Source organism: Juglans regia, chromosome 3 (genome assembly GCF_001411555.2).
Source record: "Juglans regia cultivar Chandler chromosome 3, Walnut 2.0, whole genome shotgun sequence".
In the NCBI taxonomy this organism is placed as follows: domain Eukaryota; kingdom Viridiplantae; phylum Streptophyta; class Magnoliopsida; order Fagales; family Juglandaceae; genus Juglans; species Juglans regia.
This window is the reverse complement of record NC_049903.1, coordinates 1-72,089: the sequence shown is the minus strand read 5'-3', so window position 1 is coordinate 72,089 and position 72,089 is coordinate 1. Positions and strand designations below refer to the sequence as shown.

At 36.2% G+C, this 72,089-nt stretch overlaps 4 protein-coding genes and 2 long non-coding RNA genes across 8 annotated transcripts; 2 read left to right on the top strand and 4 right to left on the bottom strand.

The window, feature by feature from the left end:
- Positions 1-10,818: 10,818 nt before the first annotated feature.
- On the top strand, positions 10,819-11,663 carry LOC118348049. Its single transcript, XR_004801185.1, has 2 exons — positions 10,819-11,311; positions 11,458-11,663. It is a non-coding gene; the product is annotated as an uncharacterized LOC118348049 (long non-coding RNA).
- An 11,186-nt stretch (positions 11,664-22,849) lies between these two features.
- Positions 22,850-25,089, bottom strand: LOC109000407 (thioredoxin-like 1-1, chloroplastic). The gene is made up of 4 exons (XM_018977267.2): positions 24,623-25,089; positions 24,182-24,358; positions 23,909-24,073; positions 22,850-23,440 (listed from the first exon to the last, which is right to left on the bottom strand). Exons 1-4 carry the CDS (start codon positions 24,887-24,889, stop codon positions 23,153-23,155), a joined length of 897 nt encoding a protein of 298 aa, XP_018832812.1. The 5' UTR covers positions 24,890-25,089; the 3' UTR covers positions 22,850-23,152.
- Positions 25,090-36,978: 11,889 nt separating this feature from the next.
- Positions 36,979-39,501, bottom strand: LOC109000406. The gene is made up of 3 exons (XR_001997710.1): positions 39,204-39,501; positions 37,551-37,647; positions 36,979-37,182 (listed from the first exon to the last, which is right to left on the bottom strand). It is a non-coding gene; the product is annotated as an uncharacterized LOC109000406 (long non-coding RNA).
- A 709-nt stretch (positions 39,502-40,210) lies between these two features.
- On the top strand, positions 40,211-43,571 carry LOC109000405. The gene is made up of 2 exons (XM_018977266.2): positions 40,211-41,831; positions 43,173-43,571. The coding sequence occupies exons 1-2, from the start codon at positions 40,249-40,251 to the stop codon at positions 43,249-43,251; spliced, it is 1,662 nt and encodes a 553-aa protein (XP_018832811.2). The 5' UTR covers positions 40,211-40,248; the 3' UTR covers positions 43,252-43,571.
- A 17,642-nt stretch (positions 43,572-61,213) lies between these two features.
- Positions 61,214-63,086, bottom strand: LOC109000404 (NAC domain-containing protein 87-like). 3 transcript variants are annotated; one of them, XM_018977264.2, is made up of 4 exons: positions 62,724-63,086; positions 62,306-62,583; positions 61,338-62,075; positions 61,214-61,240 (listed from the first exon to the last, which is right to left on the bottom strand). In XM_018977264.2, exons 1-3 carry the CDS (start codon positions 62,908-62,910, stop codon positions 61,353-61,355), a joined length of 1,188 nt encoding a protein of 395 aa, XP_018832809.1. In that variant the 5' UTR covers positions 62,911-63,086; the 3' UTR covers positions 61,214-61,240; positions 61,338-61,352. The 3 variants fall into 3 exon arrangements, with proteins under 3 accessions (XP_018832809.1, XP_035544067.1, XP_035544068.1); XM_035688174.1 differs by having other exon boundaries at positions 61,214-62,075; positions 62,315-62,583; XM_035688175.1 differs by having other exon boundaries at positions 61,214-62,075; positions 62,720-62,795.
- A 4,347-nt stretch (positions 63,087-67,433) lies between these two features.
- LOC109000403 (ricin B-like lectin R40G3) lies at positions 67,434-71,097 on the bottom strand. Its single transcript, XM_018977262.2, has 4 exons — positions 70,506-71,097; positions 70,223-70,345; positions 67,981-68,209; positions 67,434-67,723 (listed from the first exon to the last, which is right to left on the bottom strand). Coding segments are annotated over exons 1-4 (870 nt in total). The 5' UTR covers positions 71,022-71,097; the 3' UTR covers positions 67,434-67,721.
- Between the last annotated feature and the right edge of the window lie 992 nt (positions 71,098-72,089).

Here is a 72,089-nt window from a genome sequence, read left to right as displayed (position 1 = left end):
GGAGAATCCAGTGGGCCTACGAGTGCCAGTAGACAGCTGATTATAGAACGCGTGCAAGGCAGGGCAAAAGTTAACAGAGATAACGGAAAGAAGAGAATTTAATGGGGAGAACAAGAAAAAACACTGTAGCAGTTAGATAGATACTTATATAATAGAGATAGATATAGGTCAATTCTAACTCGACCCGTTAAACTTGTCGTGTCAAAATCTCAAACTCTGACACGACTTAACTACAAGTCTAAAATTACAATCCAAACAATAAAAATATCGAAATTAAAATCCTAATAATTTTATTTTTTAGGTATAAGGGTATAATTATAATTTTAAATTTTTTAACGAGTCATAACGGGTTGACCTGTTATCAACCCGTTAAGCAATCGTGTCTTAACATGTCAATCCGTTTTAACCCGAACCCGTTAAGGCTAAACTCTAATCCGCTTTTATCGTATCGTATTCGTGTTGGATTAACGGGTTATGTCATATAAACACAAGGCTGGGTTTTGGGCTTCACACAACACACGGTCCAAAAACAAACACACACACAGTCCACAAATAAAACACTACAATAAACAAGCCCAAAAATAAAGTAACACAAATGACATATATAAATAAATATTAAGGAAATAATAACCCAAAACAAAAACGTACCAAAATAAATTACAATAACAAATAAATAATTAACACATAAATAAAATAAAATAAAAATAGTGCATTGAATTAAAAACTCAAGAATTTATAGATCTCATAACTTGTGTGTCAATGGTCATTTAGAAAGATGGTCAAATTACTTTCACAATGGTCATTTACCGGCAATATGGAACCATGGATCCAAGTTAAAACGTAAACAGGCGCTAATAACTATCACATCCAGACACCAAAACATATAGATGCAAACCCAGAATACCCCTTCATTCTCATGCAAAAGTCGATTCCATTACATTTCACAATTATTTAAATGCATTAGACCCTAAAACTATAAACATCAATTTCTAAAAATGTAAATATTATTTTTCGAAATAATAAGAAGGTTGATATATAATATCTTTCTTTATAAGAATTAAAAAGTGTTTTATTTAATAATCCTTTTCATATTTTATTTATTTAAATTAGAAAGTGCACTTGAGTGTGAGGATTTTAATCATTTCGTGGTAAGCAAAAAGGTGTATATGGCTCTAGAATCTAGTCGCTATTTTACATTATTGTCGATGAATCTCAATTATCCCATGCGTTGGCATTATCGATATCTTCTCTTTTTGCTATCTATTTTAGCAATTCTGCTACAGGTACCCGCCGTTGGGTACCCGTAGCGGAATCGTCTGACGTGACATCAGTTTTATATTATTATTTTTAAAAAAAATACCGCGATTCTTCACACCCGTTTTATGCATCTCTTGATTCTTTTCCTTCTCTCTCTCTCGACCTCTCGAGCCATGGAACCAAGGGTTGCGCCTACCCCAACATCATCATCGGCATCCAACACCACTACCTTGGGAAGTACCAATTGGAGCGGTTACTGGGACGAGGCAGCTTCGCCAAGGTGTACTAAGCACTGTCACTAGTGGATGACACAGTTGTGGCCGTGAAGATCATCGACAAGTCCAAAACCGTCGACGCCGCCATGGAACCACGGAGAATCCGAGAGATCATGGCCATGCGTCGCCTCCAGGACCACCCCAACATCCTCAAAATCCTCGAGGTCATGGCCAGAAAGCTGGCTGGGCCGTTCGTGCGGCGGTACTTCCAACAGCTGGTATCAGCACTGCATTTCTGCCACCAAAACGGCGTTGCCCACTGCGACGTGAAGCTGGCGCTACACTTCTGCCACCAAAACGGCGCCGCCCACCGCAACGTGAAGCCGACGCTGCATTTCTGCCACCAAAACGGCGTCACCCATCGCAACGTTGCATTTCTGCCACCAAAACGGCGTTGCCCACTGCGACGTGAAGCTGGCGCTGCACTTCTGCCACCAAAACGGCGCCGCCCACCGCAACGTGAAGCCGGCGCTGCATTTCTGCCACCAAAACGGCGTCACCCACCGCAACGTGAAGCCTCAGAACCTCCTGGTTCAGTCTGAAGATATTGTCTCATCTTCGTGAATCGTGGGGTCAGTTTGATTTTATAAGTGTTGATTTTAGAAACAACACTAAGTAAAGAAACGATGCGTTTAATTTTGGGTGAAACACATCGTTTAAATAATGCTGACTTGTAGCTCGGGTACTCAGCGTGTCCACCATCTCGGGTGCAAGTAGCTTTTTTGCTATTCTAGACAGCTAGCACAAATTTAATTGCTAGACATTTTCATTATTGTTGGCGATCTTTTTAAGCAGACCCTATGTACAGTACTTAGAGACCATAAATTAATAACAGCACCTCAATTAAATGAATCTATGTTTTTAACATAAAAAGGCCTATAAATTAAACAAGTGTTAAAACAAAAGGACATAATTCTGTATTATCAAGTGGGGTAGAGGATTAATTGCCAGTGCTTGATTAATTAGCAACAATATATCTTTGGGGCCAGCCAGGATGAATGGTTCCATATAACCATCCTTTCACCGATCACCATGGCTGTATAATTGCAGGCAAGCTGCACTATCTTCCTAGTAATTTTAAAAGATTAGTGATAATTAAAAACATTATTTGCAAGTTAGTGCCATTCTCTCCACATGATTGTTCATATGTCATATTTATAATTTAAATGTTAGATTTTAAAGTTCTCTAATAAATTAATTTTTATTGTATTAACAATGTGAAAAATGTATTTGCTCTACAGATTTGCACTTGAAGTTTTTTACAAAAATGTTGCATCTCAGGCTCTCAGCCCGTTTGGAAGTTGAGCTTTTACAAACTTCAAAGTAAATATAATATTAAAAAGTTATATTATAACAATATGATACTTTTAGTTGTTCTTGATACTTTCAGATTAACACATTGCTTTAAGGAGAATCTGTCTAATTTCATAGAAATATTTCTTACACATTTTATTAAACACATTACATGCATACAACACAACTTACAAATACATTACACATATTATCAAACACATTTCCTTATTATAAATTTACAAAACAAATTCATTTCAATCACAATAAAATACTCAAACATGCATGCTATGAGTAACAGAATACATAAAATTAAATCAAGCAATTTAATTTTAGAACTTGGAATCAGGTTCTCACCGTAGGCTGAAGCTCGGATTGAAGTCGCGCACTACGGATGAGCAAAGACTCACGGCCGCAACAGAGAGGGAACGAGGCGACGAGGTGGAGGTTCACTAGTTCAGCTGTTCAGACGTGAGACTTGAGATTGAAGGGGGAAGAAGGAAGAAAGAAGAAGGGAGAATGAAAGGGAAGGGGGGTCCTGCATTTTGGACCCCTCATTTTGTCAAAACTTGGGGCTTAAGCACATAATTTTAGAAGGTGATTCTTTATAAGTCGCAAAAGCTTTGCAGCAAAAACAAGAACAATGGAAAGGCTCTGGGATGATATTAGCAGATTCAAAGTTATTACTACCCACTTTTAAAAACTGGTTTGTTAAGCATATAAGGAAAGATGTGTTAGTATTTTTAATAATTACTTTTCTTTCCGTTGGCTTTAGTAGCCGTTGGTTAACGGGCTTATCTTTATTATGGCCTTAGTTTTACTTTATTGGTTTTGATCGTAAGCCCTTATTACATTTGGACATTGGCCTTTAATTCTTTTTCCCGTTATATCCATTTTCGTCTAGAGTTATTCTTTATCCCATTTATATATATTTGTTTTGTCTTTTAGTATGGGTGTGACATATAATTTTGAGAAAAAATGAGATAAGAAAAATAAGTTTAGAGAGTATATATTTTTTAGAGTATTTTCAGATAAAAGAAATGTGTTCTTTTGGTAGAGTTTTGAGCTCAACCACTTGTGCAGAGTTGGTTCGGACTATATGACGATCAGTTGGGCTGTTGTAACCTGGAGAATAAGGGTGAAAACCGACCCCATCGACGCGGTTTTGGGGTAAACCGACGCCGACTGATAGTTTATTTTTGGGGGAGGAAACCGGCCGAAACCGATAGATGGGGAGAAGAAACACCGGCCGTCTTGACACCGGCAGTTCTCTGGCGGTTCACGATCGGTTCATCGGCGAGTTTCGTCTGAGAGAGTAGAGAGAGAGTGTGTGTCGCAGAGGAGAGAGAGAGGGGATGAAAAATGCGATCGCGTCACTGGGAAGAAGACGACGTAATTTCAAAACGGCACCATTTGGTTTAGACCAAACGACGTTGTTCTACTTAATTTTCTTTTAATACGTTATGAATAAAACGACGTCGTTTGGTATTAAACCAAACGACGTCGTTTCAGTTATGTTGAAACACAACTACAGACTTAAAACGACGCTGTTCCACTTAAACTTAAGTGGAATGGCGTCGTTTTGAATACAGAATATATAAAAAAAATAACATTTCTTTAATGGGCCAGTTCAACGGTTTGAACCAGGTTCGAACCCACGCCGAACTGGCCGATATCAGTTTACACTATTTTCTGCCGCACGCCGACCGGTTCTTCACTGGTTTCGGCTGGTTCCGAGCTCCGGCGGCCGATTTGAGTTGGTCTAGGTTGGTTTCTCGGTTTCTTGTATAGCCCTACTGGAGAAGTCAAGTCAAGAAGAATTCTACTGCACCGATTAATTTGAGATTTTGTACACTGCAGATGGCTTGAATCTCCTTAAAGAGAGCGATATTTTTGTGCCTCAGTCTGAACTGGTTTCGTTTGAATGTTAATTTAAATGTAATTTTTATTATATTATTGTATATTTCACTAATAATTTTAAGGAGAATTCAGATGAAACTTACAATTGAAAAGTGCACAGAAAGCGATGGATGTCTCAATAAGCCCTTTCAATTTGTTGAAAGGTGGTGGGCAGATTCTGGTGTCAATAGGCATATCTGCTATGATAAATGTATGTTTAAAAATTATACTCATTTTAAAGTAGAGAAAGATATTACACTTGGTGATTCTAGTAAAACCAAGGTTGTTGGAAGTGGTGAGGTTGAACTGAAATTTACCTCTAGGTGTATTTTGACGCTTAAAGATGTGCTTTATACACCGTATATGAGGATGAATTTGATATTAAGTTTTTTACTCAATAAAACGGGTTTCAAACAAACTATTGAATTCGATAATTTTGTTATAACAAAAAATGAAATTTTTGTGGGCAATGACTATGTATGTGATTTTATGTTTACATTGAATGTTAAGCATAAATCATCGAATGTTTCTATTTACAGTCTTTCTTCTTTAGATTTTTGGCATGCACGTTTATGTCATATCAATAGTAAATATGTTGCTATCATGAGTAGTTTAGGATTAATTCCCAAACTGACAAAGAACTTTAAAAAATGTGAAATTTGTAGTCAAGCAAAAATTACAAAACGGCCTCATAGAAGTGTTGAAAAAAATACCAAATTGTTAGATTTAATTTACATTGATCTTTGTGAATTTGAAGGAATTTTAACTCGTGGAAGAAATAGATATTTTATCACTTTTATTGATGATTTTTCAAAATATACGTATGTTTATTTATTAAAAAATAAAAGTGATGCTTTTGAAAAATTCAAAGAATACCTCCATGAAGTTGAAAATCAATTTGGTAGAAAGATTAAAAGATTTAGAAGTGATAAAGGCCGAGAGTATGACTCAAATGAGTTTAATACTTTTGTTCAGTCCTTGAGAATTATTCATGAAACTACTACACCATACTCACCTGCATCTAACGGTGTAGCTGAGAGAAAAAATAGAACGTTGATTGAGTTGATAGATGCTATACTTATTAATTCAGGCACTCCTTTAAGTTTTTGGGTTGAAGCAGTTTTAACTGTTTGTCATGTTTTAAATAGGGTGCCTTACAAAAATTCAAAAACTACACATTTTGAATTATGGAGAGGGTATAAGCCAAATTTGAGATATTTTAAAGTTTGGGGTTGTTTGGCTTTTGTAAGGCTAACTGATCCTAAAAGGCCCAAATTGAGTGTTAGAACTACCACTTGTGCCTTTCTTGGATATGCAAAAAATAGCACAACCTATAGATTTTTTGATATTGGAAATAAAGTTATTTTTGAATCAGGCGATGTAATTTTTCATGAAGAAAAATTTCCTTTTAAATCAAATAATAGTGGGGGTCAAGAATTTAGAAAAAATACTTTTTCAGAAACTAGTTTTTCTACTCCTTTAGAAAGTGAATAAAATTTTGAATTAAGAAGGAGTAAGAGAGCTAGAATTGAAAAAGATTTTGGTCCTGACTATTATATTTACAATATTGAGGAAAATCCAAAGAATTTACAAGAAACCTTAGCATCACCTGATTTTGTATTTTGGAAAGAGGCTGTGGATGATGAGATAGATTCAATAATTTCTAATAAAACTTGGAAATTAGTTGAATTACCACTGGGTTGCAAATCCATAGGGTGTAAATGGGTCCTTAGAAAAAAATTTAGACCAGATGAAAAAGTTGAAAAATTCAAGGCAAAGCTAGTTGCAAAAGGTTTTAAACAAAAAACCGACATTGATTTTTTCGACACTTTTTCTCTAGTTACAAGAATAACATCCATTAGATTATTGATTATCATTGCAGCAATTTTTAAGTTAAGGATTCATCAAATGGATGTTAAAATAGTTTTTTTAAATGGGGACCTAGATGAATAAATTTATATTTGGTTCTAATTTGCATGTCATAGATGAAACAAAAAGCATGCTTAGTAACCATTTTGATATGAAAGATCTTGGTGAGGCTAATTTTATTTTGAGTATGAAGATCACCAAAACATGTGATGGTATTTTCCTTGATCAATCGCATTACGTAGAAAAATTATTGAAGAAATATAATTATGTTGGATGCAAGCATGTTGTTACTTCTTTTGATTCTAGTATTCATTTATTTTCTATTGAAAATGATGATGATGTGATTAATCAAGAGAAATATGCTAGCATGATTGGGAGTTTACGTTATGCGACTGATTGTACTAGACCTGACATTGGTTATGCGGTAGGAGTACTTAGTAGATTTACTTTCAAGCCTGGAAGAGACCATTGGTATGCAATGGATCGTATAATGAAATATTTATCCGGTACAAAATATTATGGCTTGTTTTATAAAAGGTATTATGCTTTATTTGAAGGTTTTAGTGATGCTGATTGGAATACCTTGTCAGGTGATTCTCTTTCAACAACTAGTTATATTTTAATCTTGGGAGGTGGTGCTGTATGTTGGAAATCTAAAAAATAAATGATTATTGCTAACTCAACCATGGAAGCTGATCTTATAGCTTTAGCTTTAGCTTCAACAAGTGAGGAAGAAAACTCGTTGAAAGATTTATTACATGAGATTCCCTTATGGGAAAAACCAGTTCCACCAATTTTAATTCATTGTGATAGTACTGCTACTATTGGTAGAGTACAAAACCGTTACTATAATGGTACATCCAGATCTATAAGAAGAAAACACAGTACTATGAGATCTTATTTGACTGATGGTATTATTAATGTGGATTATGTTAAGTTTTGTAATAATCTTGCAGGTCCACTTACAAAGGTATTGACAAGAGAAATGGTCTGGAATACATCGAGATGAATGAGATTAAAACCCATAAATTCATGAGCCATGTATGGGGATACCCAACCTGGCGATCAGAGATCCTGAGAATTGGGTTCAATGGGAAAAACGAATCATATGATGGTTGTAAGAAATGCACTATTTATTTTAATTCTCATTCCTATGATGTGGGTGCATTTATCCTATAATGTTGTGGAGGATGAGTTTTTGGAAAAACACTTAATGAAATTTTGTAGTTCTTATGAGTAGGGTGTAAGAATTATAGGAGCACCCTTAACAGATTTCACCTATGTGAGTGTGAGAGTGAGGCCTCTTTCTATAAGATTTGGGTTTAGTCTCAAATACACTCTTGAAACCAGGATTAGCACAAGACCGTAATGTGCTAGCTAAAAAAGTTTATGTCAACACCTGAGTTATTGTGTGTGAGTAATAATTCTTTATTTCCCTTAAGCAGTCATAGTTTAAGTCTGAGACTACTACTGACTCTGGAGTAAAGGTTTTTATTTTACTAAGTGAGGGTTCAATGCAGAGCATATCTTTATGATGCATAATAATCATTCTTTGTCTATCTCTTATTTATATTTTATTATTATTAAAAATAGAGAAAAATGTTAGTATTTTTAATAATTACTTTTCTTTCTGTTGGCTTTAGTAGCCGTTGGTTAACTGGCTTATCTTTATTATGGCCTTTGTTTTACTTTATTGGTTTTGATCGTAAGCCCTTATTACATTTGGACGTTGGCCTTTAATTCTTTTTCCTGTTATATCCATTTTCATCCAGAGTTATTCTTTGTCCCATTTATATATATTTGTTTTGTCTTTTGGTATGGGTGTGACATATATTTTTGAGAAAAAATAATATAAGAAAAATAAGCTTAGAGAGTATGTATTTTTTAGAGTATTTTTAGATAAAAGAAAGGTGTTCTTTTGGTAGAGTTTTGAGCTCAATCACTTGTGTAGAGTTGGTTCGGGCTATACGACGATCAATTGAGCTGTTGTATTATGGAGGAATCAAGTTAAGAAGAGTTCTGCTGCACCGGTTAATTTGAGACTTTGTACATTGCAGAGAGCTTGAATCTCCTTAAAGAGAGAAATATTTTCGTGCCTCAGTCCAAACTGGTTTCGTTTGAATGTTAATTTCTTTATAATTTTTATTATATTATTGTATATTTCATTAACAAGATATGAATAAAGCAACACATGTTTTAGCAAAAAAATAGGTGTATCTGATTTCGTTGTTGATGTAGAGGATATTACTTATTGTGTTTTTTTCCTTGTCTGGTGAATCATAATAAAGTTTGCTTTTCTTTAAAAGAAAAAAAGTAGATAATTTCAGTATCATCAAATTTCTTTAAGTTATGCTATACAGAAGCATCACACTCTGCACACCATTTAAAAAATATATGATTTTACTTTTTTATCCTCGTATTTCATATTTCATTTTTCATTAAATATGATAGTAAAAAAGTAAAATCATATATTTTTAAGTGGTGTGAAGAGTGTGGGACTTATGTCTAGAGTTTTTCATTTTCTTTAGCATTCCTAATAAACATAAAGATGAAAAAACAATATGTATTTATTTTTCTCATCACTTTTTTATTATTCTCAACCTTTTTTCATAAAGAAAGTTTATTTTTTAATAAGAAATATTACAATTTTGAATAGAATTAGCTTGAAAGTTGAAAGTTGAAACGGATTAGGTGGTTGAACGTAAATAGAGTACTGCAATATTTATAAAAGAATTATATAAAGAATTTTATAAACTAATTTGTTATTTGATAATCTATTTTATAATAAAAATAATTTTATAATTTAACAAATCACATAAAATTACATCAATTTATAAAATTATTTCATTTCTTCTATATGCACCCGTCGGCGCGGAACCGGCTGACGTGGCACTTTGAAAATTGAAAAAAAAAAAAATCGAGTGAGTGAAATATGCAGGAAAAATAGAGGGAAAGTAAAATGAAAAAAAGAAGAAGAAGCAAAAAGCAGGAACCAAAATGAATATGAGCATTGTCTTCGAGTTTTCTTCTCCCTCCCGAGCTTCGTCTTCGACTCCTCTTGTCCCGAAAATCTCATCTTGTCTGGAGTTTCATCTTCTCCCCAGAGCTTCATCTTCTTCAAGATTTTGCACAAGTGCGTGCATGCGTCTAGAGGTAAACGGGAAGGAGACATACTCACCACTCACCGAGAGAGGATGAGAGGCGCGACGGTAAAAATGAAATGACGCACCAGAAGTCTCTCATTATGCTCGATGCTTCAACATGAGAAGCACTCTAATACTTTGAACCTTTCAGAATGCTGACGTACAAGAATGCATGTGGTGCCTTGCACGTTATACCATGTGGTACTTCAACTACAAAATGTTTTACTTTATATGTATATTTTGATCAGGAGGCTCTAACCAGCCATCATTAGCTAATGTAATAGCAGGAGAATTCGTGATGGAATACTTTGAACCTTTCAGAACTATTGTTATAGAACAATTGTTATATATAAATGTTTTAAGAATGCAAATCTACATATGTTTCTCTCTTTTGGGTTCAAACGAATTTTCCATTCGATTTTCTCTTTATATATATATAAAGAGCACCAGAAGTCTCTCATGATGCCCGATGCTTCAACATGAGGGAAAGTATTTAGTACCTATTCAGCTTACTCTGTTCTTAGTTATGAAAACAGGGGATGGTTGGGGTCCTGCGGCTTGGAGCAACATCGAGAAGAGGAAGCGCTGCTAGCGACTTGTTGTGGGAATGAAACGGCTTACGAAATGGGGTAGGTAGAAAATCGAAGGGAGAGGCAGAGCTTTTAGCTTCGAAGGGAGTGGGAAGATTTCGGCTTCGTGGGTCGTCTCGAAGATTTCTATCTCGTTAGTTTTGCTCTTCTCTTTTGCTAATTTTACGCGAATTAAAAGATTTTTGAAGAACATATAGAGATGAAGAGTCGTGGAGCTGAACAAAACGAAGAGGGAGAAGTGAAAAAAATAACCTTTTTTATAAAAAGTGGGTCCAGTTATGTGAGGATTTCCCCCAACCGATTATAAGTAGAAATTTTAAAATTATTTTTACGTAATTCTTTTTGTGACTAAATAAGTTTTCGTTAAAAAAGACACTGAAATTTGGACCGGTTCAGACTTCAGGGTGATGCGGGGGTGGTTTGGGAATTTCGGAATCCTCGAGATGGGCAAGTTTGGGAACATGGAGGGGTATAAAACGAAAGAGCTGAAACCCTAGAAGAGAAATCATCAACTACTTGATCTTATCTGAGCAGAGTGTGAGAGCAAGGACTGGTTGGTATGCGGGGGGTCTCAAATCGAAAAGTCCCCTTCTTGGATGTCTTTGAATATCGGTCTGAAGCTACCCTCTCCCCTGAATTTTGTAACGAAGATCATGGGGGGCTGCTGGCGGCTCAACCATAGAAAGACCAAGAAAGATATGCGGGCTTTTCTTTGACTCCATTTGCCATAAAGTCTTTAAATTTCACCCTTTTGCGATGACGACTGCCTGCGCGCTGAGCCCTTTTCTTTACTTTAAATCGAACGGGCAGTGATGGCCTTGCGGGCTTTCCAGTTCCGAATTTGTTTCTTTGGCTGTTACTTATTTGTTGAACTGAATGGTTTTGTTTTTGTTTTCTTCATATATTTACGTCTCTCTATGAATGCGTGTGTATTTGTATGTATGTAGAATGCCCGTTTCTCAAGCAGAGTGGTGCTTGTTAGCTGCTGGTAATTCTTTTTATTTTTTTGCAATTGATAGTGATGGGGTATGTATTGGACGATTTAATGTTAAATACAATCTTATTCACACAAGAAATAATGTTAACGACAATCTTGACATGGTTAATGTTTCATTGTTTCTTTATTATGAGAAGGCAGGAATGAAGATAGACAGAAGGGGTGCGGGGGTCAAGATGAGAACGCGGACGATGCTTCCTTTTACAATGGAGTGTGTTGGGGGTACAACTTATGCATTGCTGTCCTGTTTATCGAGTGGGAACCTATTTTTGCCTGTATTCTACGTAGAGTTGAGGAGTGCACGGTTTAAGCTTTAAAAAGAATAAAATTTATTATTAAAAAATTAATTTTTTTTTTTTATATAAATTTTATATTTATTTATTTATTTATAAAATAATTACGCTATATTATATTGTAATTATTATGTCTCATTTTTTTCCCCTCTGAATCTTGGCTTGTGTTCAAAAAATATTTCCGCCACCAGATTATCTTTTTATTATGTAAAAATGTGGCATTTTCCCTCTTATGTGTATAATTTAGGGCTACAACCCGACTTGAAATAATCGGGTTTGCGCCCGACCCAACCCGAGCGTTCACATCTAAGGTTCCAAATCGACCCAACTCGATCTGAGCAAATTGAAATTGGGTCGGACCCATATGACCCAACAATCACCATAGAGGGGAAAAAAAATTTTGCATTATTCACTTTCCCATCGATGTACAAAATATTTCTATCATCTGTATGATCCAATAGCAAATTATCAATCTCAAATCAACATTCCAAAAAACAAAAAATGAAAAGTGCAGTTTGTAACATTTAAGCGTCTTCTTACTTTACCGACAGGAGAAAAATAAAAGAGAAATCGAAAGGAAATTTCTTGGTAAACAAATAGAGAGAGAGAGAGAAAGGAAAAACCATTTCAGCATTTTATGTAAATAAGAAATATTTTGTAAAGAGTTCAAACAAAGGTCAATCATGAATTCCATGATCTTCACTTCCTTTGATGTCGTGTGTGCGAGTTGTTAGGCCAAAAGGTGAGGGCTTCCTTCCCTTCCATCGCTAAGGGCCGCAACAATACAACTGCCGCCAGCATCGACGTGAACAAGAAACAACTACCATTGACGACGTATGTTAAGAAGGAGAAGCAGCCGTAGCAGCAGAGGTCACCGCGGTTCGCACAGGACTTGGATGGGCTGAACTGCTTCGAGATTCTCATCTCTTATTAGGCGAATTGCAGTTCGCAGAGGGGTTTCGTCCGTAGCGTCTTTTTGCTGCAGAGAGAGAGAGAGAGGCGCTAGGGTTTGTGTTGGTTAGAGAGAGAGAGAGAGAGGGGGGGCTAGGGTTTGTGCTGAATAGAAAGAAGAGAGGGGGGCTGCGGTTTGATCGGTTTCGTCTGCTTAAAAGTGGATGGACATCATCCAACCCGCATCTAATTTTAATCTGATTTTATGCAGGTTGCTCGGATCAGTTTTGTTGGATTATTTCATTCAAAACTTATTTTCACATTGGATTATCCATCTATTAGTCAAAATAATAATAAACTATTATCAATTTAATAATTATTTTTTTAAAAAAAATTCTATTAATTTTTTTTTCTAAATTAAGAGTTACATGTAAATATTAATATTATACAATAGAAGACTTGGATAAAGAGAAGAAATTAATAAATTTGGAGTATACATCATAAGTTGAGAAATTAGAAACTCACGTCAACAAACATTCATGATACAACCATTAATTAAAAAAGAACACATATAACCTACACCAATTCCACAAAACTAATTCTGTGACATTCCACAATTCCAAATCTACTTGAGTAATTGGGAACACTATGTACAAACATTAATTGAAAAAAATACATATAACCTACACCAATTCCACAAAACTAATTATGGGACATTCCACAATTCCAAATCTAGTAAAAAACTATCATCACAAAACCAATTCCACAACACAAAACTATCATCACTATTGTTCAACACATTTGGTTTTACATAATCAACACATGGTGATATATTTTCACCACAAAATCAAACTATACTCTAGGCAATCACAAAATGTTACATTTTGTTCATAACATTTTAGTCCATCACAAAAATCAGCCCATCACAAAATGGGGGAACCACATTTGGTCACATAGTTACTGCCCAATCACATGTATTTCTATCACATATGATTGGACCACCACAAAAATCAGACAAAATATACATTAAACATATACTATAGTTAATTACAACGTCGAAATAGGCTAGACAAATGCTTACTCACTTCCAAAAGTTGTGGATGGGTCCTCAAATGTAGATGTGATTGCAGACTTATTCTTTAAAGTTTCGTAAATTTCATCCTAAATACGTTGGAAATAATCTTGCAACTTTGCATTCATGCTAGCAAGATCTAATTGTATTATTTTAGTTTCGAACTTCTTCTTCTCAAGTGTAAGTTGTTCGCTTTTATCTCGTTCTGCCTTACTGACCGCTTCTCTTCTCTCTACTATGCATATATTTCTGTCATTTGTCATGCGAGCTAAGACATGGTTAAATTCACCATTTGATACTTTTCTAAACTTCCTCTTTCTTTCATTTTCTTTCTCAGCCTTCTTGCCTAGAGGTCTCTCATGGATGACCTCGTGTTGTCATCCAAAATATCGTCTCCATCTGGAGCTAAGCTAGCACTGGCCGGATGTTTCCAAGTGATTTTCTCCTCATTGACAATGTTAATTGATGTTGTTGCCATTTTGATTGGTGTCTCAATAGACACCAACAATACTCCATGATAAAACTTGTCTTCTCAACCTCTTTGTATAATTTTTGCATTATCAATCTTAAATGAACAAAGTGATAAAGTTAGTATATAAATAAGCCCAAACATATAAAAACACTAAAGGAGAAATAAAATTAATACCTTATCCAGCTTTGTGATACCACTCGGATGCAAAGACTCTATTTGTGCTACAACAACACAAAACTTGTTTGTGTATTTTTGGACGGATTGTCATTAATTGGTCAATGACGCAATCAAACGTTCATGCGTGTTTGGTTTTTTATACTCATTATAGTATTCATAAATTCTTTCCCACCTGTGTGTGGATTTTTGGTTAGTATCCTGTATAGCATCAATGCTAATATTTAGCCAAGCTGAAATAAGGAGATTATCCTTGTCTGTAGTGAAAGATATACCTCTTTGAGATTTTTTAGTGTGTGGCCTTTGTTCACCTTCAACTTGTGATGATTGGACCACGACATTATCATGTATGCTATTGAATGGGGTGCTGCCTTCCCCTTATCAACTACTTTGTAAGAGAGTGGTGAAGAAGAGATTCACATCAAATGAAGGCTCTATCCTTAAATAATTTAAAGGTCATCATAAAACTTGAATATTTTAAACTTGAATACAAATTTTAAACAACACCAAATCAAACTTGAATGCAGATGTAGAAATGCCATTTTAGACACTGAAGTACCCAAATAATTTAGAAATGACATCATGTTTAAGAAATTATATTTATTTTCAGTGCTATTGACAAAGTCATCATGGAGACACCAAAGGAGAAGTCATAAGCCTCTTCAAAATCAAGATATATTAATTATGCCCATATACAAGCTATTTTACTAATACAAGAGTGTTTAAATCAAATTCAGAGACATCACAAGATTTTCATGATTCAAGTTACTTTTTCCATAGCAATAAATAGCCACTAAACTATAGAAGATTTCAGTTTCAATCGTGTCATATCTTTGTCAAATATTCAAACACAATATTTACCTTGATCAGTAAGGAGTCTCTATCAGTATCATGCCACTGTATTCAAACACAACTATATTCACCTTGATCTTCACCATTAATACTATTCTAAATAGATAATAAGAGTTCCTTAGTCTTAGGTAGACAACATGTCAAGAATCATTACAGACTACAGAGATAAGAAAGAGGGCATCAGTCCCAAGAGTGTACTCAAACTTCCTACTCCCACACATCAATAATCTAGTGCAGAGCTACATTTACTAATCGAGAGAATGATGCAGCAACATCTCTCTCTCTCTCTCTCTCTCTCTCAACAAGTCATTGAAAATTTTCATTAAAAAAACAAAAAGCATAGCCACAAATACACAGGACCTATACCAGTCATTCTAAATATTTAACTTTTTAAGAAAATCTATGCTGTTATGTTTGATGACGATCTAGGACTCAAGTCTCATTATCTCAAAGAAAGTGAAAAGATTACCAAATTAAAGGAGGAAGGCAGATATAATCCGCAAGCAATAAAGATTGAAATAACATAGCTGTGCCAAAAACTTTCAATCCGAAACTATACAAGAAAATTCCAAATAACAAAACCCTAAACCCTCAATCCACAATAAAATCATCACACTACTTCTAAATCAACATCAGAATAAAAAAATTTCAAACATACTTACCTATTTCTTGAAACTCACGGCAGGATGTGCTGGTGCTGCTGCAAGTGGTGTTGCTGAAAGTCCTGAAAGCGAAGGGCCTCAACTGGTGTTGCTGCAATGAACTGGTGTTGTTGCGACGGACTGGTGGTGCTGCGACGAACAAAACTTGCTGCGACGAAACACAAGTGCTGGACGAAGGTTTGTGAAGGAGGGGGATTGAGAAAAAAAATGATTTCACAGATACCAGGAGGGGATCGAAAAGGCTGTGATATTACAAAGATGGAGAAATGGAAGAAACCTAACAGAAAGGAAGAAATGAGAAATGGAGGGAAAATAACATTGGAGGAAGAAATGAGAAATGAGCTCAGGAGAGAGAGAATTGATGGAGAGAGAGTGTTCACATATAGTATTTTTTATTAGCTTTGATCTAGCTACAGTAAAAACAAAAATGACCTCCAATTCTAAATTGAGAAATGAAAAATATCAGCCTACATCCTCAACACACCGTGTTGAGTTGAAAAAAAAAAAAAATTTCTTAAGGGTGTGCTGCGGCTTCCGGCTGATGTCCATCATTTCTCTTCTAAATTATTGTAGCAAAAAGTCATCTTCTTTGAAGTTGCATAATTCAATATAGATTATTTTTAGACTCTATTAACCAAACTCTTTATTGGATTTGAATTTGCATAATCCAATGAGGATACTAACTCATAAATTAGGTGAGTTCACTATTAAAAAAAAAATTAACTCGTAAGCTTACTTTACTTTACACCATTCAATGGAACATAACAAGCAAGCTTCCCACTATTATGAGAAAAAATTGAGTTGCACTGAATCAATTTCTAATTTCAAATAAATTCCATTTTGAGATATATTTTCTAATTTAGAAATAATATTTTCAATAGTGGAGCGTGCAAGTGTCGCATAATTTTTTTTTAAAAAAATAAGTAATTATGAGATTCACATAAAAAAATAATTCTTTAATAGTAAGTCTCGCTCTTTTCAAAAGAATTATATGGCAACACTCACAATTGAATCTAGCATTACCATTTTTTTTTATCGAAACTTTGCCAATACTAGGCATGCATATATATATATAACACTTCACAATATTTTCTCAAGACTCATTTTGTTGGAGTACATCTTTAAAGTTCGTCTTGCCTCAATCTTTCATAATTTCCAGTGTAATCTCCATAAAATTGTTCTCTCCTATTATCATCTCTTGTTTCAGAAATGATATATTGAACATTGCAACGAAGTATGCCCATCAATCACCGCAACACTTACTGTCATTCCCTTCTTGAGTTTCTACTACAAAAGTACAAAAGAGAGCTTCTACCTATTAGGGGTGTACAAAATTTGGTTCGGACCAGACCAGACTGAATATTGGAGGGGCTGGTCTTGGTCCCAAAAATTGTGGACCGAAGAGGTTCAGTCCGGTTTCGGGGTCTATAAATTTTAGATCGGACCGAAGTGAACTAGATATATATTTAAAATATTTTTAATAATTTAATATAGTATTATTATATAGTATTTATATAAGTTAAGGATATAAGTTTTATCTAACTTATTATCATTAACTATATAAAATATTAAATAATATATACTATCAATTAATCATGTGATAATTTATGTAATTATATGTAAATAGACAATAGTAATGAAGACATATTAGTTCTATAAAATATTTTTCCTAAATTTTAGGTCTTATTTGAATAGCGAAAGTGTTTCATCTCACCTCACCTCATCATAACAACTTTTCTAAATTTTCACACAAAATATAATAAACAACTCAATTTTTTCAAATTTCAAAACAATTATAATAATAATAAATAATATTCTAGCAATATTTTATTCAGTTTTCAATTTTCATCTCAACTCACTATCCAAACATCATCTTAATTATTCACTACTAATTTTTATTTTCTTCGCGTAGTGCACACTCATACTTATGAAAACTCCTATAGGGACATTCAATTCTATTTCTCTCACTTTCTCCCTTATTTTCTCTTCTTCTTGACTAGAGCGGTATGTCGAGCAGAGCTCGAGCGAATCACTAGTCCGCGAATACTAGGACTAGTGATTCGCTCGAGTGGTGTGTTATGGTGCCCTCGACTCCCACGTGTTATTTTTGTGGAGTTCGTGACACCGAGATGATGACTACACGGATCACGCACCCCAACGACCAGTGTTCAGAGTGTGTACAACATGCAATAAATGTACAAAATAATATTCGCAGCGGAGAAATAATAAGGTCTTTCTTTATTAAGTACCAGAATTATTCAAAAATAGTAAAATAACTTTACAAGAATCATACAGTCATTTGACAGATAAATTAAAGATAAGAAATAATATAAGGGAAACAAATTCCATAACGCTGAACAATATCTTAGCAACTCAAACCTTCGGCAGAGCTGATCCCTCGGGTTCATACTCGGGCTCTGCGTCAGACTCTATGGCACTATAAGATGGAACCGTAGGGTAAAACATTACAATGAGATTATGACATCTCAGCAAGTAATTAACCAAAATAAAATCCAAGAGTTTTAAAGCACATTAATGTAATCACGCGTCCCCATACGGACAAATATGCAGAAAATACACTATGCCAAAAATCTCATTTAACCCAGTCATAACCTTTACTAAATTAATTATGCATGCACCACGGTCTCCCCTATGGACCGTCCGCATACCCTGTCTCTCATCGTCACACAATGGGTAATGTTCGTGCATGAGACTTCGTAATGAGCGATGCCTAGTTCCGCGTCTAGCGCGTACATGATCAAGCATCCTCTAACCTCACTAGCCAAAAGGTCATGGAATCGGTACGAGAGCGTTACCGTCTCGTCCGTTCCCATCGTCGCCTTGCGACAACGCAGTGGACGTCACGTCAGTCTGTTACTCCTGAGTGACTAGATGAGCTCCACCGAGATAATGCCCCGTCTCGACTTGGGGTCGTGATACACACGCATCAACATAAACAATCTCATTTTCCAAACAGACAACATGACTATAAAGCACAATTTATTTAAGATGATAAATGTGCATGACAACAATTTATTGCATGCAATAATAAATAACTCATTTACATAAAATAGTCATCCATTTACAATTACACAGTTTCACAACTACATGCGTAATCCCGTTCTCCAATCCAGCCCAAGGCCCAATTCCAACAACTTCAATTAACAACCCAACACTTCAATGATCCAAGGCCCAATTCCAACAGACCAACAAATCAACAGTTTACAAATGACAATAATAACAATATTATTTTAAAACTGGAAAATTACATACAAAAATGAGAAATAAATATGGAAGATCAAGCGAAAGGGGCGTTGCTCTAGGTGGCGGCTCAACAGCGGCACACGACAGTTCAGTGCCCAAAAAGAGCTCTCAACTCGCGGGTTGAGTCAAAATATAAGTGGAAAAACACTGATGGCTCTCGAGGATGGTCAAACAACCAAGGGGAAAAACACCATGCACGGTGGTTCGCGGTAGTGCACACAGCAAAAAGGCTTAACACTTACGAGAGAACAACCACAAAAATTTGGGAAACAAGATTTCGGTTTGAGAGAGAAAGAGAGAGAGAGATGAACAAATTTTGAATCCTTGAGAAGAGAGGAATCCTGACCTATTTATAGGCCAACCAAGTTGGTAGCAAGTGGCTGCGTGCCTCACGAGTAGAGAAAACAAATCCGGCAATGCAAGCCGTGGAGGAGAGGAAGACTAAGGTGCGGACGTGTGGCACGGCAGCTGGACAACAATTCTTCAGAGTGCACTGCCGCACGACACAGAGAAGAAGATAGAAGAAGAAGGTGGAAGATGGTGGCCGCGTGGAGCGGTAGCTGGACATCAAGCTTTCGGAATCCCTAGCCGAATGACACTGAGAAGAACAATGGAAGGAGGAGGTGGAAAGTAAGGTGGTGGTGGCCGGTGATGAGGGAAAGAAATTTTTCTATGATGCCATGCTAAGATTGGAGGAAGAAATCGGCATGATAGTAGCTAGTAGAAGAAGAAACCAGAAAGAAAAGGAAGAAAAATGAGGAAAAAGAGAGGGATGAAGCCAAGGAGAACACGATGAAACCCTAAGGGTTTCTTCAAAACGGCACCATTGCATAAAATGAGGGGCTGGGTTCCTAACTTCCGCACGGGCTGGGCCCTCTAATCACAAGGCTGGGTTTCAGATGCTACATGGGTTGGGTCCAATAAACGCACGGGTTGGGTTCAATAAACGCACGGGCAGGGTTCACACTCACATGGGTTGGGCTTGTTTTGGCTCTCCTAACTCACACCCACGACCCACAAAGAGAAACACACACACACACACAACCCAAAAAATAAAATAAAACACTACAAATAACACAAATAACATATATAAATAAATAGTAAGGAATTAAAACCCAAAAATAAAAACACACCAAAATAAATTACAACTATCAAAAATAAAATAAAATAAAATAAATAAAATAACACACTTAAATAAAATATACAAAGAATTATAAACACAAAAATTTATGGATCTCACATGTGTCCAGCGCCTATTGAGCGAACTTATGGGTTGATCTTTACTCGAGTAGAAGTCAAGCGAACTCACGGATTGCTATGGACATTTAGAGTGAAGTATGATCTAGACGGCGTCGTTTAGATCCAATGTACCGAACGGACCGGACTGGTCTGATCCCTTTGGGGGTTTAGTCCAGTCCAGGGTGGTAAAACCTTGGATTGAAGGGATTTGGTCCGGTCTAAAAAACACCTTGCAGACTGGACCAAATTCACCCCTACTACCTACCACCGTTCGCTTCCTGATGTTTATACCATAAAAGCATCAATGATGACCTTGTGTGTGTGTGTGTGTGAGAGAGAGAGAGAGAGAGAGAGAGAGAGAGAGAGAGAGAAGCTTGAGGCTTGAGGATAGAGGGCTTTTTTAGCTCAAATCGGTTCTATATCATATAGCTTACGTGTCTCCCTCTTATTGGAGGGTGTAAATATGAATTTATTATTGCATCCAGTCTGAAGTTTTTCTCTAACTTTAATCATCGAATTATATAAGATTTTGTTTCACATCGATTATGAAGTGTTGGCAGTAGCACTGTTCATCCGGGCCAGGTTTTTTCCCGACCCGGTCTGGAACTCGAAAATCTTGATTCCGGTTCCGGCCCGGATCAAAACGGATCGAAAACCCAGACCAACACGGTCCAGGTATGGGTTAGGGACCAGGGTTTAAACCCGGTACCCGGGTCCTTTAAAAAAAAACCCCCGTTGATTGGTAAACCCCCCCCCCCCCCCCCAACTCACTTCGACCCACTTCTCTCTCTCTCTATCTCTCTCTCTCTCGTTACGCTGCGGTAGAAGCAGAAACCCTAAGTCCCTAGTTGCCGCCATTGTGACCCCGTCGTCGCATCTCTATCACCATTGACCTTTCTAGGTCGTTATTCAGGTAAAGCCCCCCGACTCACTTCTCTCTCTCTCTCTCTCTCTCTCTCTCTCTCTCTCTCTCTCTCTCTCTCTCTCTCTCTCTCTCTCGTTGCGCTGCGGCAGAATCAGAAACCCTAGGTCCCTAATCGCCGCCATCGGACCTCGTCGTCGCGTCTCTTTCGCCGTCGCTACATTTGTTTGCGGTTGAGATGGGTCGTGCAGGGTTGATGGATGCTTTGACCATATGTTTGCTAGTGGCCGTGTGGTTTTTGGAATGTTTGGAAACTTTTTTTTTTTTTAAATTTGTATTGGGTATCGACTTGTTATTCTAAGCCTTCTTATTCTTTCATCTTTGGGTTGATCTTTTCTAAGCCTTCTTATTCTTATGCCACCAATAAAAGGACAAATAATTTATTTGCATGAATAATTAGGGAATGAGCAAATAAAAAAAATTTAATAAGGTAAAGGGTTTTATTTAAAAAAAAAAAAAATTTTGGGTACAATCCGGAACCCAAATTTTCGGATTTCAAAGACCCGGGTTCCGGCCTCGGTTTGACTCGGACCAATCCGGTACAGGTTTGAAACTCGGGTTTCGGTCTAGGTATACCCAGATTCCCGAGTCGGAATTCGGATAAACATCCCTAGTTGGCAAAGAATAAGAAAAGGAAAAAAAAAAAATAGTTACGGAATTGTATAATGCTAGATATAATTTAGGTGAGTTTGTTATTAAAAATTAATTTTTTAAATTTTAGATTTATTCAAAATTTGCAAAGGAGTGCCTGAGATTGCAATTGGGCTCGAATATCATTTCGCATACAGCATTTATGTCAAAGGGAAATCTAACAACCATTCCCTGACACATCCAATTCAAAAGCAGGGAAATAACGGCAGATACGCTCGGAAGACCACTGGACTTAAACAAGATAAAGTAAATGGGAGAACAAACTATTAGAACTACTCAGTCTGGATTGATTCCATGATGGACCGACCATCACATAAAGAACTTGGCCCGACTAACCCAATGGGCTCTAATGAGTCTAAGCTAACGACAGCTGCAAATTAAAAACAGAGGACTATCTTCTTCACTTCTGCGAGTCTCCAGATTATCTTCTTCACTATACATATTTTTTTTTAATGTTTTCTCGGTATATGAATGATAAATAGAATAATTTAATTAGTTTTAGAATAATAATAATAATAATAAAAATAAGTGTAATATGAAGATAATGAATAGCAAAGCTCTAAAATTTATGATCTCCAAATCAGTAATCCTGATCCAGAACTAGAAGGTAGTGGCACTTACTTTACGGCTGTAATTACTTGCTTCCTACTCCGTGAAGTATCCATTGGTTCTATTTACGAAATTTTCATAGCTTTATTAAATATATAATAATAATTTAAAATTTTAAAATAAAACCTTATCAAATTAGCGATAAGAATGGTACATTGACACAGCTTATAAGAAGTATACTTTTATTTTTATTTTTAAGTAATTCTTCAGCTTTTACACCAATCAGTCGGCCGAACAACACGCGTGCACATACACAAAAAGCCACAACCAACGGAGGGTTTCGAATTCTGTAACTTGCGAACTTCATATACCAATGCAAAGAGTCTGTCAGGAGCATACACCCGCTACCTAAATAAAAAGGAAGCTTATTTTTTGGCAATCATGTCCGTTTACTAAGGACCACAAAAAATTTACCAAAGAAAGCGGCATTGAAAAGAAGACATTTTTAACTGAATGAAAGGATAGGCATTTTTTTTACAATCTTAAAAAGGGATTTATCATTTCCCTCCAACATAAAGCAGCACCAACAAACACACAAGTGCTTGGGATTTAAACTCACAAGCAAACCACCAGGCTAGGATCCTAAAAATTAAATCCGACGGCCTGCGACTCCCTAAGCAAACACGCGTACAGTATGACTTCATCTTCACTAATATGTTCAGTAATCACATGGATATTACATAAAAACGGTTCTGTACAAAGAGAAAAGGGCCGTTAAAGACCGACTGACATCACCTCCCAGCAGAGACTAACGGCTTCTTCTTGGAGTCCTGAGCAGACGTTGAGGGTGTTGAAGGAAGAGTAAAAGGTACTGAGCTTAAATGAGATGGTGATGTTTCTGCGATCACCTCTTCAAGTGCAGGGGCAGTAACTGGTTGAACTGGTTTTGGCATGTAGTTGAAAGACAGATCCTTGTTGGCGGACAGTGCAATGAGCTCTTTCTCCTCCAGCCCTTTTGCAGGCCCAAGACTACAACGATCTGGGGTGTGCTTGGCCAATGCGTCTTTAAATTTTTTTACCTGATTCGTTTATGCCATTATTTAAAAATCAGCATTGAGAAACCCCGCCTTAGAGAAAAAAAAAGGATGCAAAGTCTAATTCAAATTCATTAGTGGATGGATAAAACAACTGGCCAGGCTGTGAGGAGTAATGATGTAACAAAGGAACATCACGAGTGGCTTCATAAGAAACCGAGCAAACTTTCAAGTTTTCAAATAAGTTCATGGGTGAATGCACACAAAATTTAGATACGAATTAATTTGTGGATAAACAAGACTACTGAGTTTGAATGGAGTAAGTGCGTAACTCCAAAAGAAACATAAGTTGAAAAAGTTTGAAAATCCAACCTAATCTCGGTGGAAAACACAATTTTTAAAAATCCAGCATTGGAAATGAACCAGCCAACCAAGATAATTAGCACAGTTAGTACAAACATATAAAATTTATCATCTATTGGCAAGCAAACTTGGAAAATTATGAACACTGACCGTGGCGTTAGTACAGCTAAAGCTGCATAGACGACCATGAGCGCCTCTGTAGAAACGAAAGAAAGGCAGGACATGGACATTAAGGCTATAACTCATCGACTTGTGCTCCTCATAGTTCACCTGAAGGAACTGCACATCTGGGTGCATATCGGCCAATTGACAGATCTGACACAGAGAACAATTAAAAATCATGTCAATAGCGGTGGGTTTTAAATGTAAGTGAAAAGATAAAAAATAATAACGATACGGGTCCAGATACGTGGCCAATACTACCTTGGGGTGGAGCGCTTTGCAGCCACCACAGCCAGGGGAGAAGAAATCGACAACAACCAGATTATCCCCGGCGTTCAATAGGGAGTCCACGAGGTCTTGTGCGGAAGTAACCTCTTTCATGTTTGGTTGAAGCCCCTTTTCCCACCATTTCTGAGCCTTCCCAATCCGAAGGCTAGTCTGCAAATTCCGTCGGAAAAAGCTTACAACATTAAAAGCCAATGGTGATATACGTGATAAATGTAAAAAAAAAAAAAAATTGACAAAAATATTGAATTACTACTAACAGTGTTCCCAGTTTCAAAGAGAAACAAAGGAAAATAAACAGGAATGTGACCTAGAAAAGACGAATCAAAGAACCCTCTACTGAAAATTGCCCAAAACCTGACCAAACTGGAATGAAAAAGAAGGCTTGAGGAGAGGGTGCGACTAAAAATTAGCAACCTGAGCTTTAATTGAAGGCTGTAATCGGTGATTCCCTTTCCCGGGGATGGCTTCGTTTCCATGAAGAAAAACTCTTCTGCCATGATAATCACTGCTCGATGAAGAAGACAATCTGAGCACCTTTGATTTTAGTTTCAGAGGCTGAAACCAACTCACAGAAGATGATTTGTAATTCCAGCTCTTCTTTGGGAAAGAAAAAGAAAACCCATCGCGTTGACTATGACGACACGATGAAAACAGATTCGTTTTGCCAAGTACATCCGCCATGGGGTTCCAATCCCCCTTAAACAAAATCCCTTCTTTCGATTGGCAGGAAACCCACACAACGGAATTGAAGCCCCACAATTCAGACAATTGAAAGAGAGAAATTTATTTTCTCTTGAAGTTGAAGCGAAGGGGAGGGAGAGAGTTACAAAGAGATGATGGAATCGGAAGATAAAGAAGGCACATGAACAATGGGTAATGATTCTTCCAGAATAATGCACACGATTTATGTACCGTGGATGATCTGAATCCAACGGTTGACATATTATTATAATACGATACGAATAATGCAAACTGATATTGGATAATGTTTGTTTATCGCTTTATATTCTTTTTTCTAATTAGCCTAGTTTATTGCCTCAAAAAAAAAAAAGCAGCCAAGTTTATGGTGGGCGAGTGGTGCACGTGAACTACTCACTTTTTGCCACATGTTACCATCGCGAAACTCAACAGATCTTATGAAGAAAAAGTCTGGATAGCAGCCCTGTTCACACATATTTCAAAACCACATTACGTGATTAAGTAAATTGACAAATTTATCCTTAATAAATTTATAAATTTATCGCAAGTCTCCAAAGACCCCTCCCCCCAAAAAAATTGAAATTCAAAGAAGGAATTACTACTGAGGGCTGATTTGTGCTGTGATGGAGAGGGAGAAGGGAGTTGCCATGACTGGAGTTCGACAATGGAGGTTGCTGGGAGGTCGTGGGGCTCAGTGGTGGGGGATGGGCTGGTGTACGGTGGTGGCACTGTGGCGAGAGAAGAGGAGACCCATTTCGGGTTGGGCTGATCTGACCTACGATGGAGAGGTAGGACGGGGTTGCCGTGACTTGGGTTCAACGGTGGGGGTTGCTAGGAGGTCATGGGGTTCGGTGGTGGTGGCTGGGCTGACTTACGGAGGCAGGCGACGGCATTTCGGGACTAAATTCGTGTGAGACCCATTTCGGGAGTGGAGAGGGGGCTGTGCGTGGAGGCTCGAAGGTGGCTGGAGGGTCGCCATTGTGAACGAGAGCTGGTGAGGTGGTCGGTGGCGTTGCTGGGTGGCTGACAGTGGCGAAGAGAGGCCGAACGCGATGTGGTTGCTTGGCGAGGAAGGAGTACGCGGCGCGGCGATGAAGGAGTACATGAGCATAAGTGATACCGACGATGGGGCTAGAGGCTGACGATGGTGGTGGACAGTGACTACAGGTGGCGGGGTTGGGTGGCTGAGAGAGAGAATTTGGTGGGGGGGAAGGGTTGAAATGCGTCGGTTTTGAATTTTAAAAAAAATTACATGTCATGTGTGCTATAGATCAGTCGTGAATAGTTGCTGATCTTTAGTAGAGAGATAATATTTGGAAGAAGACTGATTGATATGAGATTTGCAAGACGACTCATTAAAAATATCATATCTATTTTTAATAAAAAAAAAAATTTGTAGTTATCAAAAATAATTTAAGATTTCTATAAAAAAAATTAATTTTTTAATAATAAATCTAATTTTTTTAAAAAACAAATATGACGCTTGTATAATTTATAATTATATCTGACCTTAATTTTCTAATTTTCCAAGTTCAATGCCTCAAAAAGAAAAAAAAGAAAAAAAAAAAACAAATGTCAAGTTTATGGTGGTCGAGTGGTGCATGTGAACTACTCACTTTTTGCCACATGTTACCATCGCGAAACCCAACAGATCTTACGAAATTTGTTTTTAAAAGAGAAAGAAATAATATTTGGAAGACATCTTTGATTATTGATATGAGATTTGCAAGACGACTCATTAAAAATATCAATTTTTAATTGACATGATATTTTTAATAAATAATAATATTTTTAATTATAGAATGTACAGATGTTATATATTTAAAAAAAATATTTGAGATTTATATAAAAAATTATTCTTTTAATAATAAATCTTACTTTAAAATATATATATATATATATATATATATATATATATATGACGCTTGATGATTATATCCAACTTTTCTAATAATATTTGGATGAAAATGCGCTGTGGGCAAAGAATTTAAATTTTTAATTTAAAAATCCATGTGAAACAGTATTAAATTATTTTCAAGTCATGTGAAAGAGACTGTTCTTGTTTGTTCTTATAGGCTATCACATGACATGTCGTGTTTGCCTATCACTATTTTTTTTTTCAATGACCGGAGTTAATTTGTGGTCTTTCTTCCTTTGTAGTAATAAATATGAGAGTAAGACTGTAGATTTTAACTTCAACAAATGGTTTTCTCGTTGTATAAATAAAAAGCAGAGATAAAAATTGCCAAGTTAATTGTCACAAATAAAATTGTAAATCTAATATGGCACAGATCAACGGTACCTAACTTTGTCACAAAGCTAGCGGCCAATGGAGTCTCCTCTCTTTACTCTCTAGAGAACAGAGGTGGTGAAAGCAGTTGTAACTAATTGCGATTGAGTGCAAAGGCGATAGCCATGGAAGAATCTTCCGATGGCAGGATGAGGAGTTTGGAGCATCAATGCGAGAAGCTGCGATTATCTGAGGAGGAAAGGCTAGTGGTGGATGTTGGGAAGAAGTTTGAGGAGGAAGTATGGGAGTATGGCGAACTTAGTGTGGTTGGAAAGGTTTGCACGAAAAGGAAAATTGGCAAGGAAATCTTATCATCTACAATGGAGAAGATTTGGAGAATCAGTAAGCCTGCCGAGTTTTGAGAGGTAGGTGATAATAAGTTTGTTATTAATTTCTGTTCTTTGGCTGATAAGTTACGGGTGCTGGATGGAAGACCGTGGTTGTTTGATAACCACTTGTTAGCTCTTAAGGTGTTCAAGGCATTTACTCATCCTGATGTGTGGAGTTTTGACAGTGAATTCTGGATTCAGATCCACAATCTACCTATGATTTGTATGACTAAGGAAAAAGGTCATTTGATTGGGGGAATTTGATTGAAGTTAATGTTCCTGTGGATGTGGGGAGAGTTCTTACGAATTAGGGTGAAAATACTTTTGAGGAGGGCTATTGTTAGAGGCAAGTGGATTAAGGTGAATGGCCAGGAGGTATGGGTTAATCTCAAATATGAAAATCTGCCTAAGTTGTGTTTCCAGTGTGGTTGGTTGATTCATGGGGAGAAGGGATGTATGAAAGGTGAGGAGGGGCTTGATAGAGGGCTGGATGCTCATGAGTAGTTTGGCTCATGGCTCAGAGCTAAGTGGGGTCAAAGAAGATAATCCTATAAGGGTGGAGGAGAGGAGAAGGCTGGATGGAGGAAAACGAAATTTGAAAGGAATAGTAGGCGTGAAGAGAGTTCTACTCATGTTGTTGATAGGGGAGGGAGAGTTCCCAAAGGGTCTGATATGGAGGTGACAGAGTCAAATGGAGAGGGAAAAGGTGGGGGACTATGGTGAGGGAGGGTTATATTGTTTGCTGTTGTGGAGAGTAGAAGGTAAGAGGTGGTCTGTGTTTGGGAAAGGTTTGTTGTTGAGAATATGGAGCCTATAAAAGGGGGAGGTGGTGGAGGGGGTATCATTGCTTTGTAAAGGGGAATGGTGGTGTGGTGAGACTATGGGGTCAGTAGATAGGAGGTGAGAGGGGAATGAGGGTCATAAGAGGAGAAATTACAGGAAAACTTGGAAGAGGAGAGCAAGGTCTAGTGGAAAAGATGAAGGTTAGGGAATATGTTTAGCTGGGGAAAATAGAGTTATGGAAAGAAAGGTAGATAAGGATGATAGAGAGGGTGATTGTATCAAGGGGATGAGGCAGGGGATACAAAATTTTGGATGCTATTTGTTATTGGCAAGTGTTGTTGGGCAACCTTGCTATGACCAATGAGGGCCTTAAATTGGAACTGTCGAGGGCTTGGCAACCATTGGACAGTTCAGGTACTTTGCAAGCTTGCAAATGATAAGTTACCAGATTTTATTTTCATCATGGAGACAAAATTAAGATCTAATAAAGTTGAATTGGTGTAGGAAAAGTTGGGTTTTGAGGGCTGTATGGTGGTGGAACCTAAGGGGAGGAGTGGTGGTTTGGTGATTTCATGGAAGGATGTAGAGGGGGTTGAGTTATGGAACTATTCTCAGTGGCATATAAGTCTTTGGGTGAAGAATAGAGGGGAGAGTTCAAAGTGGCTCTTGACTGGATTTTATGGGCATCTTGAGGCTGCTAAGAGGAACATTTCCTGGGATCTTTTACAAGTTTTAAAACCTCCATTTCAGGTGGGGTGGTGTGTGCTAGGTGATTTTAATGAGATTGTGTCTTAATGGGAGAGAGAGAGAGGGGGGGGGGGGAATGAAAGAATGGAGAGCCAAATGGAGGATTTTCGAAATGCCTTTGCTGCTAGGGGATTGAGTGATCTTGGATGGAGGGAGCTCAAATATACATGGAGTAATAGCCACGGTGATGAGTCCTTTGTGAAGGAAAAGCTTGATCAAGCTGCTGCAAATCAGGTTCGGAGAAGGGCCTTTATTTATGTTAAAGTGGAAACATTGATAACTTGGTGTTCTAACCTCCTTCCTATTATTCTTAGCTGTTCAACAGACTGCTTTAAAAATGAGCGAAAGTTCAGGTTATTTCGTTATGAAATGAGCTAGGATGAAGATGAGGAGTGTGGAGAAACAATGAAGGAGGTATGGAAGAGGAATGAGGGGGCAAGAGGGAGATTACCTAAGGTTCAGGAAAATCTCAATTTATGTAGAAAGGCATAGACAATGGTCCTCAAGGTGGGTTTCAAGTAGAGGGGCTAGGATTAAGTCTCTCTCTAGTAAACTCAAAGAACTAAAAGATGTGGAGAGGCTTGTCTATATTGAAGAAATAAGAAAAGTGAGTAGGGAATTGGAGGTATTGCTAGAACATGAGAATATTTGGTGGAAACAAAGAGCTAAGGCTCATTGGCTGCAACATGTGGATCGTAATACAAAATTTTTACATGCTTGTGCAAGCCAAAAAAGAAGAAAGAATGCTATCTTTGAAATCTCTAATGTACAGAGGTGTATTATGAGGGAGCAGGCATATATTGAAGGGGCTTTTGATGAGTATTTCACTGAAGTCTATACATCCAGTAACCCTGTAGAAACTGACATTGAGAGATGTATTGCTGAGATTGAACCTAAGGTTTCTAGTGAAATGAGGAAATGTTTGGAAGGGACTTTTAGAAGGGATGAGGTGGAGTAGGCTCTAAAGCAGATGTCACCATGGAAATCCCCTGGGCCTGATGGCTTTGGGGCTGGTTTTTATTAAAAGCATTGGGATGTACTTGGCAATGATGTAGGTGTGGTTGTCTTGGAATTTCTTAATGGAGGGGATATGGTGGCAGATTTAAACCATACTTACATAGCATTGGTTCCTAAGGTTAAGGAGCCTAAGTCAGTGAAGGAGTTCAGACTAATTAGCTTATGCAATGTTTTTTAAAAGCTGATTTCAAAGGTCCTAGCCAACTGAGTCAAGAAGGTATTACATGTGGCCATCTCTCAAAACCAGAGTGCTTTTATTTTAGATAGGCTCATCACTGATAACATAATTGTTGCTTTTAAGTTGCTTCATTCGATGCAGTCTAAGCAAATAGGAAACATAGGTAGTATGGCTGTGAAAATTGATATGTCAAAAACATACGATAGAATTGAGCCCTTTTTTAAATCCATGTTAACCCAACAGGGGTTTGGTGAGAAACTTGCTGGTTTGCTTATGAAATGTGTTCAATCAGTGAGTTATTCAGTAGTGATTAATGGCAAGACTGGGAAGAGAATTATTCCCTCAAGAGGGTTAAGGCAGGGGACCCCCTATTCCCCCACTTGTTTCTGATTTGTGCAGAAGGCTTTAGTCATATGTTCATGAAAGCTGGCAGGGAAGGTCTTATAAGGGGTTTGCTGCTGTCAGAGGTGGTTTAAGGGTCAATCATATGTTATTTGCAAATGATTGTGTGATCTTTGGAAGGGCAACAATTGAGGACTGAAGGAGTATGTATGATGTGCTTGAGTGCTATGAGAGGGCTTCAGGATAGAAGTTAAATAAGCACAAAACCTCCATTTTCTTCAGTAAAAACCCAAAAGAAATGGTGAGGGGTGAAATCTTTTGGGAGGCTGGATCTTTTGTTTGTGACAGACATGATAAGTATCTTGGACTGCCTGCCATTGTAGGTAGATCCAAGTATAATGCCTTGCGTGTTTTGAAGGAAAGAGTATGGAGTAGGATTCAAAATTGGAAGAATGGGTTCCTCTAAAAAATTGGTAAGGAAGTTTTAATCAAGGTTGTCTTGCAAGTCATTCGTACATACACGATGAGTGTATTTAAGTTGCCCCAGAGATTATGTACTGAAATTGAGTAGCTTTTTGCTAAGTTTTGGTGGTCTCAGCATAAAAATGATGATGGGATCCATTGGTGGAAATGGAGTAGGTTGGGAGTGGGAAAATCTTCTGGTGGTTTGGGTTTCAGGCAACTTGAGGACTTTAATTTGGCCATGTTAGCCAAGTAAGGGTGGAGACTATTAAAAGACTATACTTTCCTGGTGGTTAGAATTTTTAATGAAAAATGCTTCAATAATTCATCTTTACTTGAAGCCCCGCTTGGAAAATTGTCATCCTTTATATGGAGGATTGTTTGGTTTGCCTTGGGGGTTATTAAGAGAGGAATGACATGGAGGGTTGGAAATTGAGAATCTATTAGAATTTGGGGTCAGAAATGGCTTCCAAAACTTGTGGCTGGCTTTGTGCAGACCCAAGTGAATACCTTAAATGTTGATGCCTGTGTGTGTGAATTGTTTGATGAAACTGGTAAAGGTTGGAAGGTGGACCTGGTGAGGCAGGTTTTTGATGAGGCAGAATCTGAGTTGATACTGTCTATGCCTATCAGTCCTATGGGAGCAGCATATAGATTGATTTGGGATCTCACAAAAAATGGAAAGTACTCAGTTAAGAGTGCTTATCATATGCAACAGCTTGTTAGGAGGCAAGAGAAGAGGGAAACATCAGAAACTGGTAGGGAGATTCTTATGTGGAAGCAGCTTTGGAAGCTTGGGGTTCTAGGGACAGTGAAACACTCCCTCTGGAAACTTGCCAACAACATCCTGCCAACCAAATTGAATCTATGTCAGAGGAGGGTGGTTAAGGATTCTATATATCCCTTTTGTTTGAATGAAGAAGAAACTCTAATGCATGTCATCTGGGGTTGTTCTGCTGTTACTAATGTTTGGGCTGAGAGGGTAGTCCAATGCATAAGTGGAGGGTGGGGGTACATAATTTTTTCAGCTTTGTGAGGAAATATACAGCAAGCTCTCAACTGAAAATTTAAAATTAATGGCCGTGATTATGAGGGATATTTGGTATAGAAGAAATAAGTTTGTTTTTGATAAAAAAATTATTGGATCTTGCTAGTGTTTTACAGGTATCATTGTCAGGGTGAGAGGATTTTAAACTGGCTCAAGGAAGGGTAGGAGGTGTGGTAAACCAGATCGCTAAGGGGGGCCAGTTCGTGGTAGGAGGTGGAAGAAGCCAGTAGGCTTAAAACTAAAAGCCAATTTTGTTGTTGCAATAGATGTATATTCCAAGAAGCTAGGAGTTGGGGTGATCATCAGAGATGATAAGGGAGATCTTTTTGCTGCTTTATCTGCTATAAGAGTATTTAGTAGTGATGCTTTTGTTGATGAGTGTTATGCATTTTGGGATGTGATGGTCCTCTGTGAAGAGCTGGGGCTAGGTGTTGTTATCTTTGAAGGAGATGCAAATGGTGTAATTGAGGTTGTCAGTAAAGAGGAGAGGGATGATTCTAAACTGAGATTTTTTGACAGATGAGAGATTAGTTTTGTACATCGAGAAGGCAATGAGGCTGCTCACCAATTGGCAAAACTGGCTTTACATGGAGATTGTGACATGTATTGGTTAGAAGATGGACATGAGATGATTAAAAACCAGTTATTCATAGATAAATTGTATACGAACACTGATACAAGTTGATAATGAATACAATTAGGTTTATTTAAAAAAAAAAATTGTAAATCTAATCATTACTCATGATATGTGTACTTTAAGGATATACAAAATACTAAGGCTGCGTTTGGTTCCCAAACTCAGCTGAGCTGAGCTGAGTTTGGTCTGATTTTAAGTTGAGTCCAACATCCAAACACCCAACTCTTAAATTACTAAATTCATCCCAATTCAAAATCTTCTTACATGTGAGACCCACAACATTTTTCAACTTAAAATATCTTTATATGTGGAACCTACAACGTTTTTCAATTTCTCATAAAAAGTACAAAACTCATCTTAACAACCAAACACACTTTAAACTCAGTTTAGATGGGCCCCACATAACTCCATCCACTATTCAACTCACTATTATTCATAAAGAACTCAATTCAGCTGAGTTCAACTCAACATCCAAACGCAGCCTAAGAATAAAAAAAATCTACGTTTTGATATGTTATCATAAAATTATAACTACCATGTAACAAATTTAAAAAATAAAATAAATAATACTAATAAAATTAGAGTTGGCATAGCTTTTTATTTTTATTTTTTATGGAAACAAACTTCATTTCATTCAATGAAACCGAAGTTATAGTTGTGACTTATCAATACAGGAAAAAATCTGGATTACAAGTCAATCTACGCATTTGCTCTGGGGCACCCCTACACATAAACTTCTTTGTGACGAGTAATGTCTTAACTTTTATAAATTCTCTCATAACAGAGAAGAGCACTCTGTAAAAACAGAACCAAAACGACCCCTCTTCCAAAAGAAGAGAAATACTATCTTCATCCTCCTAAAGAGGAGGATTACTATCTCTCTGACTCTCCCATAGGAGGAACGAGACTCTGCTGCTATGGACACCAAGTCCAATAGCCAATTCCTTACTATTTTTACCTAAAAAAAAAAAGTTGCAAAATACATAGAAGAACTGGAAAAACCGGATCTGTAAACAAAATAAAAACTTGGACTAAAAAAAACATAGGAGAAGGGGTTGTAGTGGCATGTGCAGGACACGAGCCATTCTCGGTGGAAGATCAACGGTAGATCTGGAAAGTTTCGGAGTCGAAGGCCCCAGAAATGCTGTGCGTGGCGTTGGCAAAAAGCTCCCACTCTGGCACGTGAGAGCCACGCACCAACCTTCAACTATGTAACAAATCATCAACCTCCATTGTACTATCTATATTGTGTTGAGAGATAACTAAGATCATAAAAAATTGTACAAATCGCCAAATACTGTGAATTTACCTTCCAAACATCACGTGGACGAAGGTATTGTGGCAAACTACATAAATCTTGTGCTCCTCTCTTATTTACATTTTATTTGTTATTTATTGCCATCGATGAATGCAATCTTCGTACTTACGCTCCACCCACTATCGTGGGCGGAAGATAGATCCTCATTCCTTCCGGCTTATAATAAAAGGAGTAATATACAATCATAAGTGTGTAATTATCGCGCACTTCTTTTAAAAAAAAGTGGGCTCCACTATTAAAAATTAATTTTTTTATGTGAATATCATATTTACTCTCTTTTTTAGAAGAAGAGTGTTCTGCTTATATACTTTATAACTGTAAATATTATTTATCTATATAAACTATGGAAGCCATGTGTAATGCATTGAATTTAAATAATTGGTAAACATTCAATGCATAAGGTTAATCGGCAACGTGTAATGCGTGGAATTTAAATCGATCTGTGATCATTGACGTGTTTAGCCAAAGTCAATGCATGTAGGCAAAAAGTTGAATCAAGAAGGGGAATACAAAGAAAGAAAAATTCTCTTACTTTTTTATTTTTTAATAAACGGGTGTTAACCTTCATTAAGAGAGGACTTACAAAGTTGATTTAAAAAACAAATCAATTACAAACGTTAATATCTTCCCAGTACACTTTCGTGACTGACATGGTCTAGTCCAGACAGTAAATCTCTAAAGACTTAGATCTTTAGAGAAAATACCACCTCTGTCCACGACAGAGATTACAAAGCCCCATACCCCGACTAAGCAGGGTAGGGTATACCAAACCCTAACAACCCCGTCAACGCAGAGGGGGAACTAATACTCCATTCGGACCAAAGTCCGAAGGTACTAATTTTTTTTAAGATTTTTATTAACCTAGAAACTACATTACACAAAGAAAACTATAAAGAAAACATTGCAACAAAAGAAAACATAACACAGAGGCTGCTGTGGCGCGTGTAGTACACGCGCTACTCTGGGAAGGGAACCGCCAGTCGACCTTGGAGATCCCGGACTCACAGACTCCAAAAACGCCGCGCGTGGTGTTGGTAGAGGGCTCTCGGGTGGTGCGTAAAGGCCACGCGTCAAACGACGCTGAAACTACGAGCCGCGCGTGCGGGCTACTTGCCGCTCCGTTTGGTGCCATATTCGGTGGTCTTTAAGATAGGCGGCAGGGCATCACCATGGCGGGGCGCGTGCTGGCCTGTGGCGGCTGGAAGACGCAGATCGGCGATTCACTCTTATTTCGCCTGAAAATACACAAAAACACAAAACAAAACTACATAGAAGAGAATAGGAGGAGGAGGAGGAGGAGGGAGGGAGGGGAAGGGAGCCGAAGCTCCCACCCCTCAAGCCGGATCTGCGAAGGAGGTTTTTAGATAGAAGGGAGAGAAAAAAAAAAAATTCTCTTACTTGGCTTGCCGAGTCTCCGACTAGCTTTAAATTAGGGTTACTAAAGACAGAAATATCCTCCTTTTTAAAAAAATTATTTTATTATCAAATGGATGTATAAATTATACTATGCACATTATTTAAATAATAAGATTTTATTTATAAAATTTAAATTTTAAAATTATCTTCTAAATTAAATTATGTCACGTAAACAGTGATCCATTTAAATTAAATTATGTTTCGTAAACAGTGGTCCACCACGTCCAATTGAAAGACGAACTCAAGGGAGAAGAACTAATTTGTAATCTAAAAAAGTACAAACAAATGAGAAGTGTTACATACACAAAAAGATGATATAAAAATAAACTCACAAAATAATATAATTTCATGTAATCTATTATATTTACTTTACAATAAGAATAATTTTATAATATGAAGTAGTACACTAAGTTATGTCATTTTATAAACCTACTTTTATATAACACAAATAAAAATAAATAAGTAAATATTTGATTAAAGTGGGCTTTCCAATTTCCACAGGTTCTCGCCCCATCACAAAGTGACCTATTGGGGGTGTAAAAATAAAAAATCTAAAAAATTGGTTTTGAACTGCCCAAATCGGTCAAATCAGTCAGGAACCAGTTTCCGAAATTGAAAATCCTGTCGGAATTGGTCCGATTTCAATTTCGGTCATTTTTGGCTTGGACTAGACTGATTCCATTTAATATATATTTTAAATTATTTTTTAAATATTATATATAATATGTTTTATATTATATATAATTTTTATATATAAAATTATAAATATATAATATATATAATAATATAAATTATAATTATATATAAGATAATGTTTTTATAATTTATAAAATAAAACTTTAATCTTAAACTTGAAAATTTAATTGATCATATTCTTTATTTTTAAGTTTTGAGTCAATGAAAATTCTTAAAAATCAATGAGTATAGCTTGCTGGACAAGCAATGACCCTTTGTTGCTATAACTAGAACTTTATAACAGATGATATATAATAAAGCACACCTGGCCCCTAGAGAAAAAAGAAAAACTCACAAAAATTAAAACTGTTCATCTGGATTCTAGACCAAGTATTCGGGTATACCTGGTCTGGAACTCAGATTTCAAACCCAGACCCAGACCGGGTTAGCCCGACTTATGATCCTGGCTAAAACCCGGATAAAATTGAATTTTTGAAACTCAAAAATTCGGGTTTTTGGCTGTGCCCGGGTTGTTTTTGTTTGTTTGCTTGTTTGTCTTTTTTAACAAAAGCCTATGATTAAATGTTTTCCAAAAAAAAAAAAATAATGTTAAAAAGCATATATATATTTTATCTAAAAGCCTATATTTCAAGAAATCATGTTGAAAAGCATAATAGCATTTAACATTGTCCATAATAATAAAAATATAACAAAACAAAAAATTAAATTTTATGTAAAAAATAAGTAAAGTTAGAAACTAATTACCTTTTTAATTAAATGTGGGTAAAGGAAGATATATACAATATTCATCATGTAAAATGCATGCAACACATTGCAATTTACTACATATTACATTAATTGGTATTTATACATTACGTTACAAAACACAAAATTATAATACATGAATTACAAATCACAACTTTGGAAGAAGAACATCTAACGAAGATTGATGGATCTCTGTCCCCTCTACTTCAAATATCTTCCCGGTATTGTTGTTGTGGTTAATTTGCAAGACATTGATGTAGATGAACATCTGCAGACATGTGGCAAGGCATCAGTGGTAGACTTAGCAATTTTTGAATCTCCTAAAATCCCAAAACCATATTACTTAGCAAGGAAAATAAAAAAATATTTTGCAAGTGCATATTCACAAGAAAAATGAAATGAAGAAGTAAAAGTTAACCACAAATGATTTAGTTCAACTAGTGCAGTAGACTCTGATTCAAATGTCAGGTAGTCTTAATAAAGAACCCTGATTCATGTCAGGAAAACCACTTTAGTCTCAATCTTGGAACCATTACATATTAGAGGAAGCATGGTTATCATTCATACCCCTCCATGCATTGACTCTTCATTCTCAATCTTGAAACCCTTAAAGAATATTGAAGATTAAAAACTCACCCATTTAGTGTACACCGACTTGATAGATCAAACATGAACAAAATTACCATAGAGTCCTTACAAGCAGCAGGAATGTGATCCCTAGACTTCTTACCACCTACAACCATATAATGATGAAAAATAAACAAATAGGTCAGATGTCATTATATTCTATTTTATTTTAGTCATTGAGTACATGTCAGGCAAGTTGTATATTCTTTAAGATCCATGTTTTCTGCTCTGGGCTACCAAATGAACAAGGGACAGAAACACAGACATAGAAAACATTGATGTCTGGTTATCTCAGTCACTCATCCAAACAAACCAAAAAATCATGAGCAAAATAGACCCAGATGAGTAATTCTACAAATTTTGGCAAAGATGTGGAACATGATAACAAGAAAGAAACCTCAATATAAAAAGCATATGCAGAAGATACAACAAAAACCATTAAAAACAACATAAAAGTCAAGAATTACAAAGCAAAGAGGTAGGCCCCTTTGACAGCCAAGAAAAATCTAATTTTGATGCAGAGTTGGTTAAAAAAACTTGCAGCTTCCAGCTCAAAAAAGAGGGGAAAACTCAAACTTCCAATTTCATATTATGTATATGTATGAAAAAAATCTCATATCAGACCCAATAAAGACACTAGAGAGAACTCAAGTATTATATATATATATATATATATTTATATAACATCAACCCATTAATGAATTGGTCCATCAATACTAGAAGAACCACAGTAGCACCAATGAACTCATTGGTAAGATCATAATCCATTGTTGACCAATGAATCATCATCAAGATGGTTTTGTTCAAAGGAGAAGAGAGAATACTATATTTGAAAGCTCAAGAAAGCCGTAGTCTCAAAATATTGAAAGGAACCTTAAAACTTGGTCCTCACTAGGATAAACCTGCAAAAGAACACAGATCAAATATGTGCTATGCTGCTTCTATAACCAGGAATACATAACTACGAATATGAAGAAGTCTACCAACCACGATTATACTTCACTTAACCTTACTGAAAACAAAATCCCATGATTCAGACAATTCCCACAAACCACCCACCCCTTCATTACAAATGAGTATTAAGGTAAGGCCAAGCACACAGATGGCTGCACCAAATAACTGCCATAGAGAGAAACATATACTTCTATTGACAAAATAACTAAAATTATCAACAAAATTTCACTACTATTATTGTAAGTGCTACTGGGCCAAGATCCAAGCTTATTCATCCGTGTGGGGCACCAAATTTTGGAGAAATGCATATAAAACAAGCTACAGATCTCCGCGAGTAAAAAAACAGATTACAGACTACAGATCTCCTCGAGTCAAAAAACAACTATAGAATGACGTGCTAGATGATGCATCCAAATCAACAAATCTCCATGAGCCAAAAGCTACAAAACCCAAAAAGAAAAAACATCCCATAATTTTAAAAAAGAGCAGATCGAGAAAAATTTTAATTTTATTTATTTCACAAGTGTCAAGTTTTATTTTTTGTTTCTCTTCTGCATACAAACATCACTTCATCAGACTCAGATTCCCAAACACATGCAGTTACAGCCAGCAACCAACTACACCAGAACATTTCCAACACAATGTTTTCTCACAACCCAAATCGAAATAATAGCACCAACACAGAGAGTGTGTGTGAAATGGAGTAACCTTGGGTTGTAGAAGTTGATGACGGAGTGAAAAAGTAGAAGACCCGGGTACAGGTTTAAATCCGGTATCCTGGTTACCAAACCATACCCAGACCTGGGAGGTCCAGGTTTTGCAACACGGGTTCTGAACCGGGTTTGATCAGGACTGGGTCGAAGAAAAACCTGGCCCGGACGAACAGTCCTAACAAAAATCAGTTTGAGCGACGGATGATAGGCTGAGTAGCCAAGAATCGAGGAAAAAACTCATAAAAGAGCGATGGGTTTGAGCGAAGACGAAATGAAAGGTACAACTGTTTGAGATTTTGATATTAAAGTCTACTCATCATTCCCGAATATCATATATTATACTTATTTTTATTTATTTTTAATTTTTTTTTATTTTTAATAACCTAATTAATTTTTTTTATTCATCATTTATACACCCCAAATTTAATAAAAGAAAAAAAAATAAAAAATTATGTATAGTATGTAATGTGAAGATAATGATTAGAATTTTTCTAAAGTGAGACCCGGTTGTATTTGGGTAATCTCATATATTTTGTGAGAGAAAAGTTATTTGTAACCGTGAATTGTACAATCGTTGCGTAATCGTTTTGAAAAAAAAGAATAAAATATAAGAACTATGTGAAAAAATTAATTTTTTAAAAATAAATTCTTTTTTTTTTAAAGCGATTATGTAATATTTACATACTTTATAGTTATATATAAAATTATTTATTTTATAAATAATAATAAAATAAAGATAAAATATTAAATAATAATAAATAATAATGAAAAGTGAGTGAAAAATAATAATAAATAATAACGTATTACTACCCAAACTAGATTGAGTGTATCTGAGGTCTAAAGAGGGAATAAATTGACGGGTGTAAACAAACCTTTACACCACGTCCGGTGTGAAGGTTTTCTCCTTAAAGAATATTCTAAGAATCTAAGGTCTGTCTGACGAATCTGACTCTCCAATAAATTCGTGGACCTTTCTTCCCTACCCAGCAGTAACCGCAGGAGAACCACATTGTAAAAGAGATTCCTCTGCCCACAAAGATATGTTTCACCTTGATCATCCCCACCCTTTCAAACCTACAAACTCAGTCGCACATCCGAGATCCAATCACGCCGCCCATTTTCATTTTCATAGCACACAGCATCCTATGCCACCACCCAATCACAGACCTATTCTTCATGTCCCCATCAGTCCCGTATTCAATCCCAGAACCCACAATTTCAGCCGCATTGCAAGGTGCACAACTTGCAATGGCCTGGCACTTCCTGCCATTCCCGTTAACAATGATGCAAAATCGGATGCTGATAACCTCACTGAGCATCACAAATCTCAAGGGGTTCAAGAAGGTACTGGTGAAAAGAACTTCTGGGGTGCCGTAAGTTTGATCATCGGCACTGCCGTAGGGCCTGGAATGCTGGGTTTGCCGGCTGCCACCATCAGTTCAGGTCCATTTCCCTCGACCATTGTCATCCTTCTTTCGTGGGTCTATGTGGTCTCCTCTATTATTCTTGTTGCGGAGCTCAGTTTTGCAGCCATGGAAGAAGACGGGGTGGAAGAGGTGAGCTTTACTGGCCTTGCGGCAAAGGCTGTAGGAAGTCGTTTTGGTGCTTTTGTTGCACTCGTCTATGTCTCCTTGTGTTTTTCGTTGTTAGTGGCATGTGTTTCGGGCATCGGTTCGCTTGTCTCTCAGTGGTTCCCGTGGATGAATCTTGTTATGGCCCATGCCTTGTTTCCTCTAGCCGTCGGAACTTTGGTTCTTTTCTTTCCGTTTAAGGCTATTGATGCTGCGAATCGTGTTTTATGCCTCGCCATGCTTTTATCCATTACTTCACTTGTGATTGTTGGTTTATCTATGGCCAAAACAAAAATATTAGGCTCCTTTGCTTATGCTTCGTGGGGCTTTTCGTCCATTTTGCCTGCTATACCGGTTACTGTCCTCACATTGGGGTTTCACGTTATCACCCCCTTCATATGTAAGATTGCTGGGAACACGGTGCACGAGGCTCGAAAGGCAATCCTGGTTGGTGGGGCTGTTCCATTGATCATGGTTTTGTCGTGGAATTTGATTGTTTTGGGGCTTGCTGGCGTCAATAGAGCCGCTTCCAGAGAAAATCCCATATCCCTTTTGCTTTCCGTCAACCCCTCTGCTTCACCTGCAATTCAATGCTTTGCCTTCTCTGCCTTGGCAACTAGCCTGATTGGATATGCCGTAAGCTTCCCGAAGCAGCTTCTTGATACGCTGGATCTGATTTTTGGTAACATTAGTTCGGCAAAGCAGATTACCGCTCGTTCACAAATGGGTTCTAGTGTGGACGGAATCGGGAGAGTTGGTTTTGTTGTTTTTTCGGGAAGGCCTAATATTGGAAATGCGGGGGAGGTTTTTTATACAGACTCGAGGTGTAGAGCTGCCTCAAAAGCTACTTTGAAATCAGCCATAGATGGGTCTCATTCACTCAAGATCTTTCTAATAACTATCATACTCGGTGCTCCAGTTCTCATAGCATCTTTCTTCCGCTCCACTTTTTCTAGAGCTATCGATTTTGCTGGGGTTTACGCAAACTGCTTTTTGTTTGGCATCCTTCCTCCTGCAATGGCTTACATATACCAATCTAGGAAAAAAATCAGGTATCATGACCAAACTGCTTTCACACTTTTGAGCTATTTGTTACGAAACATCTAGACAAAGCAAACAAAAGACAAAATTACGAATGAACTGCCGTGGTGACCTTTGGCTCACGGGGACACTGGCTGGTTTGTTTGGAAATACTCATCCCAAAATCTTCAAGAAAATATCTACGCAACCTTTCATTTTCTACCCACCACACATTTTTTAAATTTTATTATTTTTTTCATCAAATTTTTAATATATAAATAATGAATAGAAAAATAAAATTATTTTAGAAAGAATAAACTCAAAAAAAATTTTAAAAAAATATAAAGATTTAAAAAAAAGTGATGTGTAGAGGTTGAGGAGGTTACGTAGTATTGCTCAATTTTCAATCCCATCCCATCTCATCCCATTTTCGTTATTTAAATATAAAAATTTTAAATTAATTATTACAATATTTCTAAATTTTTAAATAAAAAATAAAAAATATTAAACTTTTTCTAATCTCTAAATAAAAATAATATTATAAAACTATATTTTAACAATATATTCATTTTCATTATATTTTTTATTCAACTTTATATCTTTTTTCTCAAAATCCAAAAAGTACTTCACTCAAACAATCTCACTATTATTCATAAACTATTTTACTACTATTTACAAAACTTTTATTTCATCTCTCACTCCCAAGAAAACAATCACATGATATAAAAAATTACATAATTTGACAACGTATTTGCATTCATGAAAATATAGAGGATTTTATTATCTTGAAGAATGTCAAAATACATTTTGGAGTAATAATACACTATTTTAAACCAGTTATACTATTAATTAAATACATATTTATAAGTTTGTATGACAGAAATCTTAATTTTACAATTTTTATTATTTGCTCGAGCGAATTCTCAAAAAAGTTGGCTTGAAAAGTTCAGTGAACTTTTCGTTTGATGATTCTCTGATCATAAACAGGGTCAGAAATATTTTCCTAAAAGTTTTTTATTCATTTTTTTTCACTCTCATTCTCTCTTTTTTTATTTCCAGCTTTTTATCTGCTATTATTTTTTTTTCCTCCGCTATAGTGGCATCCTTACATCATTGTTTAAAAAGCCAAGTGAGTGAAAAAACTCTCAATACACTCATTTTGTTTTGTTTTTTTTTTTTATTTTCTGATTTTTAACTTTTAATTTAGGTTATTTTTATCATTTAGAGTGTGGATAGACGTCATTACAATTATAAGTTCCACATTCCATGTATGTCCCATATAGTTCATTTTCAAGCCATCTGGGGAATACTCGGACAACAACATTTTCTTAGTTAACTTTCGGTTGCCTTATTGCCGTGCTTGGAATTTGCAGGTCATCTATCCTGCCGGGGGGAGATGTTACCCTTCTTTTGCTTCTGTGTATTGCTGTTATTTTGGGGATTTGGCATTAGAAGACCGGCAGGTAGATTTATTTAACAGCAATATGGTGCTTTACCAACAGGCTAAAGCCAAGTTCCAACAAGGGACGAGTATTGCACTGATCTTCAATTATCTAAAAGCACTTTCAATGGCTAATGTATTTTACATATATATCTAAAATTTCTAAACATTTGTCTAAAAGGGAGCTCCAATGGATTATCTACTTTATCTTCATTTTAAATTTTGCTACAGTAACTCTTCGACATTTAGCTTGTACTGTTCATCTATCTATACATATCTTATTTACTTCTCTTTCTTTTGGGGCTGAATGAGATTGAGGTCGAGAAAAAAAGTCCTGGACTGCATTGATGAGGTGATATAATTAAGTAGAAATAATCAGCAATGACATCCTTGGCCAAGTTCTTTACACAGAACACCAATGCAGGATTCCCGGGTGTATGGTTCTAACAAAATCCAAAGAGCTTGGTATTAAATATTCAACAAGTAAAAATTTGCATCTAACATACTTTAATCTATTCATACGGACTTCATTAAAAATAGCAGATTCTCAAGATTGATATAAGTTAGTGCTTAACGTGTAGTCCTTACTTTGATATCTGAAATCATTCAAAAAAACATTAATATGTTCCAAGGTGCAATAGCAGGTGATATTTTTTTATTACACATGCTATGTCATCTCATGTCATTATTACAATTTTTTCAAACTCTCACACAAAATACAATAAACAATTCAATTTTTTCAAATCTTAATAATATTTTAACAATATTTTATTCAATTTTCAACTCTCATCTCATCTCATTTCATCGATCTCATCTATATAACCAAACGGGTCCTTAGTGTTTAATTTGTCTTTACTTTTAATAATATTCAGAACAAACATTGGTAGTATTATATTCCGTCCAGTGGAGGGTAAGCATACTGGAACTAAAGCTTTATTAAAATAGACATAAACCAATCCAAAACTTCTGTGTTATCCCATTTATTCCATTTGTAAAAAAGATTATTAAGAACCAGTTTAGATATTTAGAATATCTCAATATATTTATGAATAATAGTAAAATGATTTGAGTTAAAATATTTTATTGTATTTTGGAAAAGGAGAGAAAAAAACTTGAATAAAAATATTATAATGTTAAAAAAATTTTGAATATATTTTTTTTTAAATTTAAAAAATAGTATTATTTTTTGTGTTTTGTTTATGAGTTTGAACAAATTTTAATGATTAAGTAATGATTAGATGAAAAAATTAAAAATTTGAAATTAAAAATTATTTTATGTTTGAGTGATGCACTACAAGAAAATGGCTCTATTGCGGCGATTTTTAGTCTGTTGCAATTAATATCGCCGCAATAAGTCATTGGTCACGGCGATTTCTTGGTCGACGCTGCGATGTATCAGAAAAGACATCTTTATTTCGTCAAACGACCAGTGATCAAAATATCGCTAGAATTGATCAACTGCAACGATTTGTGCATGTATTAGCGGCGATTTTGAGCGCTTCAAAAACCATTTTTTCTTGTAGTGATGCTTGAGAAAGAAAGATCTTTAGGTCTTGGGTACACAAAATTTTTGGGATAACCATTATTATATTCATGAATAATGAGCCATTTTAGTATTGCCTCATTTAGTTTTATTTATGTTTCGTTTGGATGTTGAGATGAGATGAGATGAGATGAGAAATTTGTGAATATTAGTTAAAGAATTTGTGAATAGTAATGAAATGATTTGAGTTAAGATGTTTTATAGAATTTTGAAAAAAAAAGAGAGAAAAAGTTGAATAAGAATATTATAACATAAAAAAATTGTTAGAATATAATTTTTTTAATATAATTTTTGTTTTGGAATTGAAAAAGTTGAATTATTTTTTGTGTTATTTGAAAGTTTGAAAAAATTATAATGATTAAATGAAAATTTGAATATTTAAAATTAAAAAATGTTAATATTTGTGATGTTTCGATGTTGAGTGAGACTATCTTGCAATCCAAATGAACCTTAGTTGAAGTGATGACAAACTAACCTTGCCTATGGATCTGAAATTTCACCTAGATCTCACATGTAAAGTCCACAAAAAATATAATTTGTGCCTCTAATGCCGAAAATTATATATCAAAGTTGTATAAAAGAAACAAGGGGAACTTTCAACAAGTGAAATGGAATTTGTACTCAAGTTGAGAAGGAAAAGGATAGTCGACTATCTATTCCAAGCTTGGGGCAATTGTTCACCAGTAGGCGTAAACCCTGAAATGGAATGTTGTGTAGCATCCTTTACCATAGATGTATATGTGGGTGGAATAAGCATTGACATTAGCTTGCCAGTGAAGTCCTTAAAATGCTATCAATTAAAATGGGTCTGTAGTGGATTAGGCATCATAGAGTTTGGATGATTTTGAGGTATAGTAACCAAAGTTTTGAATATCGTACCGGAAGCCGTATCGGTCAAGGTACTAGAACGAAATATTTTGATACCGGTATCATTTTGTGTACCGTTCCGGAATAATATTTCGGTCACGATACCGTTTCGGTACCGATACCGGTACCGTACCATACCAGTACCGTTTTGTATACCGTTTTAGAATAATTTAAACCTGAATAAATTATATATATACAAGCATTAACTGTATTCCAAAATAAAAACAAAATAAGTCAAACTCAATATTCTCCATACAAGTCTTAAGTTTTAAGTTACAACTAACATAAAGTTATAAACACCAATATTATCATGATAAAATCATTAACTTCACTATGTCATCAAAGATACTCATCCTCATCAAAAAGACAATAAGGATCAAGATTCGACATGTTAATCAAAATATTTTCATCAATGTCATCACCGTCATCAACATCAACACCAACATTATCATTGTCTTCCTCATTTAGTGAGGCCAATGGCTCATCAATACTTGCCCAATCCAAATCTTCTCCATCAAGAAGCTCAGATTCTTCACCTACCCATTCTTCCATCAAATCAATGTTTTCAATATTGATTGGATCTAAAGCATCTCTTCCCTTTTTTATGCTCCTGTCAAAATAAAATCAAATATAAGTGAAAATGTTATATATTTTTCAACAGTGGAAACATTAGTATTAAAAAAATTTACCTCTCTCTCAACTTCAAGTTATAACGAACAAATACTAAGTCATTCAAACGTTTATGCACTAATCTATTTCTCTTCTTCGAATGAATAAAATCAAAATTGCTCCAGTTTCTCTCACATCCAGTTGCACTACAACATTGACTTAGTACTCGAACAACAAACCTTTGAAGCGTTGGCACCTCGCAACCAAATTGGGTCCACCATGCAACTATAACAATAATGCAATTATTAATTATTAATTAAATACAAGTAAAAATAAAATAAGATAAAATTTAAAATACAAGGTCACACTATTTAACAAATGATATTGATAAATGATAATACCTGAATTAATCTTATCACGCTGGTGGATTGCTAAAGAATGTCCAAACTCACCTACTGCATTCTTATACAAGTCAAGTTCTGCAATGATCTTGTCTTGATTATCGGGATCAAGTTCCATTTTCATAACACAGCTGTTGAAGCCTCTTATAACATCATTTTTATTTTTAAAATTGGGACTATAGTAAATTTCAGGATTAAGAAAACAACCCGCTGCATGTAATGGACTGTGAAGCTGCCTATCCCATCTAGAATCAATGATCCTTGTGAATGGACTGAATAAACTGACTTTGTTATTGCTTCTTGCTTTTATGTTCTCTTTGGCTCTTTCCATTGCATCATACAAGTATCCCATTGTAGGCTTCTCATCCCCGTTAATAAGTCATAGAACACGAAACAAAGGTTCACTAACTTTAGCAATAAATTGATATTGAACCCAAAACTCTTTATCTTCTAAAACGATCTCAGCTATCTCCTTCCCTATGCTGCTCTTAGAATGACTTGATGCAAACCATTTATCACAAGTAAACATTTCTCTGAGTTCTTTTTTAAACAAGAGCAAATATTGGATACTTAAAAAATTTGTCGCAAACCTTATAACTGCAGGACGACACAAATCATGACCTTTGGTAAAATCTTTTCTCATCAATGCCAAAACCCAGCCATGGTTATAGATGAACTTTGTTATCTTTTTGCCTTTTTTATGGTATCATCAATAAGTGGAAAATATCTTGGATCAGAAAAATTCTCCAACATTAAGTCTATGCAATGAGCTGCACATGGGGACTAGTAGAAAGAGCCATACTTCTGTTGTAACTTTTTTCCTGCAGCTTTATAACTTGCATAATTGTCTGTTATGAACTGCACAAGATTCTCAGCTCCAATTTCTTGAACAACCTCATCAAAGATATTAAACAATGTTTCAGCATCTTTTCTAAGGCCAGATGTATCAACAGACTTCAAAAACATTGTATATTTCGGACAATAAACAAGAAAGTTGATTATTGATTGTTGCTTTTGGTTTGTCCAACTATCTACCATTAGTGAACAACCGGTTTCATTCCAAATCTTCTTAATTTGTTGCAAATAATCTTGAACCTCATCCATAGCCATCTTTAACAAATTTCCTCTCAACTCATAAAAGATGGGCCCTTGAATCCTGGCCCGATGGCAGTCATGGCATCGATAGCTGGTTGATAAGACTTAGATTGAGCAGCATTGAAAGGTAGATTAGCATCATACCACCAGCGTGCTACAGCCATATTTGCTTTTACAATCATCTCATTTGAACACATAGAATTCTTAATTGAAGGTTGGGCCTAATGAGTTGTTCTTGGAGCAAAAAATCTACTCAATCCCTCCACTGACTCTCCAGTTCCAGATTCTTTCGACTTCCCCTTACATTTTGAAAGCTGAGACTGTCCCTCCATACTATTACGATCATCAATATCATCAGATGTTAAATCTATATCGCCTCCAATCTCTGACCTTATTCTCCTTCTCTTCTCTTTGCTTTTTTTCATTTCATTAAGCAACTCTTTCATTTGCCATTTTACATCTTCATACACCTTTTTACATGCTTCTACATTGCCTGGAATTCCAGTTAGATGATGCTTCAACCGAGTGATCCCGCCACCTCTAATTACTTTATTACAATATAAACATTCAGTATTATTTCTTGCCCCTAACACAGCACGTGCATGGGCTCATGCTGGATCTTCTGATCTTACAGGAGCAAGTATTGGAGTTGAAGTCATACCACTGATTGATTGACAACTATACATTTTTAACTATTAAAGTATAAAAAATTAACACTTATAAGTAAGCCATTAAGAAGAAACTCATCAAATCTAAACTACTTATGCAATATAATCTAAAACATTTATAAGAATAAAAACAAACATCTATAACAATATAATCTAAAACATTTATAAAAATATAATCTAAAACATCTATAAAAATACAAACAAATATATATAAAAATATAATCTAAAACATTTATAAGAATAAAAACAAACATCTATAACAATATAATCTAAAACATCTATAAAAATACAAACAAACATCTATAAAAATATAATCTAAAATATCTATAAGAATAAAATCTAAAACATCTATAAAAATACAAACAAACATCTATAAAAAATAATCTAAAACATCTATAAGAATAAAAACAAACATCTATAACAATATAATCTAAAACATCTATAAAAATACAAACAAATATTTATAAAAATATAATCTAAAACATCTATAAGAATAAAATCTAAAACATCTATAAAAATACAAACAAACATCTATAAAAATATAATCTAAAACATCTATAAGAATAAAAACAAACATCTATACCAATATAATCTAAAATATCTATAAAAATATAATCTAAAACATCTATAAAAATACAAACAAACATCTATACAAATATAATCTAAAACATCTATAATAATAAAAACAAACATCTATAACAATATAATCTAAAACATTTATAAAAATATAATCTAAAACATCTATAAAAATACAAACAAACATCTATAAAAATATAATCTAAAATATCTATAAAAATACAAACAAACACTATAACAATATAATCTAAAACATCTATTAAAATACAATTATGATTTGTTTATAAAAAAAGTAACAAAAAAATAATTAAATTAAGTTATAAATATAAACGAAAAAAATAGTAAAAATAAAATACCGAGATGAGGCCTTGAGTGGTGGTCGGGTGCGACAAGATGGACGGCGGCGGACTGCTGGCCGTCTGGGACTCGGGTGCTGCAGCTGCATGAGGTTGTGAACTTGAAGCCGAACTACGAAGGCCCGAAACAGGAAGGGTAATGTTGATTGTTGGGCGCCGAAAATGAAAGTATATTTCACTTTTGAGAGTCTGAATCTGAAGGCCAAAATGTTAGGTTTTCATTTTGTGGTGAAAGTCCAAACTTGCCCCTAAGAGTTTGCAAAAATTACAAAAATGCCATCAACCCAGCTGCTGAAACGCGTACCGGCCGAAATTTATCTTTCGGCCAAAACATAAAATACCAAACTCAATAAATCTACAATGTTTTTAACCAACACCAAAGTCACTAGCCAAACTTGGCCAGCCCAAATTGATGGCCAAATTATACTTTAGATATAAAATATTCATTTCCGGTAAATCTTCATCGTGCTGCAAACAAAAACTACATAAAAATCCACAGAATTCTGAAAAATGGTCAACTTCTCACATACAAGTGTTCCCAATATAGGGTGTAAAAGGTGTAAAAATCCACATGATTCTGGAAAAATCCACAAGTGTTCACATCAATCCCCCTTACGTCTACCAACAAAGTGAAATGTAACGGAAATTTTGAACACCTGCTTCTCACGTGCCTAACTACTACTGCAAAGACAAAATCACCCTTGACTTCATCTAGACCAAAGTGAAGGAGAAATTCGAAAACCCTAACTTTTTTTTTTTCTCTCCAGACCAGACCAGACCAGACTCATGACTTCATCGACCCCAAATTCTTGGAGAATTGGGTTTTCATGGTAAACGCACCAATCTGAGTGGTTTCAAATGTTTTGGGTGGTCTTCATCGAATTTCTCTCTATCTTCTTCGCGCAGTGGGTGTCACAGAAGCGAGTCAATCTTGAATTTCTCTCGGTCTTCTTTGCGGGCTTATTTATTGTTCCATCTGTGCGTATATTCAATATTTGTGTTCAATTCGTTATACGTGAATTTTGCATGGCAAATGTTTCCGCTGTGAGGATGTCTGTGTCCAATGTTTCAGTTTTGAGGATGTCTATGTCCAATGTTGTGGTTTTGAGGATGTTTGTGTCTAATGTTGTGGTTTTGAGGATGTTTGTGTCCAATGTTGCACGTGGGTAGGTCCAATGTTGTATGCTAGATGTGTGGTTGAATGGAGTTTAGTGGTCCCAGTTTGAGAACAACTATCCGAGGTGTTATTGTATGCTGTTGTTTTCTGTTATCGGGTTGTGACAAAGGTGGTCCCTTGCATAGGAAAAAGGATAAATTTATCTGTTTGGTCCAATAGATCCCTTTGTTTACTTTATGTTTGGTGCTTGGTTTGAATACTTTTAATTGAATTTGTGGTTCAACACTAATCTAATTGACAATATTTTATAGGATGGCTATGAAAAAGTTGCTTTTTAAAGTCCATCATGGTGGGGTAATTGATAGGCAGCACAATGAGGAATATGTTGGGGTAAGACTGATTTGTATCATGAGCCTTATGATGAGGATGAGCTATGCTGGATTGAGATACAGATGATTGTGACCAAGTATGATTACATTCCAGGTGACCTAGTCTATTATAGACAGCCTGGCTTGGGGATGCACAATGGTCATCACTTGCTTACATCTGACCATGATGTGTTGTCTATGGTGGCTGCGTATGAGGGTCAACAAGTAATTAATTTGTATCTTGTGTCTTATTCAAGAACTACAGTGCACCAGTCTGATTTGGATGATCATCACATCGAGGAGGATGTGAGTGACGATGAGGAGGAAGCAGAAGCACGCCGCCTTGGACTTAATGATCTATTTTGGAAAGTAGTGTTGAGTAGAGAGGATAAGTTGTATGACATTGATGTCAACACAGTGAAAACATCAAGGCCAACGTCGAGGTCTGCAACCACTGTTCACTGGTGTTGATGGTGAAGTGGCACTTGATGATAAAGAGCCACAATCTCCCTCAGATGTTAAGGATGAGGAGGATGAAGGGAGTCATCTGCCACCTGGAATAGGCTAAGACATAAGTGGTCTAATTAGTGATCCATTTCCAAGGTGGCCAAATGAGGATGACAATGGTATAAAATACTTCTATATTTTCTGGTTTATTATTTTAGTGTTAATTTCTCTAAAGCTGTTAAACAATGCTTGATTTGACAATTAGCAGGTAACTTACCTGATATGGCACCAAGTGATGTCCTTCAATCTCTCGTTGATAGTGGCGACGAAGGACATCTTGATTTTAACTACCTTGAGTTTCAACATGTTGACTTGGAGAATAAAAAAATCTCTGTTGGAATGAAGTTTGGATCTACAGCACAGTTTAGAGAGATAGTAAGGATGTTGAACCTAAATATTGATAAGTCTATAAAATTTGCAAAAAATGAAGGGGATAGGGTTACTATTATCCTTAAAATCCCTAAATGTATTTATCGAGTTTATGGGTCTTGGATTAGAGGGCAACATACTTTCTAATTAAAGTCTATGAATCCAAGACATGAGTGTAGCATGAGTTATAAGAACTCCATTGTCACATTATCCTAGATTGCAGATAAGCTAATGCCACTATTTATGAGCCAACCTAATATGCCTATTCATGCACTTACTGATGAGATTAAGAGAAAGTTGGGAGTGGAAGCTTGTAAAATGAAGTTGTATCATGCTCGAGCGAAGGCTCAATTTAAGATATTTGGCAGCCATAGGGAACAATATGCCAAAGTATGAGACTATTGTGAGACCTTGAAACAAAGGAACCAAAGTAGTTGTTTATTAATTAAGGTGGAACGAATAGCTCCCGAGTTACCTCATACTTTTCAAAGGATATATGTAGGTTTGGTAGCCAGTAGAGAGGGTTTTAAGGCTGGTTGTAGACCACTGATTAGTTTGGATAGTTGTTTCCTAAAAGATCCATTTAAGGGGCAGCTGCTATGTGCTGTTAGTAGGGATGCAAATGAAAACATTTACTCCATTGCCATGACCATTGTGGAGGCAGAGTTTAAGGATAGTTGGGGACTGTTTATTGAGACATTTATATCCGATCTTGGACAGCAACCTGAAGGTGGGTGGACATTTATCAGTGGCAAACAAAAGGTAATTTTGTGCGACTTTCAATATATTCAATTAAGTCAACCTATTAGATGAGCCACTCATCTAATATTTCTTGTAGGGTTTAAAGCCATTAATGGAGGAATTGATGCCTTACAATCACAATCATATTGTGTGAGGCATTTATAATTTTATATGGCAATTTTCAAGATGCTGGCCACATTGGTGTGGCACTGAAGGAAACATTTTGGCGGGCAGCCACAACATACATCAAGAGGGACTTTGAGAGAGCTATGGAGGAACTGAAACCCCTCAGTGAGCTTACATATGACTATCTGAAGGTCATAGACCCATCATAATGGTCTAGAGCATGGTTTAACATATCTTGTAAGTCTGACCTAGTAGTGAATAATCTCAGTGAATGTTTCAATGCGTATGTTCTGCAAGCACGGGATAAGCCAATTGTGACTATGGTGAAGACTATACAAAAGAAACTGATGAGGCAGTATCAGTTAAAAATGGAAGGAATTGGTAAATGGGAGAACAGAATAACACATCGGATGGTTGAGAAGCTTGAACTTGTGCATGACCTGTCCATATATTGTACTCCAACTTATGCAGGAGGTGGTCAGTTTAAGGGTATCAATGCTGGTAGGCAATATGTGGTTGATTTCGACAAGAGGACATACTCATGTTTGAGATGGGACATGACAGATATTCTATGCCCTCATACATGCACATGTATTGTGTATTCTGACCAAGACCTCAAGGAATATGTGCACGCCTTCCTTTACTTCTGCAGCAGAATTTCGAGCTATTCATTTCCAGATGAACTGGTTAGTGGCTAAGTCTTCCTTATTTACTATACAGTATTAATTTACATATATGTTTAGAATGTTGATTTCTTTCATTTACATTTAAATGTGATACTAGATCATTTCAGAACCTCTACTGTCAGAGCCATCACAACCAACAACCTAATCTAGGCAAACTAGCACACTCCACTATCGTCGCCTTCGCAGGAAGCAGGCCTAACAAGTCCAACAGTGCAGACTTCCCTATCAGAGCCTTCGCAGGCAACAGGCCAAACAAGTCCAACAATCCAAACTAATCAACTGCACGCTAATGTGGATCGTGTGCCAAAGTTTATCGCCAAACGAGCACACAGGAGGCGGTCTACAAGACTTGAGGCCACCACTCATAGACTAGTACACGACCACCTGTGTTGGTGGACTTAGACGTTGATACAAACAATCCAGCACAATAAAAATTGTGTTCTTGGGGCAATCCTGGAAGGGGTTGGGTGCAATTTAGAATTTGTGAATTGCCACCCAACACCCAAGTACCTCTTGCCAAGGCTAATGCATCAGTGCATAAAGGAAAGGGTGCAGAGTCATCTTCACATGTGGAGAGGATGAACTAAAATCAAAAGGGGAAACAGAAGAGACCAAACTGGCAATATTGACTACTATTGTACACAAAAAATGAAAATAGACTACATTAGGTATTAGGAAAGGAACTAATACTACTTTTGTTGCAACGGTCCAATAGTTATGCTCTTTTTGTAATGGTCCAATAGTTATGCTTTTTTTATTTTATGGTGGTATGGTGATATTTGAATTGAGGGATTTTGATATGTATGGTGACATTATTATTAATCATTATTACCACCATTTGACATTAATGTACTAAGCCTTTTTGGATAGGGAACAACCTACTTTTGCCTCCAAATTCAATACAAATCTAAATTACATACAACAACCAAAGTCACCACAACAAGTAATGTCCAATAGAACAATCAAGTTCAAAACAACAACCACATTCTATACACATCCAGAAAAATACATTAACCAATCCGACGCTATCATCAAGTTCTTGCGACCTTCATCACCATCATGGGACATTTTCATATAGATAAAGGCAACAACCAGAACAATTACAGTGATATCACGTCATATGTAGTTATTGTATTTCTTGCTTAAGTCCTTAGATTTTTCCTTCTCCTTATATAACAGTGCTTGGATATGCTCCCTGCGCTCCCTCTCCATCACCAAGTTAGCCTCCAATTCTAACTTCTCAATCTTCAACTTACGATTCCAAATCCAGAGTCTATCTCGTATCTGGCCAGCGACATCTCCTCACATGGAGAAAAAATTATCATCTACCCAATCAAAAAATGTACAACACCTGTCTCCACCCCCTTGTTGATAACCAAGAGTCCAATATGGGCATCTCCAGAACTTCCTTTTGTAGTTATCATCCGTAATTGACACTCTTAGACATGCTCATAGATTGCAACGACAAAATGCATCCAGTGGTACCTTACCACCCCAGCTTGTACTAGATGAACAATTTGACATCTTTTACAACCATAGTTTGGTCTCACTTTATCAAACTAGAGGGTGATGACTCCAATAACCCCCAAACAAAGTGTAACCACTGTGGTAAACTCTATGGATATCACTATAGGAAATATGGTACATCACAGTTAAAGGTGTACTTAGAAGAAAAATGCAAGAAGAGTCCAATATTGAGATCCTTACAAGAAAAGAGTTAATCTAGACTAGAGATTGAACTTAAAAAAATGCCAGATGAGAGTAGTGGGGGTTCTACATTGAATGAGTATACTAAGTATGACCCTGATGAGTATAAAAAAAAGTTAGCTCGTATGGTTATCATGGACGAGCTACTTTTTTAGTTTATGGAGGGGAGATGGTTTCAAGAATATTCCAGCTGTTTGGAACTTAGGTTTGATATTCGATCTCGCTACACTATGGTAAAGAATATTAAAAAATATTACCGAAAGGAGAAGGATTTCTTGAGGGGCCAATTGACGGGTCAAGTTGTAAGCCTTACTACCAATACTTGGACATCCGTCTAAAATTTTAATTATATGTATTTAATTGATCATTTCTTTGATTGTAATTGGGCACTACATAAGAAGATTGTGAAGTTTTGTCTAATTTTCGATCATAGACCACAATAAAGGAGTGGGGTTGGCATGAGTTTCGACAGTTACAGTTGATAATATCTCGTCTAATGGTGTTGCATTAGGATATCTTAAGACCTATCTTAGAGAGGTAAATAAGAAAATCTTGGGTGGTGATTGTTTGCATGTTAGATGTGCTGCACATATTTTGAATTTAATTGTGTTTGATGGCTTGAGAGATGTTGAAAGTACAATAAAGAGAGGTATGTTGAGAGATTCACAAGATTGAGAAGAGATGTTTGTGTTAGAAGTGAAAATGTTTTTTTTTTTTTTTTGTTCTGTTAAGTGTTCAAACTTAAGTTCTCTTGCTTCTTATCTTTTCTTTGTAGCCCTCACCCTATCCTTACATTACAAGCTTAATAAAGAACTATTGATCCCTGGTGATAGTTTCTGTTCTACATTAGTGGAGAGTGATTTGAAAAGTAAGTCTGTGGAGTTTTTAGAGATCCATTATTTATTTACTTGTTTGCATAAAACTATCCGGGGAGCTAATGATGAAGTGAGAATGATAGGTATGCATGAATGTGACTTGATTGATCTTGAATGATTCCTTTCAATTATAAATTTTAGGCAATCCTTGAGGCAACAATTTTTATGAATCAAACCAATACTTGTTTTAATTGTTTTTCTTTTTTTCTTTACTCAAGGGCGAGCAAAACTTAAGTTTGGGGATATTTCAGCTCAACCCATTTTCTATTAAAGCCCATTTTAAGCATGGGGGATTCAAGAAAAGACCAATTAACTCTATCATATGTTTTACTCATATCAAGTTTAAGGGATATAAAACCCTCTCTACCTACCCTTTTCTTCCTAAAAAAATGGATAAGTTCATAAGCTACAAGTACATTGTTTGTAATAAGATGACCAAGAACAAAAGAGCTTTGAGATGTAGAGATAATATGAGGAAGTATACACTTGAGATGTTGGGTTCATTTGCTGAAGAGCTACTCCAACTTTTCTTCTATAAAACTTTAAGCCAAGTCCTAGTTCATTGCATCTGACACTCTACCTTATAATCCATCTAGAAAATCCAAATTTCCTCTTTGATCAGGGGCGGTGAACAAGCCATGGAAGTAATCCAAGATAATCTGATCCCTTGCCTCCTTTACTTGCCAAAACCTATCCTTATCTTTTGCTCCCATAATAAATTCTTCTTCTTCTTTTGGATGCTTTTCTATGAAAACATTTGGTATTGAGATCCCCTTCCTTAAGCCATAAAGCTTTAGATCTTTGTCTCCACATGATTTCTTCATTCTCCAACCAATGCTGCAATTCCACTCCAACCAATGTTGCAATTCCACATTCTAGACTTGAGTCTTTATTATGGAGCTGTTGTAGTTTAAATCTTGCCTTCTTGATATTCAAGTGAACTTTCCCAAAGTATTTTTATTCCATACCTTCAACTTCTCACTGCATCTAGTGTCTTTTCCCATAATCCCTTGCATATCATCTACCCCTGAATCAAACTTCCAAGAGTCAGAAATCACATTCTCACATTCATTATTCTCAACCCACATTATCTCAAATCTAAATGGCCTGTTTCCCCCTCTTGAAATTTTGAAAACCCATCTTCATTTAATTGCAACATTAATATTGGTATATGCTCAGGATGGGTAGCTACCCCATGCTTAACTATTGCTGTTGGGAACATATTAGACCAAACCACATTTGCTAAAAATCTATCAATTCTTTCACTAATTCTGTGTTGTGTCTCTCTCCCATTAAGTGTAGGTATTCATGACTCTATATATGATTGCAATAGTTATAATTCTTTTCTATCTACTCGATTAATTATGCCTGCCAAGAATTCTTCCGTGAATTCAGGGAGGAATCTACAGCATCGACTCAGGGATTGATCGATTGTTTAATTCAGGGGGAAAAAAAATTAACCTTTCACGTGGCTCATCATCTAATTAATTGTTTCATCTTAACTAAGGAGGTTACCGCACGCTTACAGTACATCAATTTTTTTTAATACATGGGATTCTGAAGATTAAAGGCCGTTTGTTAATTAGTCCTATAGTAATTTAACGTAGAGTTACAAATGGGTAATAACATTTAAAAAAGGAGAAAAAGTATAAGATTCTGTGGGGCACATTTGGACAGGATGGTAGATCCGTAGATGTGATTCATTTATAAATAAGATAAGTATTTTTTTTACAAAACAAATAATTAAGTTGTTTCCGAATAATATTGAAGGGATAGAAATAATTTATATACATTTTTTTTTTTTTGAGAAACGCTTTGGGTAGTCACCTGTAAGTTGAGTTTGTTGGAGACCAATACGGTTGTGACACATAAGCCTTTGAAAACATGTTACGGTGGGGACGCATACGGGTAAGCAGCTCTTTTTCTCCTTCGTTCTCCCCAATTCAGAAAGGCCTCTCTCTCTCTACTTCGACGCCTCTCTCCCTCATTCCCTCTCTCTCTCTCTACTTCGAAGGCCACCGAGACCAGTTCAAGCCTTATTGTCAATTACTCGGACAATGTTGCGACCCCGTTCTCTCTCCGTAAAGGGCGTACATTTTACAACAACCTGTGGCCAAAATTGAACAGAAATTATCAAGCAAGAAAGTGGTAACAAAAATAAGGCAAGTAATGATTTCTGGATTGGTATAGGAAGGAAAGATTCACCGTAAGTGTGGTGGCTTTCTTTGCGGCAAGAGCTCTAATGCTCGGCACGATTCTCTAACATTGATTTCCAAAGTATCAAAGGGCTTTAGTTGTAGCTGCCAATTCGGATCGGGTTTTGAAATCTTGAAAAGAAAAAAAAATGATTGTTCATACCATTTTTACAGGTCTAAACTAAATCCAATAGCGGGAGAGTCGCTTTCTTTCTGTTTCCACAGAAATGCATTTCATTTTTATTTGTAAAATGAGCCCTGATTCATTTTGATAAGTCCATACCATTGTTTTAAATTTCGTACCGTACCGGTCAATATGGTCGAAATTTTTCATATTGGCTGTCGGGATGGGTACATGTATCCATACATTTCGTACCGGCCCAAATACCGGCCGTATCTACCGGTACCGGTCATACAGGCCGATATTTCGGCCTTCCAATTTTTTTTTTTCATTTTTTCAAGCTACAATCTTATTTTTTGACCCCCAATTTAGATTAGGCTATTTATAACTTATATATATATATGTATTTATATATATATATTTATATATAACTTATTCATATATAGACTATTATTTTGAAATATAATTATATATATATATTTATATATATATAATTTATTCATATATCGACTATCCCGAAACGGTACACGAAATGGTATCGGTATCGAAATATTTCGTTCTAGTGCCTTGATCGGTATTGCTTCCGGTATGGTATTTAAAACATTGGTCCCTACCCTTTGCAGAGTGAACGGATAGTAGCAGAAAATTCAAAAAAAAAAAGAAAAGAAAAGAAAAGAAAGGGCAGAGAGGCGTGGTGGATCCAGAGAGGGCATCGAGAGATCGAGAGCAGAGAGGGCGAGAGAGATCGAGAGCAGAGAAGGTAGAGAGAGATCGAGAGATCGATGGCAGTGACTGCGATTTCATGAGAGATAGGAGTCTGATCCAGTGAGAGAGCAGAAAGAGAGAGGTGGAGGGGGAGTAGATGTGCGCTCGGCTACGTGTCTTTTTCGTATTGGTCTCCAATATTTGGGGTTGATAGGAGTCATTGGTTGAAAGATTTCCTCTTTTTTTTTTTTTTTCCTAACCCATTTATATGCAATTTCAACGGTATACTGATACTTGGAAGCTTTGGATTATTGAAGTTAGAAAAACTGAAATTTGTTGGGGCTCTTATACAGGTACTGTGATGACTTGTGAGTCTATGAAAGAATTTCTTGAACAAAAGAAAACAAAAAGAAATCATAAAAATTTATTTTTCTTAAAGAGATCACGAGATTCAAGAAATTGATTAACATGTTATTAATATGTCAATCATATTGGTCTTAATTAGCGGACTAGTTTGTTTTCAAGAAATTTTTTGACTCATTTCATCTTGTCTTATCTAATTATTATAATTTTATTAAATTTTAATATAAAATAAAATAAACAATTTAATTTTTTTAAATTTTAAAATAAAAAGAATATTAAAAAAATATATTTTAATAATATTTTATTTAATTTTTTAATTTTAATCTCATCTTATCACATCTATTAAAACAAATGAGAATGCTCTGTAACTGATGCCCATGCTCCCATTAGTAAAAAGTAAAACAATTAACCGGCCTGTACATTTAATGCTTATGTAAATATTTTATGCCAAATTAGGAGGGTCGTCTCATGTGTGGACGTATAAAAACCAAATAAGATTTAATATTGGCATGCATCTTGATACGTACATTGATTTATTAAAAAACAATAGGGTCTTCGCCATGGGAAGAGCGCAGCTAACAAATACGTACAGAGATTTGTAATATATATTGACATTATAAAGGAAATTGCATGTGCACAATAAAATGTAGTTCTTCAAGTACAATTATCCATAAAATCGGCAAAATACACCTTAATTTCTTTATTAGCTTAGCATATATATAGTAAATGATTGATTAATTAGAAGTTGATTAGCATCTCTTCTATATTTCATTATTCTAATAGAGAATTAATTACAACGTAGTACACTATCTCATTGAGGCGCCTCCTTCTCTCTCACTTATAAAAAATTTAAGACTCCAGATCTGTTTTTTGTCAAAAGGGGAGGAGGTCTTGACTTCCTTCTCCTTCCTCTCATTCTTCTATTCACCCACATTGTCTATCAATGTTTTTTTTACTTAGTTTTATTTTACTTTTTTCAAGGTAAAAAAAAGACAGATTTATAACTTTCTGGCAACTGTTGAGAGACACGTGAGGTACAAGTAGATTTACATGTCGAAAATCGTTCGGAAGAAAGTGATAAATTTGCGAAAATCACCGCGCGTGGTTCTCACTTGCCTCCCACATCTGTGCGTGATCCTCACATGACACTCCTTTCGACAGCTATTTTCGACACACGTGCCAGATCACCAGACTCGCCACTATCAAACCTTTTAGATCTGATCTTTGTGACTGAAAAGAGACAAGTGTGTTGCCTTTACGGGCCGTCATAAATTCTGAAGTATGCCAGAGTTGGTCCAAACTATAATCTGTCCTATTTTGCATTTATGGTACTGTTTTCATTTTTGATTTCCTTATTGTTAATTAAAATAAAAAGAGTTTTTCTCTCGGACGTTTTTCTGTAGAGGTTGAGTCCTCTCTTTCTATGAAGGGTGATGTTAAGTTCATGTTTAGGCAAATAATGTTGTTTCTTGGACGTTTGTCTGTAAATAATATCAACAATGATGAAGACCAGATTAGTTACAAAATGAAATAGTGTACTAGTAGAGCTCTAAATGCATTATTTTGATTTATGATATTATGTTTGATATGAAGACATATCAAAATGTATCTGATCATGGATATAAAATTTTCTAATAAATGAATGATACACTTTTCCTTAAAAAAAATAAAAATAAATTACCATACCAAAGAGTACTAAAAATTTAAAAGAACGAAAGACAGCTGCAGGGTGTCCCTAGCAAAATCCATGTATGTAACGTACAAACCTTGAATCAACAATTCCTACAAGGAAAGAATACAAGCGCATATTTGTGTTCATAAAATCTTTAATTGGTACCTTCGATCAATAAAAAGGCAATCCCAAAAGGTTTTAATATCATGAATCTATGGAGTATATGTTTATGTTCAGGAACATTTTTTCTGACCAAATATACCTATAAAGTGACTGATTGGAAACAATGCCATCCTAAGAATTCCACAAGCAAGCAGGCGTTGTATATTCTACCTGACAATAAAAATTAAAAAAAATACTTTACAATACGTACCCGTGAGGTTTCATAAATCTTATTAACTAATTAATTTTTGCAATTATCTCTGCCAACCTAAAATTTCTTTGTTCAGTAATCCCACAAGCACTCCAAATCTGCAACGGGGCCGACTGCTGAACCCTCGAGGTCTTCGTAAGATTTGTTGCTCCCTACATCTTGCTTTGAGACGACAGATGAAATCTCGGTGTTCATGTCAGTGCTAAGTCCCGTGTCCTGTGAGAGGCTGACCAAGGACTGATTAGATGAGAATTGCTCCACCTTGCACAACCTCTCTACGTCAGATTTTCCATTAACGTTGGCTTCGATTGCTCTTAAAATGCCCTGTCCAGTGATTGCATAGCCATAGGCCCTGTCAGTGACGCTTGGGATTGAAATAGTCTTCCCTCGAAGCAAATAGCCAGGATTTGGATTTGCCTGAAAGGAGAAAGGAGGATTTGGTCCCGCAGAAATTTGTGGATATAAAACGGCTTTAACTGTTGGGTGACTGAAACTAGCTTGGTAAGTAGTGACGGGGGTGTATTTGGAGGTTGGAAGCTGGAAGATGTTCTGGTCAAGGTGCTTTAGCTGCAGAAGTTGGTTCTCCCTCATTGAGAAGTATGAGGGGGTTCCCTCGAAGTTGTTGTCACCATGCCTTTCGGTGTTGGAAAATGGGGGAATATCCATGAGGGGCGGGAGTGAAGAACAATCCAGGAGATCATCTCCAAAAGAGTTCATCCTTATCAGGGCATCTGTTACCGAGGCCTTTTTTATCCCCGTGTTCTTGTGGAAAACTCTGCATACAACCCATTCATCCTGCAATGAAAGTGGCACCAAATTCTCCGAGTTTAGATTCCTCACAGTTTATCCAGTAAGAAGCAAAAGTTAATACAAGGGGCCGCTTGAAAAAAGCCTCAACTAACACATAGGACACCTAGTCGAAGAGATGAAGATGAAAAAGTACTTACAATAAAATCTGTTCAGTTGCAAAAATAAAAGAAACATTGAAAAAGAGAAGAATATATTGTAAGGCATAAACACCTTACCTTTGCAACCTTGGGGTGGTATGCCGATTTGCCTTCCAGTCTGTACTCATGCATGATCCAGTTGGTCTTCTCTCCTTTTGGAGCCCTCCCTCTATAGAACACAAGGGTCTTCTTCATTCCAACAAGGCAACCTTTCCCTAATTTGTATACCTCTTTATCCTTTCCAGTGGCCTTCCAATATCCAGATTCCGTTGCTCGATTTGTTCGCATGCCTGTTGGATACTTCCTATCTCTCTGGCAGAAGAAGTACCATTCTTTCTCTCCCATCTTCGCTTTTTCTGCATGATATATGTCAGGACTGATTAGATAATCCAAAAACAAAATTGACAAGCAACCGTGTGGACGTGCTTTTACAAATTATGAAAGAGGCAGATATATATAAATAAACCATAAATAGATAAAGAAAAAAAAAACTTACTTGGTAAATCCCAGGGTTCGCACTTATTCAAATCAGCTTCTCCGATAGCACTTGCACCGAAGTTGCTATTCATCACCTTCCCTGTAAGATAATGAGTTATGATCTCCTCATCCGTGGGGTGAAATCGAAATCCCGGAGGCAAATCGATGAGGTCCTCTCCTTTGTTTACCACTATTACCTCTTCCATAAATATGCTAATTGATTTCTGTAGTATTGAAATGGTACAAACCAATCCCGGTATTCTCAACCACCTCAAAATATGAATATATCACAGGCCTAAATATTACAAACCAGCATGTACGGAACAAAGGCTGATAAAAATTAATGAAAGAATACAAACAGCAAATATGAAGACCGAGGAGATCAAAGAAGTAGAAGATATATATATATTTATATATATAATTTCTAATTGAGAAGGAGAATTGAAAGAGAGCAATTAAAAAAAGTAGAGCAAAGAGAAATGGGCAAGCTTAAATAGAGGAGCTTCTTCAACAGTCCATATTCTTAAGATCCGTGGACCGTAAGACACTGCCTAGGAGCCTTGTCGAGGGCTCAATCGTTTTGTTTGTTTGTATATTTTATTCGAGTGTCCTATGTTGGTGGTTTCTTAGGGCAGGTTTGGGGGGTGGGATGAGATACAAAATTCTCATCTCATCTCATCTCATCATTATACCTTTTTCAAATCTCCATACAAAATATAATAAACAATTCAACTTTTTCAAATCTCAATTCAACTTTTTCAAATTCCAATACAATAATAATACTAAAACATAATATTTTAAACACTAAAACAAAACACAAAATTCTCATCTCACCCTCCAAACCTGTCCTTAGCCTCGTTTATTTTTTCAATTCTTCGTAATTTATTTTATCTAATTATTATAATTTTTTTAAATTTTTATATAAAATAAAATAAAGTATTTAATTTTTTAAAATATCAAAAACAAAATAATAGTAAAAAAATATTATAATATTATTTTATTCAACTTCTAATTTTAATTTTAACGTATTTTATCTCACTCGCAAAAATAAAATAATTCTATCTGTTTGTTTGAAGAGAAACGAGAAAGGAAAAAAAGAAAAAAAAAATGGTAAAATGGGAGCTTTCTATGTGCGTAGCAGGGACCCATGTTTCCAGGACCCGTTCACATAAAAATAATAACTTTATCCGCTACCTTAAACCTAACTTCAGAGAATTTCATTGTATCTGTCGTGTCTGTATATAAACAATATCTTTTAGAACATCACTGTTCAAAGCCTAGAAAAGTTTCTTAATTAGATGCTGATCGTTGGCTTGGCTGAGTAAAATATGGACATTCTTTTAAAAGGTGGTAATTTTCTTTTAAGATTTTTCATACATCTGCAATTTCATCGTAATATTGTAATACATAATTTCTACAATTTTCATATCCAACAGGTACTTTCATCTCTTTTTTAACATTCACGTCTCATGTACTTGGCGATCAAATTTTACCCTCTTTAACATCATAAAAAGACTACGCATTAACAATAAGAACTCATAACTTCGTCATGCACGATTTTACCGTCTCTCTACTGAAGATTGTGAAAAAAAATAGGACATTTGTATTGCATTACACGCAGCTCGAGACTTTGAAAAGTAAGATGCCTGATCCCCCGACAAATGCAAAGAGGGAAGGGGTACCCATTAGAACGAATCTAGGGGCCATCGGCCCATCGCCACTAAAAAGTCAAAAGATGAAGAAAAAGGAAAGTACCTTTCTTTTTTCTTTTAGAAAATAATAGGTGATCGAGAAATTAGAATGGTGACCGTTTTGATTCATACTCTATTTTTTTACTTAATAATTAAGAAAAAGATTATGAGTGAATTTGTGTTATTTTATTTTTTTAAAAAAATTCTTAAAGATATTTAAAAGAAAAAAATTTTAAAAAATATATTTTACATTATCAGTACAATGCGGGAACCATTCTCGACCCTCTAGCATTGTATTTTCTTTTTTTGTAAAACGAGATAGCTGGCTAGCATGCTTACTAAACCTTGACAATTGTTTTAGCCTTCTATATTTATTTTTTACCGATGATAGATAAATCAGTTTTATTTAGGGAAAAAAAGAAAGGGAGCATTTTAATTCATCAGGGAGCATTTTAATTCATCGTTCGAGAAAAAACTGCTGTACTGCAACATGAAAATACAAAAAAGTTGGAGTTATTAATTCATTGCAAGATGCTATCAAATATATGCATTCTCATCACATATAATAGTGGATTAGAAAAAGGGGTTTGTCATTGTCATCGGGTAATTTTATTCCTTTCTTTTAGCTACACGAGAATGCAAGGGACGAGACCGAGAAGAACTATTTTTGAGGCTACGTTAGCAGCTTCCATGAAATTTCGATGAAAATCTAAAATAAATTTAGTTGAACGGCATTAGGCGGAAAACAGCTATGACAGTGGCCTTTCGGTCCTTCCTGACTAAATAAGCCATTAGTTGTTCCATTGAATTCTAGCGGCGTAGCATAAAGAGTCCATTTGGAAGGTCAAGTGGCTAAAGATCTCAAAGGGAAGGGAAACAAAAAAAAAAAAAAAAAAAGAGGAAAGAAAGCTTAAAATTATGGACGACTGTTATCAAGGGCCGGCTTAGGGACAAAGGTTTCATTGGCTATTGAATTTGATACAACATGCGCTGCAACTTACGAAACGGTTCCAACACCGCTTCCTCTTTTTAATTCTTTTATTTCCTGTATAATTGACGAACCCCGAATTAGTTTAAGAAATCAATTTTTTATATGGTTATTAAAAAAATCGAGAATAGCTGGGTTCAACCAAAATATATAAACGTTGTAGCCCTTTGTTTACAGCTAAGGCGCTGTAATTTTAAATTCTATCCTTCATAAAAAAAACTCTTTAAATTAATGATTGATATGAAATTGCATTTTAAATTTGAGGCTTGGCAATTCAATACCGAAGTGTTTGACATTTCAGTTGGCTGCTTCCGACGCGCGAGATGAGCTGGACAACGATTGCGTAAACTGAAGCCCCTTCACAAGGCCGAGTGCTCAGAATAAGCTTACGCGCTCGCATCTCTGTGGCCAAGTATCTGGCCCCACCTCATCATTTGCCATCATATATTTTTTAAACTATTTTTCTATTCTTTCGACGATAAAAAACAAAAAGAGTAGGACGTGAGATACGGAATGAATCTCGCTGGGTAATATAATTAGATAATGAAACAATAGATTGAATAATAATTGAAATGTTCAAGATTAACGCGTACGTGGGCCACCACCATAGCAATAACAGGTCATTACTTATCAGCAATGGGAATAGAAGCCTTGAGAAGGAGTTCTGAGCTTGATCAGCCCCCCGCAATTATCTCTCTCTCTCTCTCTCTCTCTCTAAAATGTTGACTTTTGCAGAACGAAACTGCAAAGCAAACGCCAAAGCCACAAAGGCACATCCCATTTGCTGACGATTTCTGACGGATTACCACACCTCATGTTAGGCCCTCGATCTCTCTAGCGATCCCGATATCATATATGTCATCACGGAGTTGGCTCACCAACCTTATGACCATTTATACGTCACGTGTCGGAGCATATACGTACCTCAATATACAAGAAACCGAGCCATCGATCCGATCCGAGGACGGCGATGCCACTCAACCTGACTCGTATTATACAGCCAGGAGAATCAGCAACTCATTACACATGGATCATTGGCAATCATAGTCTTAAGTTAATATTCTTCTTAATAAATTAACGGTAGAACCGAGTGGACGCGGCTGGCTGTTATTGCAAATAGTAGACACGCAGAAATAGAATTAGCGGCATACGCCCGAACAGTGTTATATGGGTTGAGACAGTTGGCTGAGACAGAGATGGAACTTTCTCAGGAAACACATGCCACCTAAGTTAGCTTCGACTAGAAAAGATTTCTAATCTGAGTTTTTTTTTCTTCTTTTTTTAAGTGCTTTTCATTGGAGAAAACTTGGTCTTATATATCGTCTTTAATCCTTACGTCCCCTTTAGATATAGTACCCTTAGACTTGTTGGAAATTATGTTTTCACAGATGTTTGAATCGTTTCTGGCATTGCACATGAACCGTTGATGCATGAAGATACTTTGTTGTTAGTCACACAAATATAGCTGTGAGACTAGTGCTGCAGGGAGCATAATTGAGGGGGAGATAGCACAGACAGGCAAGCCTCTAATTCAAACTATAGTACGAGGGGATAGAGCTTCCAGGCAGCTAAGCTAGATCAAATCCTAAATACAAACACAATTCCTAATCACAACTACAACACAAATTCTCCTATTATCTTACTCAGCTGCATGAAGAGTCTTACGGTTTGACTTCAGTGGCATTCGCCAATCCACCTGCTGGAGAAGGAATGGTTCTAACAACCAGAAATCTTTCAAGTTATTTAATTAGGGTTTGATTGTTTCCCAGAAAAAGGGGTTACCATCGTTAAAAATTTGCCTTGAAACTATAAGATTTGTTAGAGATGGTGGCTCATATTCTTTGTCAATATTGACCATAGCAGTCGGATGCACTGAAGTCCCAAGGGTAGGACCTTTCGTCTAGTCGAGAAGTCTACTTGGGAGGAAACCATCTCGAGACTCGGGAGGATAGACTCCTCGAGTGCTTGGTGAGAGTACCTCCGTAATTCAGTATAGAGGAAATCCTCCACACCAAATCCATCTATCCATACACACAACAAATCAATTCGGTTTACAATCAATTTCTGTTTTCTTACTTCATCAAATCAGACATTGGAAATGGAAATGGAAATTTACAAACCCTCGGCTCAGAAGTACAGCCTGATAGGATATCATGATATCAAATATAGCTTACGAATACAAAGTAACCGCAGTTGTAATTGAAACTTATTACAGACAGATTTTCACATATAATGATCATTGCAACACAAGCACACTTACAAGCACAACAAGTAGAATCTCATCTCATTTTTGTCAAATACAATACAGCATTAAATTGGCAACATCACTGGACATAAATCCTGCATTTGGTGTCAAAGAAAAAACATCAGGGAAAAAAAGAAAGAACGAACAAGAGAATAAAGATTTCTTAGCCAGTGAGACACATGAAGCGAAAAGCCCATTCCATTCAACTTATGGGGCAGGCCTCTTGTTATTAGAGTAACTTGACTTCATACGGATTCAATAAAGATATGAGAAACCAGACAAGCTTCACAAGAAGGAAGAAAACACAACAGGAATGGATATAATTTCCTCACATTTTAAGCGAAAAACTTACAATAGGGCATGATCTTCCAATGCTGGTTATCCCCTTTGTTCCATTGCCACAACACTATAGTAGTGCCATTGTGCACACCTCCAGATTTCTTATCACCATGAAAAGCATCCACATTAAGATGAACGTTATTAACCATTCTTATAGCTCGGAAACCATTGCCCAAGTCCTTGCTCTCAGTCCATAGGATGGACTCGTCAAGAACATCAGCATTATAAGGTATCAGCTGCACCTGCAGTCGAATTAGAACCAATATTTATTGAGTGATGACCGTATCTAAACTATGACCCATGCTCATACTGCAGCGAGAGGGAGTCAGGCTCCTTGGATTACTAACCCTAACACAGGGCATAAATGTCATTGCGCACTTAATGAATGAAATGAAAACAATGTTTGGAATGTAAAATGTCTGTAACCTGATTTTATGATGTTCTTCAATAGTAAAATGTTAATAACATGTTTACTGCACGATTTATTTATTTATTGAGTATTCGACTCACTTTTTTTTAATGTTTTAAATGTCCCAAATGATGTTGAGAACAATCCTACAGGCCAAGAAAGCTATAGACTCAAGTCAATACTTAGGAGAGGACTTTTAGTAAGTGCTAGAAGCACACCAGAGTGTTTGGTTTGGAGAATTTTAAATCTTGGAGCTATGATGGAAATTATATGCAACTTTCTATCCTTAACGGACCATGTTCAGCAAGAACTATGTTCTTTCTAGATGCAGAAGTCTAGAGGGAAAAAAAATACAGAACACTTAGCAATTAATAAGTTACCCTAAGAGTAATTCATACATGGAAAACACCTCCAAAAGGGCCCTCACAAGAGCTCTTAGAATCATTAAAAAAGATCACTAGATGATCAGCATACGGTAAATGAGTAACCTCAGGACAACCCCTTGTACCCTCTGATCTTTCCTGAATTGAATGCGTGGACCAGCAGCCTACTCTTAGTTAATAAAAGTAGACGAGCAACCTACTTAATGCCTACTTTTGCTAAAATGAACAAATATAGAAATAGAGGATCTCCTTTCCTCATTACCTTAATTGTCTATGTCCTCATATGGCAAGGCAGATGTCCTGTTATTATACAGGGTCCCATCTGTGCCAAATGCAATATTATAAGCTTGAATCACCAATTAATTTTTGTCATTCATACCAAATCAAAGTTACAAGATTCAATTACTTTTTTTCATCTGTACCGAATTAATTTGAGCGAAAATTTATGAATAGGGTTCATATGTGAGCCCCTATAAAGCAAGTGCATGAGCATGCCAGATCAAGAGAATACATGTAAACTATCTAATTTGGGATGGGATAGACAGGGGCATTAGGTCTAAGCTTGTTTCTGCATTTCTCTCATATGGTTTTTCCAAGCGGCCAAAACACAGAGCAGAAACCACGCTTGTCAATTGACAATTATACATACATGGGAGTGTGTGGGTGGTTTGGGATGAGAGCCCCCTTCTTTTCTGGTTCAAAAATAAACCCTTTGAATCAACTGTCAAAGGGGATTTTACTATAAGCAGCATCTAGAACCTGTGTGATGATTGGAAGCATAAAAGATGAAAAAGGGCTAATATCCATTCCGTATATAAGTACACAAATTGAAAGCAACCAAAAACCTGTTGACACCAAATGCGATTAAAATTTTTGTATGATCATGAACAGAATCCATAGAAGTATATATAATATAAAAACAAATGTGAGACTTAAACAACTACTTTCAACAGTTGTCAATCACAATAACTGAGAAGAATGGATATATCAGACATAGAGACTAGAAGATATCGAACTGTATCCTGGAAGCATAGTATCTGCAATTGTGAGAGAGTAGGCAAATCCTTAGGCGGAGAGAACCAATAAGCTGTCAGCATCTGAAGAAGAAACAGCATTGAAACATACCAAATTGGCCTACATAAGACAATATAGCCCTGAATTTTCAGGTCCAAATAAAATCACTTTATCAATTTATCCCAAAAACTTCCCAAAAATCGATTTTGAACACAAGAAACGGGAGGTGCAGTTTTCTTAATACTCAGCATCTGCAGTTTTCTTTAGGATCATAAAAGGCGTTGCATTGGTTTTACTAGTCTTTGTAGCCAACATTGACATTTCATTAGTTCCAAATTGAGGTAGACGAAGTCTGTGAAATGAATAGGATTTGAGGAGGCAGAACCCAAATATGTCAGCAAAAGAACTAGGATCACAAGTGTTGTAACTATAACAGAACTATATCTTACAGGATGAGTGGCTCCAGTGGAGTGCTTGATGGCCTGACCAGTGGCTTTGTTAACCAAAGCAAAGCAGGGAAACCCATCTTCATCCTTCACTCTTGTGCTGTACTTCTCATCTTTGTACCAGTGCTGAAACCGATCAAAATTGGCATAGATTAAACAAAAAACAGAGAAAAGAAGAATTAGAGATCAACATAGTAGTAAAACAGCCGGATCAAAACAAATTACATATTACCGTTCAATTACAATGAAGTAAACAGAGAAAGATCAAGTAAAGAGTGAGACAAACCTGGAAATCATCGGATGGATTAGATGGAGCAAGAATGACATGGCCATCTCGGATGGCGAGAGAGTAATTGGGGTCGGCCTTGGAGAAGACCTTGAAAGCGCGTTTATTGGAGAGGTCAGAGGTAGGAGGCTGATGGGTTTGATGGGGAAGGAAGGAGGGGAAGTGTGGACGATAGTTGTGACCGACATGGTCCACGTAAGTGGTGGAATAAGCAGGAAGTGGAGGTGGAGGGTGCGATTCTGAAGGAAAAGCAGAGTAACCACTAAAGCCTTGGGAAGGGGGTGGGGGTGGTGGCCCGTGGGAGCTGTGGTAGGTGTGAGTGAGGTGAGGCGGTGGTTCATCTTCTCCGAAATAAGATTGTGGTGGAGGTCGTGGTGGTGGTGGGTAGCCAAAGGCAGGCGAAACGGTTGTTCCGGGAGGTGGGTAATTCTGCTTTATTTGTTCATCGCCAGCTTCATCACCATCCCTCCGTAGGTGGTGCTGGGTGTGAGCGTGATGCGCAAATGGGAACTCCATGATCTGATCTGGTACGTTTCTTATCGACTGCACGGCGCAAATGGGCGTGAGCGTGATGCGCAAATGGGAACTCCATGTTCTGTATTGATAATTCTATATTAATAAATTAATTCATACAATGACACCGCTTCCGCCACGACTTCCACCACCAATATAATTAATATATTGATAATTCCTAATAAATTAATATTAGGAATTATGTTAATTAATAAATTAATTAACATAATTCTATATCAGCATCCCTACATAAAAGTGTTAATAGTCCATGAACCCAGAATCACAAGCCCACTTATCAAAGAGCCAAGATCGTAACAGATGTGCCCAAGACTTGGTCATCATTAATAACGAACTAATGAGGTACCAAAAAGGTTCTGCGAGTTATTCGTGGCGAGATACAGGCTCATATTGCAAACACAAGATATTAATTCCGTCTACACGGTAGCATATTAAAAGTGCTAATAATCCGCAATAAAACTCGGATTAGAAGGAACCAATCCGTCAAGTAAGCCATATCCATTAAACTCTCACTCTATATATATGTAGTCCAAGCACACACTTGATGTAACTTTTAAATCATTTTCTCCAGAGATTTAAAACAATGTACATGCATTAACCGGACTTAGGCATCTGATGTGTTCAATACCACCTGGAACCCTTTTGTGTTTTCCAAGTAAAACCTTAGGGTTTTAGGGTTTAGGATTTAGGGTTTAGGGTTTTAGGGTTTAGGGTTTAGGGTTTAGGGTTTAGGGTTTAGGGTTTAGGGTTTAGGGTTTAGGGTTTAGGGTTTAGGGTTTAGGGTTTAGGGTTTAGGGTTTAGGGTTTAGGGTTTAGGGTTTTAGGGTTTAGGGTTTAGGGTTTAGGGTTTTAGGGTTTTAGGGTTTTAGGGTTTAGGGTTTAGGGTTTTAGGGTTTTAGGGTTTAGGGTTTAGGGTTTAGGGTTTAGGGTTTAGGGTTTTAGGGTTTAGGGTTTAGGGTTTAGGGTTTTAGGGTTTTAGGGTTTAGGGTTTAGGGTTTAGGGTTTAGGGTTTAGGGTTTAGGGTTTAGGGTTTAGGGTTTAAGGTTTAGGGTT

What these genes read in the sequence shown, in the direction of transcription:
- LOC109000403 (XM_018977262.2), bottom strand. Translation starts at nt 71,021, where the DNA reads ATGGAGTTCCCATTTGCGCATCACGCTCACACCCAGCACCACCTACGG. An exon ending in ATCCATCCGATGATTTCCAG is followed by an intron (nt 70,346 to 70,505) that starts GTTTGTCTCACT and finishes GATCGGTTTCAG; the next exon opens with CACTGGTACAAAGATGAGAA. An exon ending in CCACTGGAGCCACTCATCCT is followed by an intron (nt 68,210 to 70,222) that starts GTAAGATATAGT and finishes ATTCGACTGCAG; the next exon opens with GTGCAGCTGATACCTTATAA.
- LOC109000405 (XM_018977266.2), top strand. Translation starts at nt 40,249, where the DNA reads ATGTTTCACCTTGATCATCCCCACCCTTTCAAACCTACAAACTCAGTC. An exon ending in CAATCTAGGAAAAAAATCAG is followed by an intron (nt 41,832 to 43,172) that starts GTATCATGACCA and finishes TGGAATTTGCAG; the next exon opens with GTCATCTATCCTGCCGGGGG.
- LOC109000407 (XM_018977267.2), bottom strand. Translation starts at nt 24,889, where the DNA reads ATGGCGGATGTACTTGGCAAAACGAATCTGTTTTCATCGTGTCGTCAT. An exon ending in AGCCTTCAATTAAAGCTCAG is followed by an intron (nt 24,359 to 24,622) that starts GTTGCTAATTTT and finishes CGGAATTTGCAG; the next exon opens with ACTAGCCTTCGGATTGGGAA. An exon ending in TTAGCTGTACTAACGCCACG is followed by an intron (nt 23,441 to 23,908) that starts GTCAGTGTTCAT and finishes TAAACGAATCAG; the next exon opens with GTAAAAAAATTTAAAGACGC.
- LOC109000404 (XM_018977264.2), bottom strand. Translation starts at nt 62,910, where the DNA reads ATGGAAGAGGTAATAGTGGTAAACAAAGGAGAGGACCTCATCGATTTG. An exon ending in CGAACCCTGGGATTTACCAA is followed by an intron (nt 62,584 to 62,723) that starts GTAAGTTTTTTT and finishes TATATCATGCAG; the next exon opens with AAAAAGCGAAGATGGGAGAG. An exon ending in ACCACCCCAAGGTTGCAAAG is followed by an intron (nt 62,076 to 62,305) that starts GTAAGGTGTTTA and finishes CTTTCATTGCAG; the next exon opens with GATGAATGGGTTGTATGCAG.